This window comes from Nelumbo nucifera, chromosome 3 (assembly GCF_055504915.1).
Source record: "Nelumbo nucifera cultivar China Antique chromosome 3, China Antique-T2T, whole genome shotgun sequence".
Taxonomy (NCBI): Eukaryota; Viridiplantae; Streptophyta; class Magnoliopsida; order Proteales; family Nelumbonaceae; genus Nelumbo; species Nelumbo nucifera.
Genome location: NC_142651.1, coordinates 46,033,036 through 46,105,124, shown reverse-complemented (window position 1 = coordinate 46,105,124; position 72,089 = coordinate 46,033,036). Strand labels below are relative to the sequence as shown.

The following is a 72,089-nucleotide window of genomic DNA, read 5'->3' as shown; positions in this document are numbered from 1 at the left end:
TTATTTTTGTAAATAAAAAATTATAAACTAAAATATTAATTAATGATTTGTATAAATACATAGCCTTCATTTAATATATATCCATTAGAATGTCAAAAATACATATCATATACAAATTCATAATTCTAATTACTAAGATAATTATTCTGTTATTTAACTTTTTGGTATTTCCAATAAATATAAGCATTTTTTTGGAAGAAATTATTGATATAAGCATGGATCAATGATTTTGATAGATCTACTCGTTTTATTAATATTTATTTTATTTTTGGTTGAAATTTCATGTATAACACTGTTCATTACAATGAAATCTAGCCCTCGAATTAAATAAGTCGTATATTATTTTAATTACTCGGATAACATTGAAAGATGGTCTAATGATGAATTATCATACCTTTCATTTGGACGATACAAGCTCAAAGCAATTGAGTTGCAACTTAGAAAAACACAAATAAATAAATAAATAATGGACTATTTGGAAATTGGCATCTTTTTCTTTAACCCTAAACTTTACCCAAATAGAGGGACAGTCATCTTAAAATTTTATTAATTAATCAACTCCAAAAATAAGGTAAATTACAGGAAAAGACGTAACCTGCCTTGCCCCAAAACCTCAAACAATAAACCACACAACCCTGCCCCAAAAGAAAAAGAAAACCAAAAGACAAACCCTTAATATATAAAACTAGATTTAACAATTCCTAAGATGAGAAGCTGCATAAAATTTTACTTCTTGGAAATTGGCATCCTTGCTTTGCTGATATCATGCATATGAAGTGCATTATTGTTTAAGAAATTTCCTCCTAGATTGCAGCCATTTCCCCTTTACACCTTACTCGGGACTGGGGAGGTTGGCCTCCTGCTTGGTTTGACATTTTGGGAACCATCAAGTGGCCTTCGTTTGTGGTGTCTCATAGAGTGATAGGAATTGAAGCTTGTGAATTAGTGTTAATGGAATCAAGGTTCAAAGTCGACGTATCGGCCTGTATTGGCTGATATGTATCATGCCAGTGGCTTTTTAATATGTTCCTACAGGTATTGTATCGGGTCAGTCACTGGTTCAGAGGGTAGTTGGGCCTTAAACCGACCCCTCTAAATTAATTTCAAAAAAAAAAAAACAAACTAGAACATAAAAATGAATAAGGTGAACAAATATGATTCTTTTGCCACATGGCTGAGGGAGGAATGTGGGTCCAACACCTTTTTCCACATACAAGGCCTTGTGGAATTATATATGGACTTATTTTGGATTGCTACATCTGCTCCAAGCGGCTACCTGGCCTGACCTAAATATGTAACCCTTCCCTTTTGGGTCATTATCAGGAAATTTCTAGAATCAATCCCTAGTGAGCAACATAGACCAAACGCATTCAAATCAAATGCCGTATAAACTATAAACATCATACATGGGCAATTTGTTGTTAGGAGGTGAAGTTGGGCCGGGGTGAGTTCTGATTGTGGTCAACCCTAACCCAACTCACCCAAACTGTTGAACCCCCAATCCTAACCCTAATCCAACCCAAAACCTCGGGTTGGGTTCAGGTTCTTCTGATTCATTTTTCCAAATGTTTTTATTTCATAGACTAAAGGGGTTAATTCAACTTGGGCAGTATTATGTGTAAGAGAACATAGTTGTCCTGTTTTATAAAAAAAAAAAATGCCTTTAAACCTAAAATCTTTTATATACATACAGACCATCTTGATTGTTTTATCGAAATTAGGTTTTAAAAACAAACCCAGAACTAGAATTGTTTTGTCCATCGGTTTTTGATTCAGCAGTTCGATCATCCGATTCAAATAGGTGGCTTGTTCCAACTTAAAAAAAATAATAATAAAAATAAAAATGACCAAAAACTGTTGAATGGGTCAACGGTTTGACTGTCTGGGTCAGAGAATTGCTGACCTAATCAATAGTTTTTGGTCAAGGATCAGGTCAAAGGTGAAATAGAACCGATTATCTGGATGGTTCTGGGACTGAACGGCCTAACCATCCCGATCAACATCGGTTCAAAAACACTGATCGGAACCAACTTTTCTAAAACATGCTCTATATCAACTAGGTCAAGAAAATGGTAACATAAGCACGATTCGCTCAACAGCCACCTTTCTAATATACATGGCCGGGGTCTCCTAGCGAAGGCAGTGGTTCTAGAGCTTGGAAAAGTATGTTCTTAAGAATGAAAAGTTCTCAAACGGGTTTGAGAGTTTGCTAAATTTTGAATTAGCCTGAGTTTGAATCCGAACCCATTGTCCTAAACTGGGTATCTAGACCAGATGCGTATTAGGAAAGGTGTGAACATTTGTCTTTGGCGTTTGGACTAACAATGGTTGGGCCCATTTATTCTTAATATAGCTTCTGAACCACGGGCCACGGCCCGTTGGAACAAGATTGTGCAACCAAAATTCAGCATTTAATTCCTGACAAAAAGAAAAATGAAATCCATGATATATCACTTTTACTATTGACCAGGGGGATGACTCAAAGTGTAGCCCCTACGGTGATGTCTGGTTAGCAGATTCTTAGGCCCTGTTCGATTTTCGGTAACTTATTTACTTGGGGTAAATGCAGTTACCTGGATAAGTTTTTCTTTGGAAATATTTATGTATCCAGGTAAGTGCATTTACCAATATTCTTTTATTTCTCATGTAAATAAGGTAATGCCCATTTTAACCATAAAAATCCATTATTAAAAAGGGCATTTGTGTCCCATTCAAGTGTTGCCAACTTTCCTCCTATGTGGAAAAGTTATTTACTCACCTAAGAGATGGGTATCACTTACTCGGGTGAATGGTACTTAAGAAAATAAATTTTTTCTGATCACCACATAAATCTGAAAAAAGAATATAGGATTCTTGGTCAATGAGAACCAAAATCCATTGACCATCTTTTCCCCTCTCAAAATCCAAAAAAAGAACGTTCCCTTAATGATAAATTCAGAAGCTTAAGCTTTTGTTACAGTTATTTGTAGAGATAACCCTTCCGGTGAGAGTGAGTTAATGGGTTTGGGTTCTTTTGGGGAATACCAGTTACATTGGGACAACTCTGCCATTGGTGTTATGCTTCCAAGATAGTCCTCCTGTAGTCCATTTGGAGGAGCAGCAGGAACAAAATTCCCTCCAGTTTCAACTTTCAAATTAGTCCAAGTGGCTCGTTCCAATACTCGTTTGTTTCAGAATTCGGAGGTGACATGGAATAAATGTGCTCTTACCCAGAACATCTGTGTGTGGGCCAAACCCTTTGATTGTTCTGCATTTAATTGGGCTGTAAAGAAATGTACCAGTTGATATTTAAATGTTGCTCTGCAAATGTTAACCGAACATGATTTTTGAACTCATTAAATAGGATACCTTTAGTTGGGGCCCATCCAAAAGTGGGTCCCAATAGCTAAGGACCCAGCATCAACCCTAATGAAGTGCCACTTTGTCAAATTATATTGAGGAAAGATCTATAAACAAGAACCTAGGTCTCTTTCTAAACTACAACTATAGTCTCTTATTTTAAAGATGGAGGTAAGATGCCACTTATTCAATCGTTGAGGGATGGTAAGGACATGAGAGCAGTCTATGGTGGAGATTGGGGCTGAGAGGAATTTCTGGGTTTGATTAAATTTGGTAATTGGGCTGAGAATGAGAGATACAGGTTAATGATTGAATTAAAATGGTGACTCTCCCGGTAAACTCCATTTTCAAAGTTCAAATATGAGGTGAGTAAGAGCTGATATGGTCCGTTAAAAAATAGGATAGTGGAGAATCTCTGCATTCAAATCAATGTTTTCGAATCGATGTTGATTCGGATGATTGGACCGTTCTGCTCGAGAACTGTTTAGGTAATTGGTTTCATTTTACTTTAAATTCAGTCTCTAGCCAAAAACCTTTGAATTGATCAACGATATATTGATTCGGGTGGTTGAACCGTCGATATGTTCAATGGTTTTGGTCGTTTTTTATTTTAACTATTGTTTTTAAAAGTTTTTTTTTATCAGAATGGGCCATCCATTTGACCAGACAGTTGAACCATCGACCAAAAAACCAGTGACCAGAATGGTTTCAGTTCCGGTCGTTTTTTAAAACATTGATTCAAATACTTCAATTTTGATTTATTAAATGATACAAGTGTTAATTGGGATCTGCTCCTCATCTCACAGAGCGCACCTAACACTCACCTCAGTATTAGAAATATATCCCAAATATAATAACATATAAATACGGAAAATGTTCCTAATACATAATGAGATGTGACTGTGAACTGTGAAGAACAGATCTGAAGTCTGCAAGTGTAACCAATTCAAATACATGAAGAGTCAGTTTCCATATGCACCCGATCCACATTGAACTCAGATCTCCTATCCACAAATTCTTCCCACATATTGTCCATGAGACAGTACAGGCACGCATTCATGGGGAGATGTTCCGAATACATGGAGGTAGTGTCTTATTGATAGCCATATGGGAAGAGGTGTAGTAGAAGATCCGGTGTGGCCCACATTTGTGTACGGAGCAATGGTATGTTTAATTGACCATTTCAGTGATGAGACCGGATCTGTTCATCACACCTGGTGCTTCATAGGCGTCTCATACACGCACATCCTATCATGCATTGGGAACATCTTCCATACTTATTGATTATTATTCATGGGAGATGTTTCCAATGCATGATGAATGTGCTTGTGAGGAACAGATCCCGTCACTTCGGGAGACCGGATCTGTTCCTCGCACCTGGCGCCTCAGCCCACTGTTTCAAAACGTCTCTGTTCTTCACAAGCAAACAGAAAGTAATTCATTTCTTTTAATTTTAAATGAATAAAAAGAAGCATGTTCATTTCTAAACCACAGACAGAGAAATGCTCTTACATCTAAAGACTGAACAAATGATTTTATGTTCAATTAAAATTATGAACATCTTAGGGGGGCGTTTGTCAATATGTACGATTTTATTTTTTAAATGACAGCCACATAAGCAAACAGTCCCTTTATAGAAACTCAAGGCCCGTTTGAGAGAGCTGAACTCAGCTGTTTGAAGTGCTCCATAAATCTTGGTTTTGAAAACTGGACTGGACTGGACCGGACCAGACCAGATGGTTGGACTGGTTGATTTTAGAATCAATCATGGCTCTGGGTCTGGTGTTGGACCTAAAACCGTCCCCAACTGAGCTTCGGACCGGACGATCGAACGATTTGATCCGGAATCTAATGGTTAAAACGATTCCATTTCTAAATCGGTTTTTAAAATCATGCATAAACTATTTAAAAACACCGAAGTGGACAGTCCTTCAAACACTATGCTGTGGCCCTCCCAAGTCCCAAATGGGCAGTGAATGGGTGGGCCTCAGGCCCTCAGCTCAGCTGTGAATTGTGTACCCAAAGTAGGGTAAGGCCAAGTCTATGACACTGATGGTCTTTGGTTAGTTCAACCATATATCATCTACAATGCAACTAAACAAAGAAATTTATCTTAATTATATTTGTTATATGAATACTTTTCTGCCATTTCTTACCATCAACTATCAACTTATCAACGGCCACCATATCGTTTGTCGAACTGTGATCTTTCAACTCATTTTCACTAGTTCAACAGTCATGACCTAAATAGGATGCAATTTGAACGGGTTTGGGTTGGGGTTTTGTCAAAAGTTAATGAATCCGACCTGAAATGTAAAATCATAACTCAACCCAACCCGAGTTGCATCCCTAGGCCTAAATAACAGGTCCAAACTCTCTAATATTCACCTATACTCTTCCCTAGGCAAGCTTGCTACTTGTACCACGAACACGAAGAGCGGTGTCTTGCTATCATAAAACTGTCCAGAATCCAGATATATACAGTAGACATTTTATATTGGTTTTGTATTCATTCCTTCAATCAAAATCAGCCCTATGCTCAATTATCTATCAACTTGAATCTGGAGGGAGTTCCTACTCCATTTGACCTGTGAAAAGCCCAATTGCACTTACGTGTTTGAAATTAGTAAAATATCACACTCTTATTTCAAGCCAGAATCTCTCTCCTCTGTTCCTGATGAGATCGAAACACTATTATACCAAATACCATCAAATAATTGAAAAGCTTCAGCTTGAGTCTGAGGCCATATGCCCCTTGTTTTTTTTCGCTGCAACATATGCCCCTTATTAGTTGAGCCTTCATTCATAAAGCCTATGTTTGGTTTGAAAATATAAGGAAAGGTAAGAAAATCTATACAAGACGTATAAAGTTTTCCTTGCCTCTTCCTTCTTTTCCCTACCTTTTCCTTCAAACCAAACATAACCAAAATGTTTCTAATGTGCTATTGGGTGCCCCCACTTTGAGAGTGCAGAGCTTTTGCTTGCAAGAGACACCATTACTTATTGATTGCATAATAGGTATTCCATAAACTTACCCTGCCTACACTAAAAATATCATAATCATGTTACTTTTATCCATATGATTTATGTTTTTGTAGACCATGTTTTAGTGCATCAAGACCCACTATATCCTAGGATTACAACTTTCCTATTGCACTTCTTTAATTGCATGACTGAAATAAGCTATATGTAATGGCTGTTTTTTTCTTTAATTTTGGATATTCATGATGAGGCTTTAAGAGATCACATATAGCAACGGGGTGGGGCAGGGCCGGGTTTTGCATATCTCATCCGTCCCGTGACCCCAAATTTAAATACCCTGCCCCATACTTCAAAGGGCTAAAAGTCCCAACCCCATTCTCGTCCTCATGGGTAACAGGAACCCCCGAATTTGCCCCGCCCATCCTTGGTCATTCCTATTTGCAAATCTTTTTTTTAAACCCACCCTGAACCTGATTAGTGGCAAAAAAAAGCCATCCCAACCAAGCAGGGGCAAGGTAGAACACCAATGGAAATGGGTCAATACATCGCAATGTGACCATTGGTACAATGTGAAGGGTCTCTTCCTTTTCCTGTGAGAGAACAGAAAGACCTAATACCAGAAAGGCTTTGACCAATCAAAACTCCTATGAACCTGATTGATGATCACTTTTGGGATGCCTACAGTTATAAGTTTTTCTAGTATCATATCTTTCGGACATCATAATTGAACCCTCAATAATTTAATATGAAGGATTGGCCAATTTGACACAGTGTTGAGACCCATTAAATGCTGGGCTCAGGGGTTTGGATCTACTGCACACATTTTAAATTGGGGAAATTGGCTATCACATATTGGTATCTTACCAAGTTGCTAAATCAATTTGGGAATGGGCATTTTCCCTTTTTGGGTGTAGAAAGACCTGAAAATCTAATAGATCTTAATTCATATAGTGGTTCAGTAGTTGAAGTCTCCAGAGTTATTTATAAACTTTACAGTGGATGATACTGAGAAAAGGAAAGAGAAATTGTTAACTCTACCTAGGTCAAAACAGGGGCTTCCTCCCCCTGCTGGTTTTATAAAGCTGAAATGCCTATAAATCCTACGTCCACTGTACACAGTTCACTGCACACAATTGTGTACAGAAGATCCCAATTCAAAGCAAAAGTGCCAAGCATGAACGTTTTTTGGTCAGATGCGGGAGATGTTTCAATATTAGGTCCGGATGTGCAGTAGGGCATTGTGGAGCGCTGATGTGGACTCTTGTGTTTGGTTTTCACATTGTTATCTTGTTATCATCATCATCATCCAAGTCTTATCCCAACTATATGGGGTTGATTACATGAATACTATTTGTCTATTCATTTTATTTATAATATCATATCTATTATTAAATTGTTAGTGTTTAAATAATTTCTTACTAGTACTTATGTCATTTTTTTATCTATCTCTTGACCTCATGGCCTCTACTACTTGTTGTAACAAATTACTTCTTGTGGGTGCTCTTCATGGTCTTCTTTCTATGTTCGAATCTCAGCTCGCTGAATCTGTGTTAGAGTTAGAACTTGAGCTTGACTCAAGCTAGAGATTTGAGCTCGAGCTAGACTCAGTTCAAAGCTTGCAAGTTCGAGCTTGGCTCAGCATCTCAGCTCGCTGAATCTGTGTTAGAGTTAGAACTTGAGCTTGACTCAAGCTAGAGATTTGAGCTCGAGCTAGACTCAGTTCAAAGCTTGCAAGTTCGAGCTTGGCTCAGCTTGAGCTCGACTACAAGTCAAGTTATTTTCTAAAAAATAAAAATTATGCATATAAAAATATTTTTTTATTTTACATACAAAAAATTAAGAAGTATAAAAACTATTTATCATTATACATATAAAAAATATTGTTATTTTACATACAAAAAATAAGAATTATAAAAATCATTTACTATTATACATAAAAAATAAAAATATTATTATATATATTACAAAAATTATTTATTATATATGTTTATATATTAATATGTATATGTACATGTATGTATGTATGTATATAATAAAAAAATATTTATTTATTATACTAGGCTTGCGAGCTCCACAAGCCAAGCGTTATTGGGCTCGAGCGCGACCCAATTAGCAAATGAGCCTATATATTAGGCTCGAGATCGGCTCGGAGCTTGGTTTAAACTGAGTTGAGCCGAGCTCAAATAGCTCGTGAGAAGCTCGTCTTGTGGCCATTCGAATCCGGTTATAAACAATAATATCCGAATTCGATGAATATCAAATAGTTTAATTCGAATTCGATCTCGACTATTAAATTGGATATTCGATTCGGTTCGAATTCAACCATTGCTATCACTAACATATGCATTGGGCCAGGCTTGGCTTCTTTATCAACCGAAAATGTCCAAGCTTGAGCCCGAGCCTATCTCAACCATTGGGCCTAGATCGTAATTCCAACTCGACCCTTATATAAAGCTTAAAGCTCAAGCTCAAGCCCGAAGCATAATCTACACATAAAATGTTCTATTTACAATGTAATTTAATAAAATAAATAACATATATATGTTTTTATTATATGTAATAGTATTGACCTAGTCTTATGTGAGAAAGCTTGAGCCCAACCCAAAAAATAGTTGGGCCTGGTGTTTAAAGCCCAAGCCCAAGCCTACAGACCTAAAGTTTTGTCTAAACCTAAAAAATAATGGGTTAGGCTAGGAGAACCTATCGGGCTACCTGACCCATGAACAGGTCTACGATGATATATATCCATTTTTACTAGTATCTGATGCATTAGAATATATCACTACATTGCTATGTAGAATGCCCATTAAGAGCTAAGTCACCAGAATTAGAATGCTTCTTCAAAGGGGCAGATAATGGAGGAAATTTGATGTTTACTCCCTGATTTATGTTTCTAGTAGAAACATTTTATGTGGTTGTTTTAACTCAAAACAACCTCAACAAAATAAAAAATTGATGGTTTACCTCACAACACCCAAGGCTTAGTTTGGAAGGAGTACAAATGCAAATATGTAGAATGCAAAACCTTATATTTTGGGCCCGTTTGGTAAGTCTTTTTGAGAAGATCTTCTCGTAGCTCTGACAGTCAATAGATGCATTAAGCTTTTGACATAAGATTTGGGCAGCCCGAAGACCGTTTGGTAGACACGCATCTTTCTATGTGTCGTTTCCACTCTTTCAGTGTGAGATTAAAACACAGAAGACACAGGAAGCTTCGTTTAGAACTTCCCGAAAATCAGCCCAAAATGGGCTTCCTACGTCTTTTTGGCACCCCATCTTTTGACGGCGAGATCTTCTGTATACTAAACAGGAATAGACCGATTTTCGGTCTTCCCGACTTGTAAGCAGCCGAAAGACCATGTAAAAAGACGTGCTAAACGGGGTCTTAGTATTATTTTGTATGTATTTGCATTTGCACTATTTTCAAACTGAGCCTAATAAGTGGCACTAATGGCATTGCTATGGTTGTATTTGGTATTGTTGTTATTTTTACTTGAAATATTTTTGATTAATCAATATAAATTTACATACAATTGTTATTTATGATTAAAATAGACATTCCTAAAAACATTAAATTAGTGTTTCTAACTTCATAAGTATAATTGTTCTCACATGTAATGTAATACTAAATATATCTTGTCAATTTGTATTGATCAATCTAAAGCATTTCAAGTAAAAACTGACAAAGTATCAAACATCATCTAAAATAGCCGATCATCATTTCTATGGATGCAACATGTATTGAGTAGATCATGACCCACCATAGATCATATTGCATGGGTTACGTGTCCTTATTTTCCACCGACTGATACTCCTTATATCCTTCTTAATTCCTTTTACGAAGTAGCCAAACTTTAACACAAGGTGCACATAAAAACCCAGTAGGAATATGTGGCTACTCTTCTACGAAGGAGCCAAACTTAATTCCTTCTACAATGATGTTTCAACTCTCAATCTGAATCGGGGCTACTCTTCACACAGTAGGAATATGTGGCCCTGTGCCCAACAGGCAACGGCCCAAACTCCAAGGTTTTGGGTTTTTGAATGTCCTTCAATTAAATAAGGGAGTAAGGGTGTTTTTGTCATTTCATGAAACGCTGATGCCGGGGGAATGTTGGAAATTTGAACGTTGGTATATTTTTATATCGAAGAGGCAACTTTCTCTCAATTTTTCCTTTGTCGCTACGCTAAATAAATAAAAAAGTTAAAAAAATAAAAGAAAAAATTTATGATATAGAAAAACTAAATGTATGAAAAAAGTTTTGATCAATTAAATTACACCTAATTCGCTACCACGTTTATTATTCAAATTGATTGGTCGGATGTATTTCGCTACAACTTTTTCAAATTTCCTCCATTCACGCCGAATGAACGAGAACGACGACGTTGAAGGCGTGATGATTGATGAGGTGCACAATCGCGGAGTGGGGTTCACGCGGTTCGCCATCATGAAGTGGGCCCGCGAGCGAAACATAATTCGTCCTTTCTCTCTCGCCTATGCTACCAAACTGATACGCGGGCCAGTTTCCGCTTTATTAGTGCTTTCATCTGGCCCCACAATTAACATTTAATTTTTAAGGATAAAATACAAAAATCTCCGTTAAAATTTCTGGCAATCATAAAATTCTCCTCTGTAATTTCACTTTAACAAACATTTCTCCTAAATTTTTAAAGAATTTAACAAAATCTCCTTTCCGTCGCCCCATTAGCGTCATTAATTGCTTCTCCCTCCCCCGCTCTCAACTTGTTCTTTGTTAGGTTGAAGTTTCGAACGATCGTGATCTCTTATTTCATTTGTTTTTTTATTGGCTTTGTTTTGTTGTAAAAGGAGAACAAGAATGAAGGCAAGAAGAAGGTTGGAGAACGGAAAAAAGATGATGGTTTGATTACCGGGGTCTTGAAGGTTGATATGCACTGTGAAGGTTGCGCCAAGAAGGTCAAACGATCTGCTAAGGGTTTCAAAGGTACATCAAAAACATTAGAATTAATCTTTCTGTTTCTCTTGTCATTGGTGTTAAAAGTAGCACCTATAGGCTGTAGCATCTTTTTACAGTTCTTTTTCAATTTCTTTCCGTTTCCTGGTTTTTTCAAATTTTTTCCTTTCTTCTTCTGGGATTTTACAAAATTGCTTTAAGATCGGGATCCATTGCTCCCATCTCTGCTGATTTACTTGCAAAATATTTTGGGAAGAAGTAGTTTTGGTTTTTCAAACAGGAGTTATTTGTTTTGATTTCCCCTTTTCTTATAAAATTGTATCTGTATTTAGATTTCATCGTTGCTTCGACTTCTTGGTGCGTATTAGACTCAACTTGGGTTTTTCAAACAGGAGTCAAAGGAGATTGTGGCAACAATAAGCTAACTGTGGTGCGAAAAATAGATCCACTGAAAATTCGAGAGCGAATAGAATAGAAGACGGAGAAGAAGGTGGAGTTCATCTCTCCCATACTCAAGAAGGAAGACAAGAAACCAAAAGGCAATAAAGAAGAGAAGAAGGAAGAATACAAGAAGAAAAATACTATAACAATTGCATAAGGGTTGAAGGTCATGAACCATAATGGTGTTGCGAGACTTGAACTGAACACATAGAGATCCTATTGGACAAGTAGGGGCGATTCTGGTATTTTAAAATATTTTAATGACTCTGACGATTTAATCAAGGGCAGTTTTGTAATTTTATTTTATTTTATTTTATTTTTTGTCTAGGTTAATGATAGAAAGGAAATTTTTGTCGAGTTCCTTAAAATTCAGGGGAGGTTTTTTTTATTAACATGAAACTACAGAAGAGGCTTTTATGATTGTCGGAAACTTTAAGAGAGGCTTTTATATTTTACCCAATTTTTAAATATAACCTTTTATTCCCGTTAAATATATAGTTGGATTGGAATCTTGGCTCTGTAGCGGTTCCAATTCCACCATCCCGCGTTAGACCCAAGAAGGATAGAGATTTGGATCCGGGCCTGGCACTTGGGTAGTCCGGCGCATCCTCATTTTGAGTGTGTTATATAAAGCAGGGGTTTCAGGGTTGGGCCTGAATTGACCTTAAACCTACTCCTATGAGATATTTGTAAAATACTTTCAATAACCTCATTCAATGGCTAGGCGCTCATTATATGTATGTGGCTAAACCTTTAATCTTGTTTACACTTTTTCTGTATTATATAATTTTGGAGAATTGGGGTGGGGCTGAGCAAAGTGCATATGATATGACATCTATTTTTCATGCCATTTCTTGGAGGCGATTCAATCTTCACAAAATTGTGTTCATACTGTTTTTATGGTTATTTTCAGCCGTGCATTGGGAATATTTATATATTTATATCTTTTTTATTCATAAGAAAGAGTTGTGAGAATGTTGTGTGCACTAAACCGATTTTGAATACTTGTAGTTAATCAACGAGTTTTAAATTCCGATGTGCCCTTTCCAGTTAACCTCTAAGACCAATTGGGATTTCTTGCCCACAACTATCTACCTACATTTTATTCGTCATGAATTACAGTCACACATCTCTATTATGAATTGTGAGATTTATAGTTTCAATCCATCCGGTTTCAGATGAAAGTGCATCTCATACCAAGTCTTAAACCTTGCATGTCCACCCCAATTCTAAGATGGGACTCTCACAATGTAATCTTGAGGGTGTAATCATGAGAGTAATAATAATGCATACATCCCAAACGCAAGGAGATGTTTTCAATGCATAACTGCAAGTGTTGTGAGGATGGTGTATACACAATGATGTAACCAATGTTTAGAGAACCAGATTGAACATAAAACTGGAAAGGAGAGAAGCACATGGATCATAGATTCAGTTGTGGTCAAACTGGATGTCAAACTGTGATGGCATGGTACAAACATACATGTACCATGACACACATAAATACTATAAATAATATAGTATACAGATAATGTTATACTTGAGTATGGTGGATAGATGATCAGTTTCTTACATTAAAGTAATTGACCAGGTATCAAACCTTCTAACTCACATTTTCTTTGAAATGCATATACATTAATCCAAAACGTGTATTAAAAATTCATAATTGACCACAAATAATGAAATGGATTAATGGGAAAGATAATTTTTCTGATTAAAACCAGCTAATCAGCCGGTTTTGGATAGTTTTCTACCTATTCTGATTTCTAGGGTATGAGTTTCCTAAATCATACCCTAGGGTATGGGTGCAAGTAGTAGATCCCAATTGTCACAACTAAATCCAATACATTGGCCGGGTTTCATGACCTGTAAATGTTAAATGTTTTATATTTAATATACTCCTCAACTCGTCGATTGTTGATCATCCAATAACTGTGGTGTTCATTGGTGTCATTCAGAAAATGGCACAAGATCGATCAAACCTGTAAAATTATAAGTTTTCATGGTATGGTCAAAGAATCTTATGTATGCCCATTAATAAGGCACGAGATCAAACCTACATAACTGCAACCTAACCTATTCATTGTATGGCTAGGGCTGCAACTTGGCCAAGCCATTCCACCACATTGCTAGTGGGCCCTCACATGCAAGTAGGGATTTGATTCAAATCCCACTCTCACCCACCCTTGATTCCCATGTAATGTGTAATGTATATAAAAAATGGTACATTATTTTTACGTCCCATTTGTTTTATGGAATTTTAGATGGAGAAAAGTTGGTCAATGAAAAGATACTTATGTTTGTTTTTGGGATCCATTTGGAGTTTATAGGAATTCATTTTTTGTAGATAAGTGCTATCCATTTTTTAGATGAATAAATAACTTTTTCATCGGTATATAAAAATTACAATATATGGATTGAACAAAATTGCTCATTTTAATAATAGTTTTCTATAGCTAAAATAGATAAATGCACTTTCCCTTCTCAACAACTTTCTATAAAATGGATAGGGCTTTAGTCTCAGCAATACAGGGTTGAGTGGGTTAAACAATCACTCTAAAAATAAATCAAGAGCGATGTAAAAATTTACACTGATTTAATTTTATTAACTTTTGAAAAAAATATAAATAAAAATTGATATAAAACTCCACTCCAGTTTAGAATTATTAACGTTTGGATGAAATTGACGTGAAACCAAGGCATGTATAAGCAGTATAAAGTAAAGATATTCAATGCGGACCCAAAATAATTACTACAGGCTGTGAATAAACAGTATATGCACTGATGCACGGCGGACGAGTTTATTGTATCTATAATGAATGTTGGTTTATATATAGTTAATAGCGACTATTTTGAACTCTTACTAGTTACTAGCATTTATCTGTAATGAAATCATCATACGGTGATATTTCATATTTGTTGATGGATCATATTCGCAGTTTATAAGGCATAAAAAGGCTACCAACGGTCCAAAAAATTTTAAATACTGAAAAGCCGCAAAAAGTGATCATTTATCAACGGTGATATTTGTTCATAGACCATATTCAGAGTCTATGAGACCGAAAAGGGAACCAACAACAACGGTCGAGAAAATTGAACCGTTGAATCAGGTAAAGAGCCCCAACCGGCCAACCCTCAAAAGTCAAAATCCCCTGACCGTTTTGTGAAACTTTTACGAAAAGAGGGCAGGGGTATTCTCGGGATCCAAAATTGAACGTTCAAGGAACCAAACCAATCCAAACGGATACAGAAAGACGACAGCACACTCAGTCGCATACGCATACGCATACGCTGCGACGGTGCGACCACACCGCCTTGGAAAACGATAGCCGGATAGCGTTTTGGCTTTGATTTAAATTCAAAAACAATCGAGTGTAATGCCACGTGGCAAACGGCTCCTCCCGTTACCCTACCCCTATTTACAACCCGAAATTCTGGCTTTTCTCACTCTTTCGACTCGAGTCCATCGTTCGTAAGGAAAAAAAACTAAAAACGGAAACGAAAAGAAGCAAGCTCTGCTTCATCTTGTCCGAAAATTCTGCAGCTCGAAAGAAAAACCCTAAAGTGCACTTGAAGCTCTGGAGCTTTTTCTCTGTAAGGGTTAGGGTTTTCTGCCGGAGAGCGGCGGTTTTTGAGAGTTTCTGCTTGAAGGTTCAGATTGAGAGAGTTGGTAATAGCAAGTTTCTGTTTTGAATGACTAAAGAGGGTTTAGGAAGAGGTTTTGAAAATGGCGTGCTAAGGTTGGACTGGAGGGTCTCATTGTGTGTGTCTTTCCATGAACGCATCAGACTGCTGGGGAACATCTCATAATCTATTTTGAAAGTTTCAGACGTACAACGGCCTTATCAGAAACTTTAAAGGATCAGAACCGATCTTCCATTTAGAACCCTAGTCTTTAGCGATGTCTGGTCGGATGTGATCTTTACTGGCTTTCCGATAGAGATTTCAGGTAAATCAGCTGACTGAAATGATTTTCCTCTTAACTGAATTATCTACTTGCTTTTTTAATGTAATTTTTAAGCCCTTGTTCTTGCATGTTTTGTCGGAACTCTCATAGTAGATTCACTTGAATCTAATGATTTTGAACTACCATTTTCTGTGGTTTTTGTTAGATTTCCGGTTCTTTTGGCTCAATGCGAGCTTTACCTTGTGTCTTGATTCGAGCAGATATTGCTTTTGCTTTTCATTTGAAGAAAACATTTTTAGATATTTAGACTCAAAAATGCTCATCGCAAAGATTCAAAAGCGGTTTTTTTATAGGATGATTATGATTGATAAGGCGAGATCTTGGCTTCTGTAGAGGATTTCTAAACTAAAATTGAGCCTTTTTCTCTGGTTTATTCAATGAAAGGGTTGCTTACAGAGTTTGCATTGTTGTTTCTTTTCAGAAGTTTCAAGATCTGGTAGACAAGTCTCAGCAATTTCGATATGGCGTCGAAATCATTCAAGGCAAGCAGATCAAATCTATCGGTATCATCTGACGTTCCTGACTCACAGCAAAGCAAGCCTCCACTTCCTCCGAGTGTGACCTTTAGCAGGAGGACTTCTTCAGGTCGCTATGTAAGCTACTCAAGGGATGATCTCGACAATGAACTTGGCAATGGTGAATATATGAACTACACGGTGCACATGCCACCGACGCCCGATAACCAGCCCATGGAGGTCTCCATGGATCCATCTATCTCACAGAAGGTTGAAGAGCAATATGTGTCAAATTCTCTCTTCACTGGTGGATTCAATAGCGTAACTCGCGCTCATCTCATGGACAAAGTGATAGATTCTGAAGCAAGCCATCCACAGATGGCAGGTGCCAAGGGTTCTTCCTGTGCGATACCTGGATGTGATGGAAAAGTAATGAGTGATGAGCGTGGGGTAGACATCCTTCCTTGTGAGTGTGATTTCAAAATCTGTAGAGATTGCTATTTAGATGCTGTTAAGACAGGTGACGGAATTTGCCCAGGTTGTAAGGATCCCTACAAGGAAACCAATCAGGAGGACATGGCCCTGGATAATGGGCGTCCACTTCCACAGCTGCCACCACCAGCTGGGATGTCAAGGATGGAGAGGAGGTTGTCTTTGATGAAATCAACGAAGTCAATGTTGATGAGGAGCCAGACAGGGGACTTTGATCACAATAGGTGGCTGTTTGAAACCAAGGGAACCTATGGATATGGGAATGCTATCTGGCCACAGGATGGTGGAGGTTTTGAAAATGGGAAAGATAATGACATTACTCAGCCTTCGGAACTGGTTAACAAACCATGGAAGCCTCTTACTCGTAAAGTGAAAATTCCTACTGCCATTATTAGTCCATATAGGTATAATAACTTTTCCAGATAATTGACTATTATTGCTTTTTTTTTTTTTTACTTCCTCTATTACTGATTCTCTTTTCATTAATTTTCCTGTCTTTTAAATGGTGATTTACATGAGAGAGAGAGAGAATCTTTAGATGTGCAAAGGAGAAAATCTTTAGATGTGTCATCATGGGCATCCAAGGAAAACAGAGTTTTATTGATGCCACTTTATCCTTTGGTTAAAAAAAAATTCTTGCTTGCCTGTTGGAAAGTGCTTTATTTTGGATTTAAATACTTCCTGTTGTTTGGTTTGTAGATTAGTCCTGCTTGCACTGTCCAGATTCACCAAACCTACTTATGAACTATAATAATTGTTTCACCCTGATTTAATTCTTAATTTGGTATGAATAAATTGACAAACTGGGGTGAATCAGGCATTATAACCTAGAATATGATTAGTGAAATTGACTAATAATACCAAGTTCATGATGATAAATTGGCATAAATAAATCAATGTCATTGTTTGAATAAATCAACGCTGAAATGAATCTTTGTACTTACATTTCTTTTCTGGTAATCAATCTTGTACTCGCATTCACAAGTCCTGAGTCAGAGTGAAACAAATTAGAACTATGGGAAATTAGAGCTTTTATTTTTGTCAGATGGTCTATGCAATCTGGATCCTAGCAAATTCCTCAGTGTTACACATGGATAAAAGCAATGATAGAAATATTTTGAGTTTCAAATATGCACCAATTATCTCGCATATGAATGAAAACATGGTTCAGAATTTGGATTTTTGGGTTTAGCATGTTTTGCGACCAGATTGGTGACCACCTTGGACACCTGTTTTTGTTAGTTCCTATAATATTTTTGAAAAGATTTTTTCTTTTGTTGGCCCAAAGATTGTATTAGATATGATTGTTTTTGTTTGGTTTGATGTGCATATGTTGATCCTGATGTTATTTGGTTGACACCATAGGACAAGTACGGTATCTGGATGCTGCATTGTATTGATTACAATCTTTATGGCCATGTTTCTTCAGGGAACTAATTAATCCATAAATAAAAACGATCATTTAGCCTGATAAGTTTCTAATCATTCATGCCCACTTAGACCAAAATACACAGTTTGGATTGGCTCCCCATTGAGCACACCCCACAGTACATCCCAACCATGCATTGGGGTGTGCTCTGGAGTGCGTGCTCTGTAGGGAACCCCATCTACTCTCAAATACAAACATGGAAGTGTAGTTTTCTATTAGTCTTGTTTATCATGCTGATACATTTTTCACTGATTTCTCAGGCTCCTAATCTTTATTAGGATGGCTGCCCTTGGCCTATTTCTGGCATGGAGGGTTAGCCACCCAAACAATGATGCAATGTGGCTATGGGGCATGTCTGTGGTCTGTGAGATTTGGTTTGCCTTTTCCTGGCTGCTTGATCAGCTCCCCAAGTTTTGCCCTGTCAATCGTTCTACCGACCTTGCAGTACTGAGAGAAAAGTTTGAAATGCCTAGCCCTAACAACCCTACTGGAAAATCTGATCTTCCAGGAATAGATGTCTTTGTCTCTACTGCTGATCCAGAGAAAGAACCACCTCTTGTCACTGCAAATACCATTCTTTCTATCCTTGCCGCAGATTACCCTGTTGAAAAGCTAGCTTGCTATGTGTCCGATGATGGAGGTGCCCTTCTAACATTTGAGGCCATGGCTGAAGCTGCAAGTTTTGCCAACTTGTGGGTTCCATTCTGCCGGAAACATGCTATTGAACCCAGGAACCCAGAGACTTATTTCAATCTGAAGAGAGATCCTTACAAGAACAAGGTACGCCCAGATTTTGTGAAGGATTACAGACGGGTAAAGCGTGAGTATGATGAGTTCAAGGTCCGAATCAATGCCCTGCCAGATTCTATCAGGCGCCGTTCTGATGCTTATAATGCTCGAGAGGAGATCAAGGCCATGAAGATCCAGAGACAGAATGCAGGTGATGAACCTGTAGAAAGTGTAAAGGTTCCAAAAGCTACTTGGATGGCTGATGGAACACACTGGCCTGGCACTTGGTTGCTTCATGCATCTGAGCACTCCAGGGGTGATCATGCTGGAATCATACAGGTAATCATTTTTAACAAGACTATCTTTATGATTCTGCTTAGAGAAGCACGATTGATCAGATAGCCAGGGTTTTCTGAATATAATTATTTGGACTTGGTTTGACCTTGTTCCTTTTCTTTTCTTCTTTTGTGGAGAAAAAATGGGGTATAAGTTGAATGGAAAACGTTGACCTACTTATTTGGACTACAACTGCAGGTGATGTTGAAGCCTCCCAGTGATGAACCACTACATGGCACTGCTGCTGATGATACTAAGGTCGTTGACTTTACTGATGTTGATATCCGTCTACCCTTGTTGGTCTATGTTTCCCGTGAGAAACGTCCTGGTTATGATCACAACAAGAAGGCTGGGGCCATGAATGCCCTTGTTCGAGCCTCTGCCATAATGTCTAATGGCCCCTTTATTCTCAATCTTGACTGTGATCACTACATATACAACTCCCAGGCAATGAGGGAAGGCATGTGCTTCATGATGGACCGTGGCGGTGACCGCATCTGTTATGTGCAGTTTCCCCAGAGATTTGAGGGCATTGACCCTTCAGACCGCTATGCCAACCACAACACAGTCTTCTTTGATGTCAATATGCGAGCCCTTGATGGCCTTCAAGGTCCTGTCTATGTTGGAACTGGATGCCTTTTTCGCAGAATAGCACTCTATGGTTTTGATCCCCCACGAGTGAAAGAACACCACCAACCTGGCTGCTGCAGTTGCTGTTTTACCCGTAGCAAGCGGTCAGTTTCCTATGCGTCTGAAGAACACTGGGCCCTTCGGATGGGAGGGTCTGAGGATGAAGACATGAACCTTGCCTTGTTCCCTAAGAAGTTTGGCAACTCGACTTTACTTGTCGATTCAATCCCTGTTGCAGAGTTCCAGGGTCGCCCACTTGCTGATCATCCAGCAGTGAAGAATGGACGTCCAGCTGGTGCTCTCACTATTCCTCGTGACCTGCTCGATGCATCAACAGTGGCAGAGGCTATCAGTGTAATTTCCTGCTGGTATGAGGATAAAACTGAGTGGGGCCAGCGTGTTGGGTGGATTTATGGGTCTGTTACAGAAGATGTGGTAACAGGGTATAGGATGCACAACAGAGGATGGAGATCCGTTTACTGTGTAACCAAGCGTGATGCCTTCCGTGGGACTGCTCCTATAAATCTTACTGACAGACTCCATCAGGTGCTTCGATGGGCCACTGGCTCTGTTGAGATATTTTTCTCTCGCAACAATGCCCTCTTAGCCAGCCCAAGGATGAAGTTTTTGCAGAGGATTGCATACCTTAACGTTGGAATTTATCCCTTTACCTCCATCTTCCTCATTGTGTACTGCTTCCTTCCAGCACTATCCCTCTTCTCTGGCCAGTTCATTGTCCAGACTCTTAATGTTACCTTCCTTGTCTATCTCCTGACCATCACTGTGACCCTCTGCATGCTCGCCATTCTTGAAATCAGGTGGTCAGGCATTGAGCTGGAAGAGTGGTGGCGGAATGAGCAGTTCTGGTTGATTGGAGGCACTAGTGCCCACCTTGCTGCGGTTCTTCAGGGGCTACTGAAAGTAGTTGCTGGGATAGAGATCTCCTTCACCTTAACATCAAAGTCAGCTGGGGATGATGTGGATGATGAATTTGCGGACTTGTACATTGTCAAATGGACATCCCTGATGATACCGCCTATCACAATCATGATAATCAATCTGATTGCAATTGCAGTTGGAGTGAGCCGAACCATATACAGTGTTATACCACAGTGGAGTCGTCTTATTGGTGGAGTATTCTTCAGTTTCTGGGTCCTAGCACATCTCTACCCATTTGCTAAAGGATTGATGGGAAGAAGAGGGCGGACACCCACAATTGTCTTTGTCTGGTCAGGCCTCATTGCAATCACCATCTCCCTCCTCTGGGTGGCAATCAATCCTCCGTCCGGTAGTTATGAGATTGGAGGGTCGTTCCAATTCCCATGATGGATTATTATTTTTCAAGGTAAAATCCTGTTTTTAATATTTCATTAAATTCTTTTCCCTGGATGTAATGCCTCCTGCGCGCCTTCACATGTGCTCTTTTCGGTGTATCGTTTTCAGCGGCGGTAGAAAAGGGAGCACAGATTTTGTTGTTGGCTTTTTTCCCCTTTCTCTCTCACATGTATCCAAACTCTTCTTTTTGGTGCAAATTGAGTGGGAATTTCAATTATACATAGTGTTATTTACATGCATTTTGTTTATAATTCTTGATAACCGGAAGGTTAACTGAAGCCGACTGATTGGCCTTTTTTTGGGCACTGAAGTGGTCAAATTCTATAGAAACTAGTTCGTGGAGTTATAACATTAGTAATACCACAATTTTGCAGCTCGTCATCGTTTCGTGGAGTATAACATTAGTAATACCACAATTTTGCAGCTCGTCATCGTTATGGCATCTGATGCCTCTTATTCTCAATTTCAAAATAGATTTTGTCGCTAGAGAGATCAAATTTGAATTACTCGGTTATTTGTAATTCAATTCTCTTGATTGATGGAGAGGAATGTGTGTGGAAAGTTGATGATAATTGAGATAGACCGGAGCCACTTCACCGCTCATGTTTGGCTGCGTTTCGATTGATCTGGAACCGGGTTGCAGAATTGGGTGGCGAAAGTGAATTCTCACGTTGGGTTTTTTGCTTTCTACTACTTTTCAGCCAGTGTCCAGAACTTGGTAGGAAGACCTGTCTTGGTTTGGGTCTCCATGGATTGCCACTTCACCATTTTCAAAGAATCAGGACAACACTTTGTTGAATAGGTACTGTGAACATAGGTGGCAAGTAATGGACACCAAATCCATATATAGGTCTGGTATCTCTAGACTCAGCTAGCTTCACACCACCAAGTCATGCTGTGCGCCTTTGGATCCCCAATAGTCCGGTCCAAGTCATTCTGCCCCAGCCTGTTCAAGATGGCTCAAAATGTCTTCAGGTGGATCAGAGCTCTACTTCTGAATGGTCAATTTCTGAAATGTTCCCAATTCGTGTTTTAGCTGCAAGGTTTCAAGTATATTTTGGTTTGAGTAACAATTTAGTTCCCAAACTTTAAAATGTGATAATTCAGTACCTGCCGTTAATCAATTAGTTAATAATCAGACATTAAGTGACATTTGAAAAGTCAAAAATGCCCTAAGAATGTCATCTAGTTCTCTTTGTCAACCTTCTAAACATTGACAATAAAATAAACAGTTCCAAATTCTAGATTCTTCTAAACAGTCACCAACTTTTTTGAATAGAAAAAGCTAGGATTTGTGACTGTTCAGTTTTTTGTCAACGTTTTGGATGGTTGATAAAGAGAATTAGATAACATTTGAAGGGCACTTTTGACTTTTCAAATGTTACTTAATGGACTGGTTAACGGCAGGTACTGGATTGTCACATTTTGAAAATTCGAATACTGAATTCTTAGATTCTGAAAATCCGGATACTGAATTATCACATTTTAAATTTGAAGATCAAATTGTTAATATTTCGCATATCAATGACCTACTGATACAATATGTATCGGTTAATATGGGCTAATACATAACACAATTTTGATCCTTAACTGTGCAATGATCTGTTTTTTTATTTAATTTATTATTATTTTTATTTGTATATATCTCTTGAGAAGTTCGGATTCGTCCTACTCCAGTTATTTAGGTGCTGTTGCTGATTGCTCAGATCAAGTGTTTATATTTTATAAGATCTAATACACAAATAGGACACAGCTTACCATACTGATTTTTGGGCGGGTTAGATCACGATTAGGCCCAACTTATATAAGCCCTGCTAAGTTTAGAGGGTCCAGCCCATGTTCAAATAGGACACAGCCACGTGCTTTCATCCTCAAAGCCAAGAAAATAAAGTTGCACGTAAAAACTCTACCCTAATGAGGGTGGAGCCCGGGTTGCCTGAGTTGAATTTCAGTGCCTGTTTGGGATGGCTTTCATGTAACAGCTTCTGGCTCTGCAATCTGGGCACCATATAGAAACCCTAGAAGCTATGTTTGGTGGAAAATTTAGAAAGCCCAAATACACTTCCATTGAGTCAAGAAAATGACTCTGGTGAAGCTATGTTTAGTAGCTTCTTCAAAAGTGGTTCAGTGTAAGTAGCTCAATCAAAACTGAAGCCTTCACAAATGGGCCTTTTCAATTGCATCTGGCTTCAGCCCATTTAAAATTTGACAAAAGTTCATCCAACCCGGCCCAAGTTGAACTTTCCCTCCTCAGTCCTCCCTATTAATATCTTTGATAAAAAGCCAATTTTTTGTAAACAATTTGCTTATGACGAGATAGAAATAATGTCTGAAGATGACTTAATAGGTTAGTCATGAATTGTTTCACTCTCTCTTGAAGATGACCTCACAACTTGTTCTATTCTTTTTATCCTTGCAAATAGCTATCCATGCAAATTGATTGTTGTTTTCTTTGTTTTCAATTTAATTATGATGTTACAAAAATAGCATGACATTTGGATTTTATTTTCTCTTGATATGAAGAGAGATCATTGGCATTTCCAAACCTTTTCTGAACCCTAGTTCGCTATGATTATTCTTTTCTCTTATGCTCAAAAACACTTCCTTCTTACACCCTATTTGTTTTTACTTATTTGGATAGGTATGTTTACCCAAGTAAAACTTGCTCGGGTATGTTTTCTTATCCGGATAAGTATGTTTACTTATTCCAGAGTCACTGTTGTCGCTCTCATTGTTATTAGGAGTACTGCTGGGAGCACTCCAGTCGGAAAGTTCATAAGCTTTATGACTAGAATTCAAGGCCGACATGTCGAGGACAAAAGTTCTTTATTTGAAGTTGTTCATGAAAGGAATTTTAAAGAACTAGTTGTGGAAAGCCGAGGTGTCCTCAATAGCTCCAAGACTACCAAGACTAAAGGTTTCAAGCAAATGGTGAAGTCTTACTCAACCAGCCTCCCTATTTAAAGGAAAATGTACGGCCCCGATTCAATTGATCCAACGGCTGTGGACCGGCTGCCCTGGCAACCCGAACCTATGGGCTCCACGTGGCACCGACCTCAGGAGACAAAACGACACAAAGAGATGTGGCTAGTTCGCCCGTTGACTCCAACTAAAAGAACTTGCCAAATCGAACCCCCCCCCCCCCCCCAATACATACCGTCTTGTGCACGGCCTCAATCAGTCAACCCCAACGCCTGTCCTGTGTATGGACCTATAATGGATGACGTTAGTGCTCATATGGGGCACGAGTAATGCACGCGGATAGCCTACGCCCGTATGGGCCACGATCACACACCCTTGTCTTGGAATGATCCGTTATTGGCATGAAGGACAAATGAAGGAGGAGTCACTGCACAAACGTTGAGAAGAGCTCCCCGGCCGAGGGCATCGCCTTGACGTGACTTCACAATACTCTCTTTGGCCGAAGCCGAGGCCTCCACACAACTCACCAATCGGCCTTGACCTCTATGGCCTCTAGAGCAGGGGGAAAGTGATGTAGGAATATTTGGCCGACCTGTGGATTTTGACACATGGCATCAATTGGATGCATCTTGGCCATCCATCATCAATTACATCAACCATTCCCAACCGCTCTTCTTCTAAGGCAACTTCAGTTATAAAAGGAGCTTCCACATTGAGGTAAACATACATAGACTTAAACTCTAAATTTTCTCACTTGCTTGGTTGGACCCTCACAACCCTCAACTAACTTGACCATCGGAGTTTTTGCTCCTGAAATAACTCCCACGGCCCCAACGTCTTCTTTATTACAACAGGTTGGACCCGTCAGCCTCGGACACCAGAAATATAATTGTTGCCCTCGTATCCATATTTGGCATCAACAAAACTCATATTTTTTTCCTTCTTTTCTCATTAGTACCAATATCAACAAGGAAGTTGATATTCTTGATATCCTTTTGAATATATGATTATTTAAGTTGCAGCTTGGTTGATATAATATCGACCTTTAGGTCATCCATCATCCATCTACCTTCAATTCATTTAAAGCAACTACTCTAGCAAAACGGGATTTCTGCAATTTTAGATAAGCCACAAATATTATATTAAAAAGTGCTTCAGCCAAATGGGATTTTTTTTTTCTATATTCTTAAAAAAGTGGTTTTCCTATAAACTTTTTTTTTTTTGTTTTTTGTGAAGCAAAATTGTTTTAGATAACCAATTTAACAAAATTTTTTATTAGTTTACAGCTTGATTGATAGAACAACTTTTAAGTCATCTAACATCTATTTAACTTCAATTCATTTAAAACCACTACTCTAGAAAAATGGGATTTCTACTATTTTGGCCTAGCCACAAATATTATTTTAAAAGAAGTGCTTTAGCCAAATGGGTTTTCTATACTCCCACAAAAATGGGTTTTCTGTAAACCTATTTTGTGAAGCAAAATTGTTTTAGATAACCAATTTAATCACACCTTATCCATTGATTAAGACGTCTATAAAATGAATTTTTTCCATCCACATCATTTTTAAAAGCAATACTGTTGCATTCCGTGACTCATTATAGCGGAAGATGATTTGCTTGATAAATAAAGCTATTTTCTATACCTTTAAAATACCAATCTTATTATTATTATTTTTTGCTTCTACCAATCTTATTCTTTCAACTTCTCACTAATGTGACCCCTTGCTAGCGTTATTTTGGTATTTTATTCGTCAATTCAGCTGAATATCAAACACCACGACACGTGTATAACATCTGTCCAAATCAACATCGTTGCATCCTTAGACTCCCTGTAGCTGAAGATTATTTGGTTGATAAAAGCTATTTCTCTGTATTTTTAAAATACCATCTTATTCTATCAAGTTTCAACCTCTAATTAATGACCCCTTACTAGCTTTATTTTGGTATCTAGCGATTTCCCAGTGCAAATCATTTTCACAGGGTAAAACAACCTAGGGGTGGTTGAACAGTGTTATAAAATAAATAAATATATATATTTTTAAATGGGCATAATTCTAATGTTATATTTTATATTCATCATATTAAACATAATAAATGTGATAAATTAAATTTTTTATAAATGATAAAAATGGTTAAAAATACAAAAAAATGGAAAAGAAAAAGAAAGAAGAATTAATATTTGACTTGTGACCTAATGATTGAATCAAATAGTTCAACGGTTCAACCATAAGGGTTAAATGGATCAACCCATGATAATTAAGTAATAGATAAATGTCAAACATAATAAAAAATATATAAATTTTATAAAAAAATTAAACATATCTCTAATATTATATATTCATCATATTAAACAAAATAAGTGTGATAAATAAGAATTATTTTTTATTTATGATAAAAATGACTAACGATATAAAAAAAAAAAGAGAACTAATATCTGACCTGTGACCCATTGACTAATCCAAATAGTTCAATCATTTAGAAATTTTAGATAAAGATAGGGAATATCTCTAATATTAAGAAAAACAAATGAAATAAGTAAGAATTTTTTATTAATTATGAAAATGGCTAAAATGCATAAATAGAATTAGTATCTTACCATGACCTGCTGATCAGATAAAACAGTTTTGACAGTTCGGTGGACTGGGTCACCACGATTTTACTAAATCAATGCTGTGGTAAAATGGACTGAAATTCTGGTATGGTGATGGATCAATCAGTTCAACCATGATCTGGAAACACTATTTCATTGCTATTAGGCTTGAAGTTATCACTAATTTCTATTTTGCAACCAAACAATGAAACATGAAATCTTTGCAATCGAATTTTCCTTTCTCGATCCATCCGTTCCCAAAATCTTTTGCAATCCAAATCTATACTATTATGAAGCGAATACTTGTTTTGATTTTAGTGCATGTCATAATAATTAAATTTGATTATATAATGTCAATTAATATTTTTACATCCTGCAATTTAAATGAAAATAGTGTTTCATTACTTAGGCTCATAGAAATTTTTTATACAAGATTATATACTTAGGCTCATAGAAATTAAATTCCACAACGATAAGATTTGGATGCTTGCATAAGTGGTTTGCCCAATTCTGCCTCATTCTAATCAATTTTCTCCAATCGCAACACAACTGAAAATGATTAGATGTGGGTTACTTGGACAGATGAGCCCATCATTAGATTTAAGTTTTTATCAAATAGCATGCATAGATACCATATAAACTATATGTATACATACATGCGTGCATGTGTGACTAATAGTTATATTTGTTTGATCAAAATTCTTCTTATATCATACCTTTCTATTATTATAGTCAATACATACATACATACATACATATATAATATATCTTATAATATAAACAGTCTACATAATATAATATGTTTAAAATTAAAAATCGAGCAGAAGGAATATAGGCTGGGTTCAGGTTTATATTTCAGGCCTAGGATGCTAAGCCTGGCCCGGCCCTGATTACCTTAAGGGCCCAGATTTTCTATGGCCCTAGGCTCCATTCAAATGGACCAGGGACTGTGGGGCTCTATGTTCTGTTTTTAGGGTTTTCTTGGACGATAAGGGCATGGGTGCTATAAGCATGCTTGAACCACTGTTTTCAAAACCAGACCGGACTGGACAGTTGGACCAGAAAAATCGGGAATTGGTCACCTGATCGGTTCCGTTTTCTTCCAAAACCGCTTTTTCCCTCAAAACCGTTGATTTTGGTCAGAAAACTGTTGAACTGGCCGGTTAACTGTTCGAACGATTTTGACTGTTTTGCAATTTTTTAAATTTTTTATTTTTTTGTCAGGATGGGCCGGCCGTTCGAGTTGAACGATCAAACCGTTCGAACCAATAACCGGACCCCTAACCGATTCGGTCACCGGTTCGTTTTTAAAAACCATGGCTTGAACTTAAATTTCAGTCTCCAAGTTCAATCCACGTTACGCTGTCCAACAAAAAATGAGTCAAAAGAGAAGATCTTTTTAATTGAAATCCTTATTTTCTAGATTAGCAATAAAATTAAAATTAGGGCTCCCTTAGATTATTTTTTTCCCTTGATATTTGAGCTATATTTTGATGGTTTCTATGGAAAAAAATTTGTTTTTACATGAACGCAAATTAAAAAGACCGAAAAAACAAAATTTTTCATTAAAGTATCCTTCCCTTCCATCCCTTTCCATATAAGCTCTACATTGCAACCAATGTATTTAGGGGTGCAACTTGGCGGGCCTAACCCGATCCCAGACCGATCCAGTTCAAAACGTTGTATGAATTAGGCTTAGATTTTGATCCTTGGGCTGGGTTCGGGTTTAAGATTTTGGGTTTTTTTATTTTTTAGGATAAGCCTAGCAAATATACATACATACATACATACATACATACATACATACATACATACATACATACATACATACATACATACATACATACATACATACATACATACATACATACATACATACATACATACCCACATATGTATAGATATGTATTTACATATATATATATATATATATATATATATATATATACATACATATGCAGTTTTAAAGTTGGTTCATTGACAAACCTGAAGCTGACCTATGGCTGAGCCTAACATGCATTGAATTATAGTATGAGTTGGGCTCAAGTTGGGAAGGTCGGGCTTGACCTCAGGCTTGGTCCTTAAGAAATTTTAGGGTTGGGCCTGAATTGACCATAAACCTGGCCTCATCAGCTTGATTTGCACCACTAAATTTTTTGGAACTTTGCAACTGATTCGTTCTTTAATTAATTCAAAAAACCGTCCACATAAGGAGGGTGCTTAGTTTAGACTAAAAGAAGACATTCAGCAATGCTTTTTGGACTGATTTACTTAATGGCTGAAACGTATGAATTGGATGACTTATTGCTGTCTTTTACTAATTAAGTTAATAATTAAGGAGGTTGTGAGCTCCTTAATGGCTGAAACTGAAGTTCGCTTCATATTCCTGAAAATTTGTTATTTAAATAAAGTAATTTATGTTCTAAAAGATAAAGCAATAAGTGATTCAGTTTCAGCCAACTCACCTGTAATTAAACGGCTCCTCACTTGGAGGAGCCAACTTCAGTTTCATACGATTTCAACTTCAGTTTCACCCAACTCCCCTAGTTGAATTCATCTTACAGGCTGGGCCTGACAATCGGGTCGGATTTCATACAAGTTCAACCCGACCCAAGACCACCAACAGAATATTCATTGTTGGGTAATTGGGTTTCTATCTACCTAATCAAAATATAAAAATAAACTTGGATAATTTGATGCTCTTCCAGCTAAACCCACTTTTTATCTGCTGCAAACAAAGAGGACCACAAATAATTTGTTCCATTGCAATGGGCCCTAAGGCCTAAGAAAATCTTAATCAAAGCCCCCATAAAAAGAAAAATAGGACAGCCATAGAAAATCTGCAACTTTGTTCTTTATAAGCAATTGAGTATCTGAACAGCCACTGGCTAATGTAATACATTCAAAGTCAATGTTTTCTGCCCATCTCTGCTCTTTCTTTAAATAAAATCCAAAGCTGGCCACAGCTCAATCAGAAATTCAGAATCAAGACAGCCCACTAACCCCAATCATTCCAAATTGAGATATGGATGATTGGATGGAAGTTGGACGATTCTTGGTCTAACTAACCCTCATCTAACCATCTAAGTATATACTCTTCCTCAAAAGCCATAGCCCACCCCTTATTTTGTTCATTTGTTTTCTATAGAAGAACTAAGGCTTCATTTAAGAACTACAGCTTCTTTCTCCATGATTGATGATTGATGCCCCCTAATCTGTGTTTGGTTTAATAGAAAATAAGAGAGAAACAGAAGAGTTTAGTTTCCCTCAACTTTCTGTTTCTCTCTTGTTTTCTATCAATCAAACCAAACATATATAGGCCTTTTCCATTACCATGAATTGACAGTGATGCAACTTACCAACCCAACTACCCAGAAATAATTTTCATTTTCTTTATGATTATTTAGTTTGTTTATTTCCATTATATATTCATCTCCCACTATAAAACATAAGCGGGAAAGTAGCAAACCAACCAGACATTAATGGAGGAGAAAGCTTTTCTTTCTTAGGAGTCCTTTTCTAGGAGTCTATAAAAAAATTGAACCACCGGCCCAGATAAATAAAAAGATTACCCAAATTAATTAAGAGAAAATGACCCAACTAATGAGGTTGCTCATGTGAAGGATTCATTTTGATCTTGAGCAAATTTGATGGTTTAATTAAAGCAAACCCTCACATGGAGGATAAGTTCTCAAAAGTCTAGCTCAACCACAAAATATATCTACAAGCGAAAAAGATATTTTCTTAAAAAATCCCCCAAAATCAATCTTATTCAATTTTTTTTCTGTTTATAATATATCACAATAGCAGGAGTGAAAGAAATAAAGAGGAAAAGAATTTAATAAGAAACCAATAACAACTACACAACATCTATTCTCTATTACACATCAACCATATTACACATCAGCCTGGTTTCCACCAGCCGGAAGCCGGCTAGGCCGCCTGGAGCGCCGGCGCCGGCGGCTGCCGAACTTCACCCGACCAGTGTCCTTGAACCTCCTTCTCTCCGACGGGGTGATAACACACTCAGGTGGAGGCACGGGGTATCGCAATATATCATAACAGTACGAGTAGTACATATACTTCTGCCTGAACACTCTCATGGCTCTACGTCGCTCCGGTGTGATAACGGCATACTCAGCCCTCTCCAGTTCTGCATCCTCATCCGCACAGATGGTGCTGGAGAACTCCTGGATGGGGTCCGACTGACAACCCTGCAGAACCAGGTCGGAGAAGTCGGAAACAAAGGGAGCGTACTTGTAGTTCACCTTATACTTGCCACCGGCGGTTGCCCAGTTTGAAGCGTCCCATATCGTCGCGTACAATGCCATGGGCTTTGATGGGTAGTCCCCACCCATCGCATCGCTCCTCACAACCTCTCGGATTGGAACCTCGTCAACGTAGAATCTGGGGCCACATACACATTAACAAATCTGGGGCCACGTGGCTAGTTTGAGAGCCAGAGGGAGGGGGGTTGGATTGCTTACATGATGTTCTTGGCGGTCCAGAGGATGCTGTAGCGATGAAACTCACGGGTCGGGTCGAACCAGAGGGTGTATCTCTCTTCACGTCCACGGTTGGTGCTCCCGTTGCCGTAGACGTTGGTCTGGAACCTCCACTCTTTGCCCTGAACGTTTCCCAGGAATTCGAAATCCAGCTCGTCGTGCGTCTTCTCGAACACATCTGCGTTCGATGTCTGCATCATACCACACAACATGCATCAAGAAATCATGGTCCATGGATGATGATGATATAATAAACTGTATAAACTACAAAGGTGACGATGCATTGATGCCACCAGAGTTGAAAACGAAAAAGAAGACTACTTTGTCTACTTGATTCTTGAATCCGTCCGTGATCAGTACACGTGAACTGACCAGGCCCCACAGCTGGTTCTAATCGAACGAACCCGATTCAATCACACGGTGACTGGGGCTGGGGATTCCATTGTTAGTTATTCAGTACAACTAAAATATATCAAAAATTGGAAGCAAACTTCTGAAAAAACAAGAGGAAAAGGTCGCAAGGAAGAAGAGGTCTTACGTAGAAGGCAACGACAACGCCGGCCGTGTAATCGGACGGCAACTTAATCTTAGCACTGAAGAAACCATGGTTGTAGAGGCTCGACGAGATGAACCCAGACCCTGAAACGTTTCAAAAGCAACCGGTAACCGTAACAGTCGATTAACCAGAAAAAATATATTTATTTCTTCTTTGCTCTCTGTTTCTTGCCTTCGTCGACAGTTTTGGTAAGATAAAAAGCAAAAAAAAAAAATCATTCTTCTGATACCTGAGTAGCGGTTGAGGAGGAGACTGACGCTCTTTCCGTCCGATGACCGGAGGATATTGAAATCACCAAAGAGAGGAGTGTAACCTTCGTCAAATCCTATCGTCGTAAGATTAAAACCGGCTGCAGCAGCAACGAAGGAGATACAGAGAAAGAAAGAGATATGCGTCAACGTTCTAGAGAGAGAAGAAGAACGTAGACGATTCATTTCTTCTGTTACCCTGCCTTTTCCTTCTCTCTCTATCCCTTCTCTCTATCTCCGTTTGTTCCTTCTTTCTCTGCAAATATATATACTCGTAAAACCCGTAACGAGAAAAATGGCGCTTTCGATTTCTACACAGCCGAGAACGTAGAAAGACCGAGCGTACTTATTGTTTCTTTTTCTTACAAAAATACCCCTTTATTTGATCGAATGTATACCGCGTCTGTAACATTGAAACTTGAAATGGGATTAGTCAGTGGATTTGGATAAGGGCTTTTCGGTAATTTGATTCTTCGGGGACTTTGTTGCGATTGGGAACCACACCGAGTTCTAGTTTCCGACGATAAGTGGTGGACGTGAATGCCCTCGGTTGCCATTTAGAAGAGTCTCAAGGGTATTTTCGTCAACCCATACATCTCCGGTAGCGAGAGCACAGGGACATTTTCGTAGATATTTCGTGAAATGAGGGGCGTATATGTATCAGTGTAACGGAACAGCAAGAAGAAAGCTTCTTCGCGTTAGTCCCGTAAACCGTGCCCTGTAGTATCGGTGGCGTGAACAGTGCCACGCTGGCGACAACGCCACCTCTTCTGTATCTCTTCAGCTCATCTTTATACAGAAAGGAAGGATCCAGCGTTACCAGATGCACCATAACACTTGGTACACCATACACATCTACACCATAACAACCGTGTTTCGGGAACATTTTCGTGAAAAACAATGTAGAACAACGGCATAAGAAAGAAGAACCGTCGGATGGGAATAGAAGAATTTTGGATAACTCCGTTAGATCGCCGTTAGATAGAAGTAAAACCGTTGTGGCGTTCTGACAAAGAAGTCCCTCTCTAGCTTACGTGCTAAAGAAGCCAGAAGAGGGTTCGATGGGAACATGGCAGACAGCTGGCGTCCTAATAGCGATTTAATTAATAAGATAAATAGTGACTAATTACATTTTATTATAAATCTAACAGAGATTGCGATTTATTAATTAAGAGGGTCGTTACTTGTGAAATTAATGAAAATAGAAGAAAATTGATTAAATTAAATAAATAAATACTTATAAAAATTATAAAATAAAGAGCGTCTCCTTCTATCGCTTTGGTAGGGTCCATGAGTTGGAGATTCCATGACCTTTCGCCGTCTTTGATGACGTGTAGGATTGTTATTGGGTAAGATGGAATAAGCCGATAACACATGTCGCAAAAGTATGAACTATGAAGCGAAGCTGTCAAATAGGAGCGCCCACGTGTCTTCTTGTAGGCCGCGATTGTATGTGTCAAACTTATGACACGTGGCATTTTCAAAAAAGAAAAAAGCTACTAACACGTGGGTAATGGCTAATGGGTGGCGACATCTTTTGTCTTGTAGTGTGGGGCATATAGTCATATGGATAACCTGAAAAAAAAAAGGAACAAGTTTGGTTGGGTGGGGGATAAAGATAGTGAATGTTAAGTCCAATCTAATCCACGTAAGAGCAGCCTTATGGGGCCCATGTGGGTCCCATTCTAAAAAAAGATGTACTGTAGCTGATATCCTTGTCTACGCCCATCTCATGGGCCGGACTCTCTCTCTCTCTCTCTCTCAAAAATGTCAACAGCCAACGGAGTAGGTTTGTTATGCTTCCATAATTCTGATAGACTAGGCTTCTTAGGGGGAAGCCCATTGGACTACGTAAGAAATAGAGTCAATTCAATGGTGCTTTGCTGCCATGTGAAATGGAGTTATTCAATTTTAGTTTCCAATACCATTCCAAGTTCTGACTTTTGAACCATGAATTGAAACAGACAAATGTAAGCGTTTGGGTGACATGAAAAATGGAGCCGTTTGTGAATTGTGATTGTTAAAAGGGAAATAAATTCATATAAAATGCCAGAATGACCTCATTTATGAGAATATGAGATATGGACAACTAGTGCTCTTTATGCAAGGAAGAATCTCAAATAGTCAAATTCACAATACAGTGATTTCATTTCAGGTGGTCTCCAAATACCTAGTTAGTGTTTCAGATTATTTATCACTACTACCCAGGGAAGGCCAGACTCAGACTCTGTGTTTGAATATGTGAGAGCAAATGGGGTTCTTTATATGAATATTTAGTGCTTGTTCTTTGGTTCCCTTCAATACCAGCAAATGAAGGTAGAATTAATTAAGAGATGACTGCAGCAACATCATTCTTGAGAACAAAGTAATTAATATACCGAAAACCAAGGGCCGGATTGAAGGGTTAGTAATCCAGAGGATCTCCCATAAGATGGACGGTCTATCCTAGCAACCCACATGGCAAAATGCATGGATTTTGACACACTGTACCGACTACCGACCTTGGAAGCTGTTTGGTTTTCCTCTTTCAACATTTCGTGGTTGATTTTAAGGGAGTCCTCATTTAGTAACAAGGGAAAGCAAAGTCAAATAAAATGACTTGTGTCTATTACTTCTCAACTGCGTGAAGCCTAATTAATGATGTAAGCAATTCATACCATTTCATGGTTTCTAGATGACTCTCACAACTCTACGGCTCATCTCATTGGCTTGCATGAAACTGGAAATGGAGTTTGGAAATTGGAATGGAACATGAGAGAGAGAGAGAACCAAGCATCCACCTACCGGCTACCGGCTTCAGGAATCAGGGCCCATATATTTGACACATTTTCGCATATACACAAGACTAGTCTAGGACTCACCATTTGATGGGTCCCACTTAAGAGAGTAGCTATTACCAAAAATCAGAATAATGACATACTTTGATTCATGTATTTTGCTCGGAGCCCTTAGGAGTTGCAGGCTCGTTGTAAGTCTCTCAACTCAACCACTTGTTTGTCTGTCTGTCATTAATTTTATGTCGTTCCGGTGCTTTCAGCAGTTTGGTTCACCGTGTAGTTTTCAACTTGTGAAAAAAATTAATGATTGTTAGCTTCTTCTCTTGTCAAGCTGAAGAAAAATGATTCACATGCTCCACAACCAGCTTTTGTATTTGAATGGGTATTCTGTACATCCCGCAAAACAGGATCCTGATTGATGGTTACCAAGTCCTAACCACTTCGGATTAAAGCACTTTTCCTTTTCCTTTTCCTTTTTCTTCGTGTAGAAACAAGCTCAGCCATGCCCATACAGACCCATTAATAAACCCATGACAAGAGAAAAGTAATCTTGATAACAATGGGTCAAGTTGGTTCACAATTAGGATATCTTTGACCACCAGAGTTCCCTGTGCAATACTTCCTGTGGCTTTGCTTCATTCATCCGTGCAAATACCAGCCAACTCTGGTTCATCAAACATTCAACTACTATTCATTCTTATTAACTTTTGTGTTTATTGGTACCAAAATTGCTGATTCCTAAAAGGATACTTTGATCAAGTTCATAGTTCATACCAAATTGAGTTTATTGGTATCAATAGGTATGATACTCGTACATTTCATACTTCAATATAGAACCAAAAGAAAAAGAGATCTCACCATCATATCTACTGATTTACATTTCTGAATCCTAAAAGCCACTTTGTTTCTAATTATATACACAAATATTTATTACTCAAAGTATCGATAAGATATGAGTTTCGGCCGTATCGTATCGGCACTTAGAAACGACCGAAACTCTATTTTTTTTAGTTTTTTTTTTTAAATTTGGATTTTTTGAGAAGCTTTTAGCATGTTTTTTATTATTAAAAAAAATTAGGGATCCAAAACACCTGGAAATAGGCGTTTCAGACCGTATCGTTTTCAAAAGATACGATATGATACGCTTGATACAGAGAGTATCAAACCACGTCTGCACCCTATAAAAATGACCCAAATGCAACTGCCCCCAAGACTACCAATAGCATTGTCATTCCCAAAAAGGTAAGCCCAATAGCTTCATCATTAGATGTATCAAATGAATCATCCTCTGCAATTCTGATGTAGCCTATCAAACAAGGCCAGTGTCTACTTTTCTTTCAAAGGCAGCTTCTTTCGTCCTCATGGTTGCATATCTCTGCAGTGTCACTGCATCCAAATACATGACACAGGACCTCAATTTATAGGACTTTGTTTCATCACCAGAACCCAATATGCCTCCACCAGTCACCATCATCAGGTGGTATATGAACCAAGGAATCTGAAACCCCAAGCTGGTTTTCAGGTGCCAGATTGTTCACAATTACCTGGTCTTTGATGAATTCATCAGGAAGAGATTTCATGGTTCTCTCAACTCTTTCGAGAAAATACCACAGTATAGAAGCCGCATAGAGCTTCCAAGCTTAACCTTGCTAGTATATATAGACTATAATATCAAGAGGCTTAAGGGGAGTGGATAGATTCCAGTTTCTATTATTGGTTTGGCCACATATCCACTCTGCCAGTAGGATCTGAGGGCACTGATATTAGTGGTATCATCGAAATGGTGTTTTCCATAAACTTTTGTACAATCAAACAGTAGATTATCTCCTCAAATTCTTTCTTTCTTTCTCTCTGACTTCAGCTCTTCTCCTGCAAATATGAATGTTAGTAAAAAGGAATCATCTAGCAAGTAGCAACTGATGGGGTAAATATTGTGCAGCAGTATAACTGCACCACCTCCACCATTATTGATTAGCAAAAAATGAAAAAAAAAAAAAAAAAAGATAACCCACGCCACAATTGGTTTTTCTGTCCGTGCACTAACATGAAGATTTTTCTTCTTTCTTTTTATCCATATGCAAAGTTTTGGGTTAAGTTTGTACTTTTGTGGCCAATAGCAATTCTTCAGAAATTTAAGGACATTGTTTTCTGGATACATCAGGATGCACTGTTAGGATTAATTCATGGTTCAGTACCATTTACAGTGGGACACCATGAGACCTTCTAGTGTACAGCCAATCAACCCAAGTTATTTTTCACTAATATTCATGTTTTTTCCATCTATCACTGGTTGGAATAGTTCGTCAAATATATAAGAAGAGTGGTGATTTATGGTTTTATGCCATCCGCATATGATGTAAAGTTCACCAGATAGACTGGAAATGAGAAAAAAAATCCAAAACAAGGGATGCCAAAGATTGTAAGCCAGATGAAGATAGAATTCTTCTAAAGGCTGGTAAGAAAAAAAGCATAGAAATAGTCTCTCAGTTAAGAAAAAGAAAGAAATAGTCTCTCAGAAGATCTAATCATTTAAGCCTAACTATAACTGATGTAACCGTTTCTGGTCACGTACCATTTTTTGTGATGTATAAATTTTTTTGGCTAAGTACCTCGTTATTTGACCCGGTGGTGATGTGCCTTGGTGATGAGCTACTTGGTGGCGAACTCCCTGGTGGAGAACTGCCTGGTGGTGAGCTGCCTGGTGGCGAACTGCCTGGTGGACTTGTCATTTGACCTGCTCCTAGGCGGCCTGCAACTCAGAGGATGGTGGAGCTCCCTGGTGTAGCGCAACCCGACTACCCTCTGCATGAGGTGGTTTCCTCTCCTTTGTAGGCGGCGGGTGCTAAGGGACCTGCGAGAACTGAATCAGAGGACTCGGGGGTATTTTCCCAGCGGAGATTCTCCAATGCCTAAGTTAGCATTCTGATTACAGAGAGCTTTGAGACAAATGAGAGAGCTAGAGAGCAGGGGTTACCATCCTTTTTTTCCCCTCCCCCTCCCCTTTGGGGGTGAGGTCTTTATATACCGGAGTCTGCGCGAGTTAGGTGGGTGAAAAGCCTCCAAACGGTAAGACTCGTCACATCCCGTCAGAACTGGGGTACGGTGGTGAACTCCTCGATGTCGTCAGGCTGGCGCTTGTGTCAGGCGGCTAGGTCGGCGCCTGGGCCAGGTTGTCAGGGCGGCGCCTGCGTCAGTCGGCGGGTCGGTGTCTGGGCCAGGTTGTTAGGTCGGTGCTTGTGTCAGTCGGCGGGTCGGTGTCTGGGCCAGGTTGTCAGGTCGGCGCCTGTGTCAGTCGGCGGGTCGGTGTCTAGGCCAGGTTGTTAGGCAGGAGATCTTCCTGCGATACTTGGGGACGAACTGCTTAGTGGCGAGCTGCCTATGCAATGCCGAGTTGTCTAAGTTGCCAGGCTGAGGGTGAGCTGCCTGTGGCGAGCTGCCTGTGGCTAGCTGCATGTGGCGAGCTGCCTGTGGGGAGCTGCTTGTGGCGAGCTGCCTGTGGGGAGCTGCTTGTGGCGAGCTGCCTATGGTGAGCTGCCTGTGGCGAGCTCGAGCTGCTTAGTGGCGAGCTGCCTAGGGCGAGCTGCCTATGGCGAGCTGCCTGTGGCAAGCTGCTTATGGCGAGTTACTTATGGCGAGCTGCCTATGGCGAGCTGCCTGTAGCAAGTTGCCTATGGCGAGCTGCCTATGGCGAGCTGCCTGTGGCAAGCTGCTTATGGCGAGTTGCCTATGGCGAGCTGTCTAGTTGTCAAGAGGCTACACTTAGTTGGCATGAGGTGCCAGGTGTCACAATTTCACTAGAGGGCCAAATCTGCCCTCATCAATTGCCCCCCACTCCCGAGTTGAGTGCGAAGGGAGTAGATTTCTTTTGGCCCGTAAGTCGACGAGCTAGTAAGTGCTGATCCAATTCCTTAGGCTTCGGGAGCTGCCTATATGTGGCGAGCTACCAGTAAGGCGAGGGGGTCTCCGCCAGTTCAGTAGTGTAGCCCTTAGACTCTGGGGCGATTTATAGTTCACTTTTGCTGATTTTGCTCCTGTTGAGGAAGCGACTGGATATTTAGCAATAGTGTGGCCCGTAGGCTTTGGGAGTTTTGTAGTCTACTCTTCTTTTGACTTTTGCCCGTGCCGAAGAGGCGACCGAGTCTTAAGCAGTAATGTGGCCCGTAGGCTTTGGGAGTGACTCGTAGTCTACTCTTCTTTGACTTCGCCCGTGCCAGAGAGGCGACCGGGCCTTAAGCAGTAATGTGGCCCGTAGGCTTTGCCTGTGAGGTGTCGAGCTATGATTGTGATGCATCAGATTCGTAATGCCGGTCACCCACTCCTACAAGAAGCTACTAGGAGCTCGACCTTCGGGGGCAGCACTACTAACTTTAGGTCGCTAGCTCACACAGGAGCTTTGGAAGGCTCGACCGGTAAGGGTGCCTATGTAGTCTATTGGCCGCCAACTCCTGTGGAAGCCACGAAGAGCTCATCTTTGTAGGGGGGACCTTGCGGAGAGGACTGATGAGGCATTATCTTAATTGAAAGTAAGGTTGGTAGAGCTAGTTAGTCTATTAGCTCCCTGCATAGTCTTTGAGTCTGTTGGCCGCCAACTCCCGCGGAAGCCACAAAGAGCTCATCTTTGTAGGGGGGGCTTTGCGGAGAGGACTGATGAGGCATTATCTTAATTGAAAGTAAGGTTGGTAGAGCTACTTAGTATGTTAGCTCCCTGCATAGTCTTTGAGTTCATAAAAAATGTAAACTATAAAGTGATAGCTTCAATTTCTAAAAAGTGAGGACTTAGCTTTGGTAAGATGAGAACTTAGCTTTTGTAGGATGAGAACTTAGCTTTTTGTAGCGTTTTCCCACAGACGGCGCCAATTGATGTAACCGTTTCTGGTCACGTACCATTTTTTGTGATGTATAAATTTTTTTGGCTAAGTACCTTGTTATTTGACCCGGTGGTGACGTGCCTTGGTGATGAGCTACTTGGTGGCGAACTCCCTGGTGGAGAACTGCTTGGTGGCGAGCTGCCTGGTGGCAAACTCCCTGGTGGTGAACTGCCTGGTGGACTTGTCATTTGACCTGCTCCTAGGCGGCCTGCAACTCAGAGGATGGTGGAGATCCCTGGTGCAGCGCAACCCGACTACCCTCTGCATGAGGTGGTTTCCTCTCCTTTGTAGGCGGCGGGGTGCTGAGGGACCTGCGAGAACTGAATCAGAGGACTCGGGGGTATTTTCCCGGCGGAGACTCTCCGATGCCTAAGTTAGTATTCTGATTACAGAGAGCTTGGAGAGAAATGAGAGAGCTAGAGAGCAGGGGTTACCATCCTTTTTTTCCCCTCCCCCTCCCCTTTGGGGGGTGAGGTCTTTATATACCGGAGTCCTCGCAGGTTAGGTGGGTGAAAAGCCTCCAAACGGTAAGACTCGTCACATCCCGTCAGAACCGGGGTACAGTGGTGAACTCCTCGATGTCGTCAGGCTGGCGCTTGTGTCAGGCGGCTAGGTCGGCGCTTGGGCCAGGTTGTTAGGGCGGCGCTTGCGTCAGTTGGCGGGTCGGTGTCTGGGCCAGGTTGTCAGGTCAGCGCCTGTGTCAGTCGGCGGGTCGGTGTCTGGGCCAGGTTGTCAGGTCGGCGCCTGTGTCAGCCGGCGGGTCGGTGTCTGGGCCAGGTTGTTAGGCAGGAGATCTTCCTGCGATACTTGGGGATGAACTGCTTAGTGGCGAGTTGCCTATAAAATGCCGAGTTGTCTAAGTTGCTAGGCTGAGGGTGAGCTGCATGTGGTGAGCTGCCTATGGCGAGCTGCTTGTGGCGAGCTGCCTGTGGGGAGCTGCCTGTGGCGAGTTGCCTATGGTGAGCTGCTTAGTGGCGAGCTGCCTAGGGCGAGCTGCCTGCGGCAAGCTGCTTATGGCGAGTTGCTTATGGCAAGCTGCCTATGGCGCAGCTGCCTATGGCGAGTTGCTTATGGCGAGCGGCCTATGGCGAGCTGCCTGTGGCAAACTGCTTATGGCGAATTGCCTATGGCGAACTACCTATGGCGAGATGTCTAATTGTCAAGAGGCTATACTTACTTGGCATGAGGTGTCAGGTGTCACAATTTCACTGGAGGGCCAAATCTGCCCTCATCAAAAACCATGCCAAAATCCCTCACAGAGGATGGCGCCAAGAGTTAGATTTCTCTTCATTTCAATGTCAATGCAAGTAAATGTATTCTTGGAACAATTGCAATTTGAAAATCCTAATTTGAACTTTTCATTTTTGTTCTAATACTGTCATGTGTTTGTACTTGCTTTTGTGGACAGATGGTGATATACATGTATATTCACAAGTCATATACAATACCATCAATACATTTTCATCTTATTTATTGTATTGATAAGTCACTTTCATATCTTGCTATAAATCAAATAAAATAAACACCAATTTGTTCTTTCCTCTACTATAAGGATGCATGGTTTGGTTGGATCAAGATGGGGAGGGCCTCAGGGGTTTCGACTAGTCCTACCTTTTTGACATAGGTCCCACGTGTCTGATGATGTCATATCACAAGGGAGGTATTAATCCATTTAGAAAAGAGAGGGGGAGGAGGTCTTAGTATTTAGCATAAACATCAAGGGAGGTTTGAGCCTTTTACCCTATAAACTATTATAGCTGCATCAAGTCCACCACCAATTAGGTTTAGGGCTCGTAACTCTACATCACAACTGTTGATGGCCTACCAAGTTCTACCTTCTACATATGTGAGTCCATCCTAGGCCCTAGGGTGTTTGATGACGAAAGAGTGTCCTATGACACTTGTATTAATTTATTGGATTAAATGGAGATGCACAGAAGTACAAGCTATATATTTAGGTCGTACTTTGTAGTTTAGAGATTGTGTAAGAGTTTTCGCAAGGCAGGTAATCTTTTGCATTACTGATGATGTCAATAGGCAATAATAAGTGAATGTTTTCAAAGGTCCTCGTGTTTCATGTCTGTCATATGAAATATGAAAGAATACAAAATTTGCCAAAGGAAATCTCATATATATTCAACTAAAACTGGAGCTAGAGCACTTTGAATCAATCCTCCATTATACTGCTTAGTGGTTTTTGCTCAATTATGTTGGGATTAATCTCAATTTGGGCTTCAAACCATATAGCTTGAGCATATGATCAGCATGTAAATAGTAAATGGTGGACAATTTCTTTTTGGTGAAAGCAAAAACAATAGAGCTGACCAACTGGGTCTAACCATCTAGTACACTTGTCTTTTGTTAGAATGCCCTCCCATAGAGGGTGTTCTCCAACGGCTTAAATTAATTTATTACCTAGTCGTTGGAGATCTCCTTCTCCTCCATCGGTTACTCTGTAGCCGCATCCGCAGAAACCCATTGGAGGGAGCTGTTTTCTGGCTCCTGTCGTTCTCTTCTCCTCCTCAGTTTCTTCAAGCAACAATTAAGCATAAAAGGCTGGCATAGTCAATATTTAATAACTAATAAGTCATCAATCAATCAATAAATAACTGGGTACACACAATCTTCTATATATGCTTTATTATACCTTGGCATCATAGCCATTCTTGCAACGGCACAGATATCCACTGCCGCCAATGGAGTTAATGCATTCAGTGTTGTTTCCACAGGCATAGTTCACCTGCAGGCTTGGATCTCTGCAGGTTTGGTTCCCAATCGTCCACTCCAACACCACAGGAGTTCCCGTCTGGTTCCCAAACTTATATGGCACTCTCCCTGTAAAGTTCCATATATCTGATTCCATGAAACTGAACCATTCATTCTCAACCAGGAAGGCATAGCTGCAATTGGAGTCATTAGAGCTGTTGCTTTGGAGTTTTACTTGAAACATATCAAGACCCCGAGGAATGAACGTTTGGCAACATTCAATGCTGGAGCAAGATCCGTTGATCATATTGGCGATACTGCCACACACAGAGCTGCACCCGCTTTGGAAACCGTTAGGGTTTACGTAGTCGGACAGAGGAGAATAAGAGAGAGAGAAGGAGGAGAGAGAGAGAGAGAGAACGAGCGAGCGAGCAAGCGAGAAGGAGAAGAGAGAGAGAGAGGGAGATGTAATAAATACATTGATAATTTCGATGTAATTAGTTGGTAAAATGTAATTTTACACTGATATGTTATCAAATGCCTGCAAGGTGTAAAGTTTACCCTGGTTCGGTTTTATATTTCTATCAAATACAGCTTTAGGCTTAGTTTGGAAAGTGTACAAATGCAGATATGTAGAGTGCAAAACATTATATTTTGTACTACACGTTGTTTTTCTTTACGAGCTTGCACGACAAATTGTTTTCTTGATTCAACAGCCCCCAACAAGATTGCTCCCCACAACATCCCACAGCACATCCTGCTGTGTATTAGAAACATCTCCTAATGATAATATCAGAAATGATGATGTCATCATTGGGAGATATTCCCAATACACAATGGGGATGTGGTGTGGGACGTTGTGGGGGTGAGGGGAATCTTGTTGGGGGCTGATTTGAACTCTGCCAAGAGATTGTGTGTTTGGTGTCGTGGTTCTCAGCTTGCCAGCAACAATCTCTTGCAATTTTATCAAATTATTCATGGAATTTTTAGGAAAAGATTATGGAAGCCATTGAGTAGTTTGGTATGGCTTGTACCATTGATTGTGCTAATACTAAGGTTGTTTTTGTCGCTTGGAGAAGTAACTTGAAGCTCCATGAGTTGATTCTATTTTGAGCCCGATCCAATATTTCTCTTATGAGAAGATTGGCTTTTGGGGTTGATCTCTATCTTGAGCTCAAGTACTTGGTTCCCCGCATAGGTTTACTGACTTTAAGAATTTTAGAAAAGAACTTTTGGTGGTGCCTAAGCACATACATGCTAAATAACAAACTAGATTTCTCATAATTGATTTATTGTCTTGAAATCTCTTCAATAGTGCAAAGGATTTGACTGAGAACTTTGATCTGCAAAAAAATCTGCCTTCCAGAAGAGCATACAGACATCAGCAAACAGCAAATGAGTGAAGGGTGTAATACATCGACATAGTCCAATGCCCTCTATGATCCTCAAATCAGCTGCTTGTTGAAGCATCTGAGAGAGAACTTCCAACCCAATTATGAGTAAATAAGGGGAAAGGGGGTCTCCCTTTCTAAACCCCTCCTAAGATGGAAATGACCATGTGCTTCTCTCCCCAGTTTAATGTAGAATGTGGGAAGAGATGCATTCATGTGTTAGCTAGGCTGCACCATTTGTTTGAAAATTTCATTATGTGAGGAACTTCATTAAGAAAAATCCGATCCATTATCTTTAATGCATTTGACATGTCAAATTTTAAAGCTATGTAACATGCCCCTTTCTTTTGAGACTTCATCATGTGAGTGATCTCCTTAACTAAGAGGATATCATCTGTAACCTGCCTCTTCTTAAGAAAGTCTGCCTAAAAAGGTGAGATGATTTCTTCTAATATAGGTTGCATCTGCATGACTAGCCATTTGGATTTGATCATGTAACTTACATTACAACGACTCATTGGCATGCAACTTGTTGTACTCACCGGTTGACTGGTCTTAGGCACAAACACTAAATTTGTGTTATTTAGCTTTCTAGGCAGATATTTAGTGTTGAAAAAAAGTGGTTCACCATGAAAACATCACTACTTAGTATTCCCTACTATTGTTAGTAGAAGCTATAAAGCCATTTGGACCTATATCCTTATGGGGGTTCAGTTGTTTCACCACTGAAAACATCACTACTTCTAGGATAGTATTGTTGAAAATTTCAGTAATTTCATCTTTTCTAGAAACTCATTCATCATGAGCATTCTTTATCTACTTAATTGTATTTTTTTTTCTATTTTTCTTATTTGTTGTTTGATGGAAGAATTTGGAGGTGTTCTTGTCTCCATCTTTGAGCGCATACTTCTCTTGACTTCAATCTCCCCGTTTACTCCTTACATAACCAATAATGATATTGTTGTTGTAGGAATTATAGTTGCTCTACTTGTGCCTTTGAGGTTGTGTTCATGTATGAACGGGATATTTGAGCTGATAGCCTTTTAAGATGATCTTGTATACGACCAAAGGTTCTACTATTTCAGTCTCTCAAATTCTTGTAAGTCTTAAGTTTTGGTGATGAGCCAAAAAGCTGGTGAACCTCTAATTTGGTGTTCTCATATATATGCTTGAGATGATTTTTTAACAGTCTCGATGTTCATACTATAAGGGTAAAAATGGAATTGTGGTTTCCTTAAATTTAGTCTCAATTCTATTTCAAGTTTAATAGGCCCGTGATCTGATGATATGATTGAAGCTTTAGGGAAAAGATGTAACCAGCATGAAGTTGTCAAGGCTCTATCTAATCTTTCTAGTACTTTTGAGGAGCCTTGCTGTCCATTTGACTATGTAAATGTGGGACCCACAAAATTGTGGGCACTTAAGCCATTTTAAACTACTTCAGCATCCACCTTTATCTAATATCTGATCTGAATCAATACTAGATTGTTATTGTATTTATCAGTGAAGTTGGTTTGTTGTATTTTAAAGAATAATGGGTTCAAGTTTCAAACAAATTTTTTTTTTAATTCAATTCATGCATGATAGATAATATCAAAATTATTTTAGTTCATCTTATTAATTATAATATAGCATTTTGATCATTTTAATCTACTAATACTATTAAATATCCTGTTGCATATTTGCAAGTCAAATTCAATTTGAATCTGATATAATCCAACGGATAAGATTTCATTTTAATCCAAATATAAAGAATCAAATTTCGACCTAATCTTGCCAAAGGGTGTCAATGGACCAGTCCAACCACACTATAAGATTGGACGGACCAACAATATATATTGGATTGGACCAATCCAGTTCAAAATATTTATTAGATTGGATTGAACCTGAACCATTCATAACAAATTTATATTGGATTGGATAGGATTAAGCCAATATCTAATCCATTGATATAAGATAAAAATATGTGTCAATGGATCGGGTTTGGATTGAAACCAATCTAAATCAAAATGAATTTGAACAGATTAGACAGTCCAGACATTGAACTGGACTGGTCCAAATTGATCCAAAACATTTATTCGATTGGATTCGACCTGGTCCATTTACAATGAATTCACATTGGACTGGATCGGATTGGACCAAATCCAGTCCAATTTACACCCCTATCCTACCCACACCAACCCAAACATCACTATAGCTGTGCATTGAGATCATCTCACATATTTGCATATCATCATTCATGGGGAGATGTTATCAATGTACATATATAATGTCCAAGGTTCAAACTTCAAAATATCAATACAATATGCTTGATACAAAACATATCATATCGTAATAATAGGCATATCGGTTTAAGTATCCATACACCTCTACCACCTTGATATTTTGAACCAGGATAGTGTCATATGGATAGATAGGTGTGGATAGGAGATTTGGATTGACAACACCAGACAACAAGTAGACAAAAAATATTGGCAAGCAGTATCAGTGCTTGTAAGCCGTTAGATCTTGGTCCCTAACTGCAAAGGACCAAGAATCAAGAGAGTGGCCATTTTCTAACCCAACCCGCTAACCCACCCATTAATTAACGGGTTGCATTGTATCCATTTAGTCTGGGTCACTAGCGGGTTGGTTAATCCAATAAAGGACTATTTAATGGGTTGGGTCAACATTACCCAATAACCATAAATTTTATTATTTCAAGTTTTGCTTTTCTCCCTCACCCTCTCTGGGTCAAACACATTTCATTTTAATTTTGCAACTCTTTCTATTTAGCCTATAATCTAACTCATTTTTTTCGTTCGACACCAGCTTCTCTCTTGTTAACTAATCCCATCCGAACATTTAAAAAATTTGAAAACAATAGTTCTTCACTTTTGTTTCTTGGTGCATGTGAGGATCGACAAATTTTCACCATTCCTCTTCCTTTCACTTGACTTTTGATAGAAGATAGACCTGTTAATGGGTCGTGTCATGCCAGGTTTGAACCAAGTTTTACCTCTTTATTAACAGAAAATATTCAGACTTGAGTCCAAGCTAGGAATGGCAATCGGGCGGGGTGGGGACAGAGAGCTTCTCCCCCTCTCCATTCCAGTGAAAATATCCATCCCCGTCCCCGCTAACAGGGACAAGGTTATCCCCATCCCCGTCCCCGTAAGGATCCCCACTCCCTGTAATTTTTTATAATGACAACTATTTTGTTTTTGTTTTTTATTTTATTTAAAAAATAAAAATAAAATAATTAAAATTTACAATCCTATTAGAAAAGATTCAAACATATTTTTAAAAGTATTAATATATACATATATGTGTATATATATACACATAAACATATGCATGCATATACATAAACATATATATTAGTGGGGATCCTATGGGGTAGGAATGCTCTCCCCATCCCCACCTTGTCCTCACCAATGGAGATGAAAATTTTCCTATCTCCATCCACGCGGAGGGAAAATCATCCCCATCCCCACCCCATTCGGGGCGGATCCTCATAGGGATTGGGAAAATGGGGATACATAGGCTCAACCCAGGCTTCTTTGAGATCATGGGCCTAAAATTATGTCCAAACTTAATCAAGAACAAGCTAGGTCAGGCCAACCCGTCAGGCTACCCAACCCATGAACAGGTTTAGGGCATGTCCCTTTCCTCTTAATTCTTATCTCTTAAGAAGAATATTTTAAATTTAAGAGAAAATTGGTTGTTTGTTTCCTCTTATCTCTTAAAGTGCAATCATACAACTTTTTGTTTTTCAATGATACCCCTAAAAAGACAAATAAAAACCCTAATATATGGGATCAAAATGGATATTTGATAATTTGTAGAATTCAAAATTCAAAACAACATTCTTTGTATTCAGAGTTCAAAGAAAAGAAAAGTTTACTAGAGATAATGTAATTATTACAATTTTAAATATCAAACTTCAAAGCAAACATGCTCTTAGGAGCCACTTTCCTTTCAATTACTAGAAACCCTAAGTCCTTCTCATCCATGTCATTGCCATTCATTAACAATAGATTAATTTCTTGCTAGTGCTTTTCTTTAGCTTTGTCATTTTACAGTTTTGCAAATTTTTTCATTTTGTGTCTTTATTTGTATTTTTTATAATATTTTTTTGTTTCCTATAGTTTTTGTTATTTAACTATCTATATTTATAACTTTTGTAATATTTTTTTGTTATATTCTTTATATGTAGGATTAATGGATTGGCCAGGTTGGATTGGGTTATGGTGATTTTGGGTTAACCCAATCAATTCAAATTTTCTTAAATGGATCATTAACGGGTTAGTGGGTCAGATGGCCACCCCTAGATTCAACCAAGCCATTGCAATAATTAATGCAGAAAAGTGACATCCAATGTCCATTAGATCTCCGTAAGCGGTATTCATCATCACACAAGGATTCATAGATGCGTATGATGGGACCTATTTATTGTTCATATGCATAAACTACCTTAAACAATATCCAGACTTAGTTGCTGCCTTATTCAGACTTAGTTGCTGCCTTGGAGTTCAAATCAGTGTCCCACAGGCGCCTCACATGCACATTTCGGCGTGCATTAGGACAGGAGATGTTCCCAGTACACGATTGCGATGTACTATGGGGCGCGTGAGGCACTGAACTTGCTGCCTTGAAGTTGGAGGCTTCAATTCGTTAAGCACGAGAAAGAGATGTTGATGATATAAATCACAGCGCACCTTGATATCTGAAGCTCAACATTCGAGTATTCATCACAATGTTAAGCCAATCCTTGATCATTTCCCATTTAAAGTACCTGAGGTTGGACTTGAATCTCCCCCCTCCCCCTCCAGTCACGTACACACAAACTTCTCAGTGATTATATGCTTATAGAATCTGTATTAAAATCAAAGGCACATGGAATACCAGCAAATATCACATTAATCGACATGGGTTAGGAAAACTGAAAAGAATTCAGCAGGAAACTCATGAACCACAATAATCGACATGGATTAGGAAAACAGAAGATGGTCCCCATATTCCCGTGAAATTCTCATGGTGTTTGGAAGCGTGGGCGCTTTTTGGGACCAATTATCAAAAAAAAATACGTTCATGCTTCCAAGACCCCTTTTTCACAAAAAAAAAGCTTCTGCCACGTGGGTACTGAGCAACGCTATGATGTTTGGTAAGATGATTTTCATCACCAGTTTTCATGTATGTGCTGACAGGTAAGCACCACATAGGATACACATCAATCAACCATTGGGGGAAACGGTTCATTGGCGTTTCATGCATCGGTGGGGTCCCGATTTTCGAGGCATACCAAATTTTTTAATAATCGGCTGAACCAAACAATGAGATACATGGATGTTTGTTGAAACACCTATGTGGATCCGACGTGGCACTGTTTTTTTGAAAAACGGCCACGGTTCCAAACATCCCCTCTGTGAGGGGGAAAAGAGGAGACATAGTTTCTAGTAATATAATATTAAAAGAATAAAATAAGAGATGTAAGCAAAGAAATGAAAAGGTTTGGTTGGTTAAATAGAGGTTTTCGTGCCATAACATTATAAAATAAGTCATTGCAGCTTAAACTGTTGAAAGTGTGTTTTTACATATAAATCCAACCCGCTGAAAAGCCTTAATCATGCAGTAGGTGTGAATCCAGTTGTTGAGGCAGCAAAGATACATGACCAAGATAACCTACAAAGCACCAAGGCCCATATGTATCATTTATTGGTAAGAACCATCGATCAGAGCTAGCATAATTACCAAACATTCATGGCGACTTACTTTGCCTTGTTGATCCTGCTGATGCGTCTAATTTTATCCATCAGTGCAGCAGATGAGCTCACCAGAAATGAAGACCTTCTTGTTGCAATCGGAGAGATGCGGACTGCAAATTATTTCACCTTTGTCATGCTGATTAATATGATCGCACCAGATAGAATACCAGCAAATATCACCTTCCTGATGCCCAATGATCGGGTGCTATCAAAGATCACTCTGCCTGAGAATGCAGTTTTCAACTTCCTATTGAGACACTCAATTCCTTCCCCACTTCTCTTTGATGTCCTAAATCATTTCCCAACTGGCTCAACTATTCCAACCTCCAGCTCAGGTTTCATGCTCAGGATCTCCAACAATGGCAGAAGAAGCTTTTATCTCAACAATGTGCAGCTCATTAGTCCAAATATCTGCACTTCAGGTCATTCAATCAGATGCCATGGCATAAATGGGGTGCTGATGGCAACAGAACCTGACCATAATACAACGCTTCCTCCACCCACTTGCTCTTCTACAAGTCCCCAGATTGTATCCGCACCTACAACTCCATCATGGCCATCACTACCCACACCACCAGCAGATCCCCTGATTACAACACCAACAGCTGCTCCACCAGTTGATTTGGTAGTCAATCCGCAGAGATCAGGCTCTTCTCACTTCTCAATTTCCATAGGCTTAGTCGTCTCAACAACAACCTGTATGATGCTTTCCCTAGAGAGATTCCAGATATCATAGAAATTAGAAAAATCATCTCTAGCAAATGCATTGAAAATATTGGAAAATTCTTGAAGTCACAGATTATCTGATAGCATACCTGATGATAGAATCCATAATCTAGTTTTTTGTTCAAGAAACATGTGAAAAGCGTAAAATCCAGATGCATATCCTCAATTTGCTTCTTCTGCATGGTACAATAAAATCCAGGCATTCTAAATAGCCAAACATTTCTTTCCAATTTGATGGGTTTTAAGCAATTAGATTGACACAACGGATCAAATTTATAAGAAGGTTCCCATTGCAAATTGATCAGACCTATAAGCATAAATATCCACTTAAGCACATAAATCTTCTATAAACTCAGTAGGATTTTCAAAATATCCAAATAGCTCTTCCTAGTTTGAGGCTTAAAGAACATTACTACACTTATCTAGCAAAAACAAAAGCGCACATTACTACACTTGGGGGACATTTGATAACCCATTGTTTGACCAAAAAAAACAAAGTTAACATTTGTGATGGCTGAACTGAATGACTCCTTGCTTTATCTTTTAGTGAATAGGTTATGAAGCAGGTTGTGAGCTCCTTAATGGCTGAAGCTGAGCATCGCTGATTATGGTACCTTAAGAATATTTTATTATTTAATTATTTTATACACTAAAACAAAGCAATAAGTCATTTATATCAGCCACTTCAGCCATTATAGAACAGCCCCTAAAACAAAGCATCAAATCTATAATTTAAGTTCTGAAATTTTCCAATGCAAATTCGTAAGACCTAAAAACTATATCAAGCTACAACACATACAAATCCACTGAAGCACCTAAAAAGTTCTTGCATAAACTGCAAACAAAAAAAATGCTTCTTTTATAAACTTATCAGGTTGTTCCAATGATAAAATATATAAATGGTACAGTTAAGAGACATTTAAAATTTCGAATATGTAAAAGACTTCATAAACAGTACAGTGTACCTAACAGTTTATTATTCTCTATCCTCAGTTATACAGTGCACCACGTAATATAAGTGAAAGGGAAAAATATGAAAATAAGATAGTATCCCAAGAACCCTCCCTATAGAAGTCCAAAACAGGGTTACAGCTCTCTAGATGTCCTTCTAGGGCTTCAACTATTAAAAATTTATCAAAAGCAAAAATATGGAATGATAAGATCATGGTATAAACAACTTTCTGAGACTGGAAAGGTCAACTCTGATTAATTTTAATAAACACACTATGTAGACAAGGAATCTTTGCTGCTAATGGGTTAGGTTATGCTCCCATAAATGGATCTAAAGCAGAGCTGTTGGTCTTAGTGACCACTCTGAACAAGTTCTGTTTGAACTTCTTGTTGATGTTCAACGCTTGAATGTTTGTCAGTCCTGCCAGTTCTTGAATCTTCATGTCTTCTGGGGATTTCCCCAAACCTCTCCTGTAAAGTCCCAGTTTTATGAATATTATCAGACAACATATTTCATGACTGACTATTCATCAAAAAAAAACATATTTCATGACTGACTATTCATCAAAAAAAAAAACATATTTCATGACTAATATCTGCTGTCTGAGAATCAGTTGCATTAGTTGTTTAAAGATTGAATATCAAGATGTGGTAGACATACAGGCAATTGGAACCCTCAGATGTACTGTACTTTTCCATGGACTGGAAATGCCCCAGATTTTGAGAGTTCAAAGGAATGTTAAAGATAAGGAGACAATGGTCATCGCTTATAAGATTTCACTTTTTTGTCCTTTTTGTGTGTTCGGGTGGGGGATTGCCTGCATGTGTGCCACTTATTCTTCTTTATGGTGATTATGTTCTTTCTCTATATACTGAATCTTCCTTAAAATAGGGAAGCATAAATAAATAAATAAAATGTGAATTAAAGAAAATTAAATTTCAAGATCATGCATCACCTTCATAGAAGCATTCCGAGAAAGAAGCTCTTCATACTCGCTCCTGATACGAGTCACTTCTGATCTAAGGGTGGCATTCTCTTCAGTTAGAACTTCAACTCGTTGGGCTAGCTCTTCGCATTCCGCCTAAAACTCACAATTAGACATGGTAGTCAAAATAATCACATACGAAGGCACCACAAAGTTCACTGATGGGAAATCAGGAACAAAAGATTAGGAGGAAAGTTCACACCTGCTTACGCAACCTGGAACGACGGGCTGATTCCCTATTAGACTGCTTTCTTCTCTGCCTTTTCAGTTCTCTCTCATCCTGCATCCAGCAAACAAGTTGCATCAGCCAATAATGATAGTACTGATGCACACAGAAAGATCAAAACAATGCTATGCATCTAAACATGCACTTAAACCAGATAAGAAGAATAACCACATCAAATTACAACATATGATCATGTATCAATGCAGGGATGACAATGAAGCGGGTTAAATGGGTGATCTGCCGAGAACCATCCTTAGGCTCAAGATGGTCATGATACCAAGTTCAGCTGAGCCTGACCCTCAAATCATTATAGATGTAGAACAAGGAGAAAAATCAAACTAGTAGAACTAGATAAGAAGGAATAGGTCTGAATGTAGAACAAGAAGGAGAAAAGTCAAACTAGTACAACTAGATAAGAAGGAATTGATCTGCTATGGGAAAGAAAGGGAAAATAGAAGGGTTAAATATCTGAAATATAGGGAAAAGAAGATTAAACCTTTAGTAGAGAAAGAGGGGAACAATGTTAAGAGATATTTGGAGTGATGCAAGATATGCCCTAGATTCTTTCTACAGGCTGAGGTCTAAACTAAAGATACCTTTCTTTTTTTGTTTTTTTTTTCGGTAAAGAGGTCTAAAGAGACCTTGGTTAATCAATCTTTTAGAAAAGAGTTAGCAGATTGCATGGTTTTCAAAACCAGACCGGACTGGACAGTCGGACCGGAAAAACTGGGACCGGTCAGGTGACTGGTTCTGTTTTTTGCCAAAACCGGATTTTGGCCAAAAACGTTGATTTGGTCAGGCGGTTGAACCATTCGAATCGTTCAACAGTTCTGACCGTTTTTTATTATTTTTATTTTTTTTGTCAGGACGCGTTCTACCCAGGAACCAGACCCCTGACCAGTTCGTTCCCCAGGTCGGTTTTAAAAACCTTGGCAGATTGTTTGGTGCTCAACCTTTAGAAAGATGATTCTGAATACAGAAATAAAGGAATGGATTGCACTTTTCAATCGGTCTCTTGCCTCCATTTCAAATACTTCAAAATTTTAAAACTAAATTCAAAAGCATCATACTAAAGAGTATGATTTCTCTGGGCCAACACACATCTCAATTGGTCATGCAATACAAGGACCAAGTAAACTGTGGCCAGAGTTACAATTCAGTGCTTCAAATACAGTTTACTTGGTCCTTGTATGTTTCAAATCTCATGCTGAAGAGCTTTGTATGTTTCAAATAGATAATGGGGGTAGCAATTTTCTGTGGTTTCCTTTAACTGTTGCTCAAGCTAGGGCCCACCTTTAAGATAGTCTGCTCAACAAATTAGTGGCAGATTAATGCCATTTATAGAATCTTTTTGCTTGATTTTTATCATTATGATTGGAAAATTACTATAAACTATAATTTATCAAAAAAAAAGTTTGGGATAGGATAAGAGGCTCACTACCCATTTCCACACTATGGACTACAAGATAGATAGATAGATATATAGCCCTTTTTCCAAGTTCATAAAATAAAGGATGCAATGGTTTCAACCAATATGCAGGGGGTGAAGGCGGAAATAGAGATTAAAGGGGAAGGACAAAGAAATGTAAGCACTTCTCTAGATTTTGGACTGTGAATATGATTCAGATAAACAGCCCATCAGCCAAAATGGAAATGGAACTCCTTTGAAGGAAGCTCAGAAGGAGGCCCCCCCTCTCTAACTTGGAAGGATGAGATCATTTCTGCTAGTCCATTGTGACCTGAGGTGCTAATTGTGTAACCACTTGGCATGTGTAAAGGAGCAATTATCACAGGGTTATCAGAAGGGCCAGGTTTCAAGCAATGTTCAGACTTCAGATAACCAGACCGGGCATCGACCCGGAAAAGGGAGAGGTTCACGGGTTAGAGGTTCAACCAGGGTCAAGTTGGTGGTCGAACCGTGGGACAAGGCACGGTTATGGCCTTGTCCCCATATTTTATTCTTCCATAAAATATATTTTTATTTTAGATTTAACTTTTTATATCAAAAACTAAGATTCGAGGACAAAAAAGCATTTTTTAGAAAAAATAGTGGGACAAGGCACCTATGGATCCCTAGGAACACCTACATCTCAAATGTAACCCAAAATAAAAATAAAAAAAAAAAAAAAAAAAAAAACAAGATCACCCCAACCGGACATCTGAACGCAAAGTTATGACCTCTAGAAGTTTGCATTTATGTGCTAAAAAAATTTCAAAAAGACGGGTGGTTTTCTAAAACCAGGACCAGTTCACCAGTTTTCCGGTTCGACCAGCCAGGTTGGTGGTTTTGGCCTTTTTTTTACCCAATCCGGTTTTGGGGGTATGACCAAACCAGCCAGGGGCCCAGGTAACAGTTCAACGGGTCCAACCGGCCAGTCCAATGCAGTTTTCTAAACGCTGGTTTCAAGTGAGCAGGTGAGGGGTGGAAGATACAATCAAGATGCCAGGGCTCCTGACCTAACTGAGATTGGGGTTGGATGGAGAAAAAAGTGAAACATGTGAACCAAATTTAAAAAAAAAAAAATCAACTCAAGCTCAAATCATACATTTTGTACTAGGAGATTGCAGACATGCAAAATATTAACAGAGACCATTCAAATACTGAATTTAGAAAATCCATTGTTTAAGGAAAACCTGAATCCAAAGCTCTGATTGAACACCCTCACGAGACCCAACAACACCGGTCGGAACTATTCCTCCTGCAACTGGTGCAGAAGGGACCTTCCCACATAGTGCAGGGATAGAAGATGGAGCAGCCCAGTAATCCATCCCAATATTTAAGTTTGTAGTTGGACCAGCAACACCTCCAGGAGCCCCTGCTGTTGGCATTGGCATGATAACCACTGCTTGGTTTAACATTGCATTTGGCAGTGGACGAGGTACGCCATTGACAGGAGTATTTACTGCATTGCCATTCTGAGAGGCTTCACCTGTAACTCATTCATTATAATATATTCCCCTTTAATAATAAGAATCGCTGTTAAAATATTGCTCACAATGGAAAAGAACTTCATCTCTACCTTCCACAGAATCCTGCCCACTAGCCTTCTGTTGTGAATCCTGAACAAAATCAATAATGTTACAGATATGACATGAAAGGAAAATGGAAAGAATCACAGAAATGAATATTATAAAAAGCATGATAGGGTACTCAAAATGCAGCAATGAATGGATCTAGACTATTCAGGTAGTTGGTTATTGGTGGGATTGTTGATGGCTATAAGTATGTAGCTGTTGAAGTTCCATTTATTTTTATCTTGGTTGGACAACTAGGATTCCCACCATTTTGACTTGCAGCAAGTCCAGATTTACCCGATCAAAATTTCAATTCAGCAGCTACCATGGCTTAGGTATTCCTTGGCAAGCCCAATTTAGTTGGTAACTTGGGTTGTTATGCATGGTAAGTAAACCAACCAGTATTTAGAGAAGATATATAATTGGAATGGAAAAACAGGATTCATGTAGCCAACCCCATAAAGTTGGGATAAGGCTTGGATGATGATGACAATGACATAATTGGTGATGATATTGCCCCACATATAGGAATGATATGGTGGGTGTTTGGCATCGATGCCGTTTTCTGAGAAAATGGCACCACATCAGAGAAAGCAGTGCTTCAAACAATGCCCTCTTGTTTGGTACCATTTTTCTAGAAAAAAAAAAAAAAAAAACATCACTCCACTAATTGAAAACAAGAACCTGTCCAACTTGGAACAAATCGGGTTCAAATGGAGATTGGACCTGGTAAAATAGCTATGTGACAATGGGATGTCCTTAAGTTCATAGGCATCCACAAATTGATTAACTTTTCTCATGCTCATGGTTGACCTCTGCCTAGGACTATTTGTTTCTTCCATGAATCTGATTACATTGAAGTCACCTCCTAAACACCAAGGTCCTTCCCACAAACCACTTATATCAGCCAATTCTTCCCATAACTGCCTCCTCTCTCTATAGTCATTCGGTCCATAGACATTAGTTAACACCCATTCAAACCCATCCACCACCTGTCTAAACTTCAGGGAAACTGAAAATTGACCTATTAGTTCTTCCTTACCCTCCAGTACTTCTTTCTTCCACATTGTCACAACACCCCCTGCAGACCCCCATGAGGGCAGAACCGCCCAATTAATCCCCCTTCCTCTCCATACACTTCTTACCCACTTAATGTCAAAATCTGCTCTTTTGGTCTCCTGCAAGAGTACTACATCCGGGTCTATTTTCTTGATGGCCTCTTTTATTACTGCTCTCTTCCTAGCACCATAACAAGCAAAAAACACCTTCACCTTCCAAAAACCACAGAACCCACATCCAAACCACCAAAACCCTCAACTAGCTTTAAAGACATAACAAAAAATAGCTTCAAAACATTTCCATACAATAACATCTCCACCATTTTTTTATTTGAAAAAAGGTAAAGTATGGTTAAAATCATTGTTAAAATCTGTGTACAATTTTTTCATCAATAAAAAACCTGTGTACAATAACATCTCCATTTCTAAATCCACCAATCAAATCCTAGCACCATGATTTTATTTTCCTTGGCTGATATTAATTCGCTTTCTTCAGGTGCACCCAATCATCTTCTATAGTACAACTATACAACTCTATAGAGCCTTTTCCACAGATGGGCACACATCAACTAAATATGTAACTTACTATATCATAGGTTGTAGTATAATTTTTATAGTTTAAACAGGTTAGCCTTAAGCCTACGAGCCTTGGCTATGAGCCTACTTGTGCCTTTTAAAACAACTACCAAACAAAAGAAAAATTTAAATGGAGGGAAAAAAAGCGATGAAGCAATGCGTGAACACTGGACCAATGGCATCCACGCAAGGTAAGCATCCTTAGAAATCAATTATAAATCCTATAACCTAACTCCACTTCAAGGTTCATTAAAATAATGTCTACCTTAAATTGTGAGGGAATTTTACAAGTTAACTAATTTAAATGAATTATGAATTTTTTTTATAAGTAATTAAAATTTTGTTTTAATTTTATTAAAATAAAATTTTTAAAGGAGCATTATATTCTAAAACCCCAATTAATGTTGTTGATTGATTCTAGTGTAGAATCAGTAAGCTCAAATACCTTTCTCTTAAGTCTTACTTATATGCCAAAGAATGAGGTTTAAGTATTTTCTATGCCTCACATTTGTTTCCTATTGATTTGTTTTATTTTTGGAAAAAACTAGTGAAAAGTGTTCCAATATTTCAACAAAATTTGGAATGTTTTGACATAGGAAAGATCTATGATGCCAGAAAGACATGATACCAGAAAGAATTTGACCAATCAAACCCCCCCCCCCACCCCATGAATTTTGATGAAAATCCACCTGATTGGTTACCACTTTAATAATGCCAATTGATCAGTTATAAGTTTTTCTTGGTATCATGTATTCATGTCTTTCTGGCATCATAGTCAAACCCTTTGACATAACAAATTGAAGACTTCAATGATATATCAAAACTTTTTGAAATATCAGGAAAATATTGGAGATGTTTGAAACATTTTTTGTTCCAGGATGTTTTCATTTTACAGCTTAGGGAAATGAGGAAATTTTTATATTTGGGGAACTGAGAACAAGGAGTTAAAAAAATAAATAAATAAAAGCATTGAACTCAATGATGAAACCAGTCAAAGAACATGCAAGTAAATATTGCCAGTTTTTCATATGTATAGCTAGTGTTGGCACTCAAGCAACATATGCCTACAATACACAAACATATCTAGTGCCATCAAGTGATCAACAAAAGGAAACTTTCACATCTACAAGCATACACAGGTTTAATATTATAAAACAAATAAAAACATTCAATCAATGAAAGAAATCAAAGATGCCAGTTGGCTTGCTGGTAAGATCTCCTGCTTGTTGTAGTGGGGATTTGAGATTAAATTTCACCTTCATCAGGGATTGGGGGTTTGGTGTTTTGGGGAGATGGGCCTGTGTAGCCCATTTTCCTAGTAAATAGGCAAATATTTCCAGCCTTTTATATTGATAGTTGGAACATTAACTCAGAATTTTATGAAGCTATAGCCTATGGGTAAATTTTAGCAATGGTAAACCTTTCATAGTATAGGTTATTTCACCTAACCCAGCATGTCATAACCTGAACATTGGTTAAAAACACTCGTACAGAATTAAAAAGCTGTCTTAATTTATACATACATTCTGAGAATTGGTGTCACTTCCTTCACTTGATCCTTCACCTGCGCTCTCAGCACTGAAGATGCCAGGTTTAATTTCACAACCGGTTACATAGGTCAGACTCAGCAAGACTTGGCATCCTTAAGCTTTCTTATAATTGTGAAAATAATCCACTAAGTATACCCATCACATCATACCTTTGGGAAAGGACTCCATTGGCAGATGCCCCCTGTGTTTTACCCATCTCATTGTTTTTGCCTGTAAGCATATTCAAACTCCCTAAACTTTCCTTTGATCTTTTGAGCGGACTTCTTTCTTTACCATCTGAAGAGTTGCCATCAGCTTCTGTTCCACCATGGACAGTTCCCTAAAAGATATTCATATGTTATTTCCCATTCTGTCCATGTAGACATAAGTCTATTACTGATTGAAGAACACCAAATAAAAGAATGGTTCAGATTACTCACAGTAGCATCAATGTTACCATTTGGGGTAGGCATAGCAAAAGGACCAAATGGATGAGAGCCCTGTTCAAGATTTCCATGAAAGATTGAGAGTTAGTAACAACCAAAACCATTGGAGCAGGTGAAGTAACAAAAATTTAAGAAGAGATAACTTGAACTGCTGGACTGCAAGAAAATACCAGAGGAATAGATGCATGAGCATATAACCCGCCATGGGGATACATTGCAACATAAGGAGGTGGTGCGGTCCCATATGGAGGCATAAGGTGCTGCCAGGTAAACAAACTAGAACAGTTAAGAGAAGATACCACAAAAGGTTAAAGTAGTTAAACAATCATCACTCTTTCACATTTTGTTATTATAACTACAACCAAAGGTCTGAAGTTCCTAAAAAGGAAACCCATTCCCCCAATTTTCTTCTTGTCACTGGTGAATTCATAATCAATGATTTTTTTTTTTTTTTTGATAAGCAGCAGCAAATGGTTTCATTCCAACAACCTACTCTGCAAAAAAACTGAACAGTAGGGAGAGTAGAAGATACAATTAGGAGCATTCCATTTACAGTTATAGCTAAAAGAGTACTACAATGAAAATCCCATGCCTGTTGTTCCCCACACTAAGCTTTCCCTGTTTACCCCTTACTTGGCTAATGCATCTTCCTGTTGAGGTGATTCCCTATTGATTCAAATAAATTGTGGCACTCGCAATAAAAAGTATTTGTGATCGGACCTAAAAAGAGTCTTAAATAATGAAGAAAATAAAGTAAAACAGTCCAGAAATTATCTAGAATAGGAGAGAGGAAGAAGAGAAGAGATAGTAGAAAAAAACTAGGGATGAAGAGCAGAGAGATCAAACTAACTTTTGATCTCAACTGCTGCCCTCTTTTATTAGAATTATAATAATGTGTAAAATTACATTTATGACCCTACTTAAATAATATGAGAAATAAAAGAAAGACTACAAACATCTGCTGACCAAAACATTAAACAGAAAAAACTACTTCTAACAGTATCCATACGATACAACCAAATGGATGGGATGCAAAACTAGCATCAAGGGAAACCTTGGCCTCTTCATGGAAGGTTATTCATTCTATTCTTGACACTTTTCACAAATTCATTAGCTATGGAGGAAACTTGATTAAATTATACAAAAGATTGTGGTGGGGAAAACCTTTATTGATTAAGAGATTTCTAATGTTGTATTCACTTTCCTCCTACAAAAACTTTCAATATCATCCTTTGTGCCTTCTTTGGAATTTCCTTTAGCCTAGGGCTTTGATTGGTAACTTGCAGATTGTCAGCACCAACTTTGGCCACCCTTAGAGCCAAATCTTATCCCAAAGCCTCAAACACCTCCTGAAACCTTGAAAGTTACTTGAAGACCCCCTGCAACCATCTCCTTGGAAACTGAACCTCTAAACTTGCCATTAAGCTCCAAATACCCTAAGACCCTTACACAACAAATTTCATCCAAATATACCTCTGTTTACCCTTTGATCAAACTAAGATTCCATTTCAGCCCCTCCCATTTGCTAACACTCACCAAGTTTCACCTCAAGATTCGCTTTCAAACAAACCCAAATTCCAATCTAAGCTCTCTTAATGGCTAACAACTGTGGTTCAAAATTACTTCCTTATTTGACTTAACTCTACACTTCATCGCCCCAGAATCAATCCTAACCCATAGTTGTCAAGCGACGCCTAGGCAACGAGGCGCCCTTTGAGGCTCACCTCGCCTAATCGCCAAGCAGTTTGTACTTTCTATTATAAAATACTTTTTTATTCTATATTTTTTGAGATTATAATTATAAAATAAACATTATTAAACTAAAATATTCATTTTGTGTGTTTATATACTAATTTCTTTTTATTATTTTCTTATTTGTTAGGGTTTAATCAACACAAACATTGCTAGATGCTGTATTGAACCCTCAAAGACTTCAAAACCTTTACCAATAAGTAAGGAAGAACTTAAAATTTTGTCTAATTAACACATTTTCTTTTTCTTCTTCTTCATCAACACTACTACTACTACTTTTTCTTTTCTTCTTTTCCTTTAACAAAAATAAGAGTTCAGCCCCTATATTTTTTGAATTTTCTTTTCCTTCTTTTTCTTCTCATAAATATGTTGATTTTCTATACTTTAACATGAACTTTATACTTTTCTTATGAAAATTATAAATGATTATTAAGGAAATATGGTTATGGTACCTAGGGAACTGCCCTAGGATCTATACTTTTTACATAAAAAAATCCATTGCCTAGGTGACTAGGTGCCTCCCTGCCACCTAGCCTCACCTTGGCGCCTTCAAAACTATGTTCTAACCGTCTGGATTTCTTATCCAAACTCATCCCCAACCTCAAAACCTTTCCTACCTATCTACCCCAACACTGCTTAAACATCCCTTAAAAGTTGCTTAAACACCCATTGAGAGACCTGACCCTTCTTGGATCCATCAACCCTATTTTTTAACTCCAAACACTTTGAACCCCCTGCACATCAAATTTCATCCCAAAACAACCGGGCTTCCCCATTTTTAGACAAAGATTGCATCTCATCCCTTTCCATTGATTGGAACCTTCCAATTTCAAATTGCCATCAAACACCACTCATGATCAATTGACCCTTGACATTAGATTACAGACCCCAAAAAATCCCCACCCACCAAATTTCATCCTTAAAATCCCACATTTAACCCTCAATCAAGCCAAGATCCCATTTCACCCCCTCTCATTAGCCAAAAACTAATAAAGCATTAAATCCCCATCCTCTCAGCATTTTAAAATCAATCCAATGCCACCATTAAATCCAATATCCTCAAAAATGTGCGCCCACAAAATTTCACCCAAAAATACCTCCATTTGCCCCTACATTTAAAAAGATACCATTTCCTATAATTTGGTTGATCAACTAGCTGAGACTACATTAAACTTCCTATACACTAGAACTTCTTTTTCTTTTACCCAAAATACCCTAAATACCCCCACTTTCCCATGTTAAACCCTAAAGTACCCCTTCTTTTTCTACCTACCCTCACAATATGACCAAAACACCCCTAAGACATTCCAACCTTGGCCTTACACCCCTAAAGTAAAAATAAAACAAAAAAAAAAACAAAATTACTCCATAAATCCTTCTTCTCCCCAAACTACCCTTACCTCTACTTGGACTTTTTCACCCTCCAACCTTTTTCCAAATTACCATCATTTGCTCCCACCTAAACCTTATAAATGGGAGGGAGAGGTCATCCATTCAATCATCCAGAAAAGCCATCCCCCTTAGTGCCCCCATGTTTCTAACAATATGTTCGAAACAAATAGAGAGAAGAGGAGAGTTCAAGCAACATGGTTAGACCTTGGAATCACCCGTGACTTCTCCTATGGCTCCCTCTTTTCTCTTATTCCTTGTTCTCTCTCACCAAAACCTCTTTATTCTACCTACTCAAGCCTATTCACCCATACATAGGATACACCTTGGATCACCCTTATAACTTGAAACAATTTCTCACCACTAGATGGATTGCAGGGGCATTTTCTCCATCAAAATACGCCTCCACAAGGTAACATTAGGAGTGTTCCAGCTCCTTTTTTTTCCTTCTTTTCTTGTAGTGTCCTTACTATGTTTTAATTCCCAAATGTGAGGATTGCTTGGGGAGTAGGTTGCAAGGCTTAACTTCTAGTCCTACACCCCCTGTTCTCTCTATAAGATTTAGGTTCAGAGGATGAGAGGAGGTGAAAAATGGGGGACCCAAGAATTGCCACCCTACTAGACTCTAAACTGATAGTGGAACAAATTAGAAGCAGCTCATGCTCCCCCAGTGGCATGAACAAGTTTTGGTTTCTCATTTACGGTTCTTGTTAGTTGTTTTCTTTTCTTTTTTCTTGGTTCTATGTTTTACTTTGTGCAAGGATGGTTATGGACAGGGGACCCATCGTGTTTAGGGAAGAAATGCCTAAAACCCTTATCTTCGGCCTAGAATTCCTGAGTCTCTATTGAAAGCAGACCGGTTCAGGACTCAACCCCCTGCCCCCAGTAAGGTGAGTGACAACTTCAAGCAAGAGCATCCAAAAAAATTGGGATGTTGACACAGATATTATTGAATTATGTAAAAGAATATTATGTTACAAAAGGATTGTGCATCATTAAAAGAGGTTAGCCATAGCTACCTACCCCTATCCCTACCCCATATTTACAATACAATTGCATTTCCTGAATTGTGAATCAGCAACCAGCTGGTTGGTAAGGTCTCCTGCTGGTCGTAGCAGAGACTTGGGATTGAATCCTGCCTGCACCCGGGTTGGGGGATGGGCTACCCCCCGTTGTGTAGCCCTTCAAAAAGAAATTAAAAAAAAAAAAAAAGAATTATAGACCCCCAATATGATTATGCATGATTTGCACCCTACTTTGCCAACAAATCAGCTAGACTACTAGCAGATCAATAGATCAACAGGAAGGATGCTCTCAATTCTTTAGTCAAACTTACCACTTCTTTCATTGAGTTCCTATGCTGCCAAGTTCCAACTTCCAAGTGTACTGTGTTTAAGCTATCCCATGATTACCTTTGAGTCCTACCACAATGTTCCTATAATTCAGTTGTTTTCCCAATCTTAGTCCTTGTGGCACAGCTAAAAAGTCCACCCTGCTTTGGTAACCTTGTCCTACAGGCCCTGAATTAATAGCCATTATATACCCTAGGTCCAAACAACACCCCCAGCTCCTGACCTACCTGGATTTCCACCCTACGTCCATCAAAATTGAGATTAATTGGAGAGGATTCCATGCAATACTGCTGGATTCCTTTTAAATGATGAGGCAGAAACCAGTAACCATCTTCTAAGAATGTCATTGATTGATAAATGCTGAAATATACTTAGGCTCTTCACACAATGGGCAACCTTCTCCATATGTTCTCAATTAATGCTTCTTTCATATGATTTCATATGAGATATCTCCTTGAAACCTGGAATTTTGTTTGTAAGAGAGGGCTTAGAGATCAGTATATGTAGAGGTTATAGAACCTCTTGAAACTCTAGAGGGTGCTTGTTTGGACTATGAGGCAGATTGGAAATTTTAGTAAATAGACCACCTTGGTCACTTCTCTCGTGCTTCTTTTTCAAAGCCCTCATATTTTCTTCTCAAACCCTATATGTCTCAGTCCTAACCCCCTAAAATAAGAGCATTCTATTGGAGGTATTTCATGTAAAGATTAAAACTTGTGAGCTCCTCCAAAGAAGTACTAATTGGACCTATCAATCAACACGAACCTTCTTTGTAATATAAGTTTTGAAACCATAATCCACTTACCAATCTCCTGTTCATTTTTTGGAAAAAAGATAAAGTATGATTTCATTAAAAAAGGGAATTAAAAACCACCCAAAAACTCAGGCTTTACAGTGAGAGCTCTTGTAACAAAACATATACCAGTGACAAAACAAGACCTGCTCACAAGTTATAAACAATTAAATTATCAACAAAAGCAGTCCCTATAAATTCCTAGCAATAGCATACTATTAGCCAAGAAAAAAGGGAATCCACCACCCACCACCGGATCTTATCCTGTTGGGATTTCTTATTCATTTGTTAGTAGCATTTGGGAATACTTTTTGCTCTATTTGGTGCTAGGTGGGATTCTCCGCAGAATATAAGTACATTGCTTTGGGCCTTTCGGCTAGAGTTTTAACTTTTTATCCCCAAGAAAGAGGAGGAAGATTTTGTGGAGATGTACAAGAACCACCATCCTTGGGCAATTGGGAAGGTATGCAATTTCATAATATTTTCAGGTAAAATACAATCAAAAGAAACATTAATTGGGTTGATACAAATCAAGGCCATACATTGGGTCAAAACCATGGAGTTTCCATGCTTCAATATAGATGATATCCTCAAAAAGTGGCTAGTAGTGGCATATAGGAGGAATAGAAGTCTTATTGCCCAGACAATCCACCACAAAATATGACCAAACTGAATTTTGATGGTTAAAGTATTGGAAATCCAGGTGAATCATGAATTAATGATGTTTTCAGAGACTATAGGGATGACATAATGGCATTTTCAGCCCAACAGCTCTAGGAAACTCAATAAGAGCAGAATTACAAGCTGTAATGCAAGGACTTGGATTTGCATAGACAGCAGGCCTTTGAAAACTGAATATGGAAGGAGACTCACAGGTATTAATTAAATGGTTTAAAGGAAAATGGAAGAGCAATGGCACTAAGACATCAGATCAGAGAAGCAAGACAGCTAGCTAGTACCATAAAAGTGGACTTCTCTTGGATCCCCAGGTCTACAAACACCCTTGCAGACTCGTTAACTCAAGGAGTAAACACTTTAAAGTAAGGAAAGCCTTCTGATCTATATATAGTTAGATACCTTAAACATGAGACAATGGAGGGGAAAAGCAATGAATTGGCTCTAATGTAAAGAATGGGATAGAAAGTATATACACCATACTGCAATATAACCGTTGCTTTCCATACTATCAATAAATTTAACCAGTTACTAATCAAAAAATTCCTCCAACATTGAAGAAATCAATTGAATAATTGAAACCTTTCTTGTTGATCAGATTGTCTTCATCTCAAGTGGAGAAATTCACAAGCATTTACTAAATTTGAAGGGACATCTAAGATTCCAATTGTAATTCATAGGCAGATCATACCAGCTATTTCTGACAATCCAATTCATACTCTATAAAAGGTAGATGAGCTTCCACTTGGGTGGATTCAATTTCTCTTTGATGGGTTCAAACTGTTTTAAATGTAGGAACTAGAAAGAAGGGAAGAAAGGGCAAAGGAGAAAAATTCTTCCAGTGAATTTCTTCCTCCACTGATCAAAGTCAAAATAGCATGTCTCTGACATTTAGACTTGGTGGTGAGAATCAGCGTAAGGCAGTTGATTTGTGAAGAATGCGTTTAGCTGGTTTGAGTAGTCTCCATTTCATTTTAATTCTAAGCAACCCCAGACTGAGCTGCTAAATGAAATAAAGCAAATCATATGCATTAATATATGAATCTAGGTTAGACGTATTGATCCCAATAATGGAACTAATATGAAGAATTTATACCTGAGCTCCCCACATGTACGGATGAGCCTGGGGACTTGATGCCACAGAAGAATGAAAGAAGCCATGTGGGGGAATAGGTGAATATGCCTGTTACCAAGACCGAAGGTTAATATGATAAGATTGAAATATAGACTAAAAGATAAGTTTTCACCAGCAGTACCTGAAATCCAGCCCAATCTGGATAAACTGCGGCAGTGCTAGTGGCAGAAGGCTGCCCCTGAACAACACAAAAAACAACAAACAGTTTGAGAAAATGTCCCTGAGAATGGAACCATAAATCCTATCTGAACAAATCTAGAAGTGCTGTTTCTATAAAGAAGTAGACCTGTGTTGTAGGCGTCTTTACCACCTTTGATGATGATTCCATCTCATTGCTCCCCATGGTTCGAGAGCAACTCCAATTAAAACCCTCTCAAGACATCAGATTTCTGTAACACGTGAATGTTTTAAAACAATTTATAACTATAAGGTGGTTATTAGTTACTAGATTTATAGAAAGCATAGATACTTTTTGATAATTAAAACCCCGAAAAGGAAGCAGAATTTACTAATAAAAAGTAATAATCAAGTGAACTGTACTATGATCTAAGCTAAGGTAAATAATATCAAATTCATCTGATGTCAAAGGGGACAAAGCTACAATGCCAGAATCCTAAAACATTCAAACAGAATGCAACTTTCAATCTATCAATCCGAACACTCACAAATCAAAATTTACAACTGATGAAAGCCCAACGGACTCATCTAACCACAATTGAGAAGTAATCCAGTGAGACTACTGAGATTTACATGAAAAAGAAGCCTTTCCTTAAAAATAGCAAGAAATGATGATTAAATCCATATAAGAAGCCGAACCTGCTAAGTAATTAGGGCAAAATCGTGGACCGGACAACACTTGATTCCTGCAAATTGAAGAATATGAAGGCACAAACGATGAAAGGATAAAGAAATTAATAGAACAATTAAGATTTAAGATTTTTACTTTAGAGAACGGATTCCAACGTCTTCTATAGAATTTCAGTTCATAGAGAGAGAGTGAAATCCTCCTCCTCTCCTCTGTTTGTCTGTTTTAGTTTAACTGCTTCTTTCCGCCGTACGCTCGCAAGATGTGTAGCCGTATATGGAATACATTAAAATATGTACAGAGCAATAATACTACAGTAATGATCCATTGCCACCACGGATTTCATATATCAAACTGAGAAACTGTAAGCAGTACAAATACAAGAGGAATGATGGTATTGCACTTTGTCATTATATGTTTTAGGATGCCCGTGATAGACACTTCCGTAGCACTAGCATTATCCATATGCCCTGATTCCCTGACCTGTTCACGGGCCGGGTGGGGCTAGGTTTGGGCTAGGCTGTACCGGGCGGAAGACCTAGCCCGGCCAAACCGTCGGGCTTAGATGTTGAACCGAAGCCCAGTCCTCGTATAAAGCTCTAAGCCAAGCTGGAAATTGGGCAAGAAGTTTTTTGTTTTTCTTCTCTCAACAATAGAATTAATCTATTCATAATAAACGACCTCAAAACCTAAAAATACTGAACTACGACGTGATAAAAGAGAAAATGAATAAAATAAATATATTAAATATTGTTGATATATTTTTATTATATAAAACATTATTGGGGCAGCTTTTTTTTTTTTTTTGAGAAAACCTGAACCGAGCATAAAATATCAGGTTTAGTGTTTTGGGCACAAGTCTCAAACCACGGGTCTAAAATCATGTTTAAGCTCGACTCGACAAAGAAGAATTGGGCACAGTCACATCCGATCATGTATTGGAATATCTCCTATGAGTAATAACATACAATTATGGGAGATGTTCCGTATGTGCGGCTGAAGTATGCTATGAGGTCAGTGTGAGCAGTACTCTGTGAGGAGAAGATCCGGGCTTGACAAAGAATGGACTGGGTCGTGCCAGCCTCTACATGTAAAGAACTATAAAAGGATAGACTTGTTCATGGGCCGAGTGGCCCAACGGGCCAGGCCGGGTTTGAACAGGTATATGGGCCCGCGGGCTTAACCTCGGACCAAAAAGCCCGCCCGCAATAAATTCGAGTCGGGTTCGGGATTTATCAAAATAGCCCGACCCGGCCCGACCTATAATTAAACCTAAAAACCCTAATCGAATACCCATCTTTTTTTCACCTCTTTGCCTCTTTCCCTTCTTTTTCCAGCCGAACCTTTCTTCTCCACATCTTCTTTCCCTTTTTTATATTCTTTTTTTAATGTAAATAAATTCTTATTTATATTGATTATTGAATTTAGAATTTATATTAAATTTATATTCTTTTTTAATGTAAATAAATTCTGATTTATATTGATTATTGAATTCAGAATTTATATTCTTTTTTTAATGTAAATAAATTCTGATTTATATTGAATATTGAATTCAGAATTTATATTGAATTTATATTCTTTTTTAATGTAAATAAACTCTAATTTATATTGATTATTGAATTCAGAATTTATATTCTTTTTTTAATATAAATAAACTCTGATTTATATTGATTATTGAATTCAGAATTTATATTCTTTTTTAATGTAAATAAATTATGATTTATATTGATTATTGAATTCAGAATTTATATTGAATTTATATTCTTTTTTTAATGTAAATAAATTTTGATTTATATTGATTATTGAAAAGGGAAAAATTCTAATTTTTTTTATTAGGTCGGGCTTCGAAATCGGGCTCGGGCTTCGGGCTTTTTATCAGGGTCGAGCTCGGGCTTGGGCCTAACATATTTCCATTAATGAAGAGTAAAAGCGCAGCCCGAGCCCGGGGCAGCCCAGCCCATGAACAAGTCTATAAAAGGATTATCATGGGTCGACCCATTGAGCCCACTCAAGGTTTGATAAGGATGCTCAAAACACTTCAAACTGCTTGAGCCCGACCTAGTTTGCACTATTGGTCCAATAAGGCAGTAATATGTGATCAGGCCCAGCCCATGATAGTGCATGCACACCAAGACACGCTTACACTTCTATGTTTGGTAATTATCATTAGGGGTGTCCATGAAAAATCGAAAAATCAAACTGAACTCAGAAAACCAAACCGAAAAATGCGGTTAACTGAACCAATCGATTTGGTTTTGGTTCTGTATTTTTGAAAAACTAAAGGACCGGTTTGGTTTTCGGTTAACCCATGAAAAAATCAGTGGCTAACCGAACCGACTAGTATATATATTTATATGTATATTTCTATATATTATATATAAATATATATATATTCATTATATATATAAATATATACATATATTATATTTATAATAATCTATTTTTAAATATACTATATATTTTTTTAATATTTATAATATATTATTTATCATTTATTATTTATAATATAATATTATACATATATTTATATAATATATATTATAAATATAAAAAACCAAAAAACTGAAGAACCAAACTGATTAAACACCGAAACTGACAGGCCGGTTAACCAATGGTACCTATTCAATGGTACCTAGGTAGTGGGGTCACAAGCTATATATAAATTCTCTTTTTCCTTGATTTTTGTATTCTATTTCCATTATTAATAAAAATAATATTAAATAATTTGTATTTATCACAATTATATTCTTAATATGATGAATAAATAATATTAGATATGTTTCCATAATTTCTATGTTTTTATAATTTACTATATTTAATTTATTTTTTATTTTTATTATTTAATTAAGACATCTTGGGATGATCCATTTGACCTAGAGAGTTTAACCATTGCCCCATACCACTTGCATAGATGGAAAATTGGTCTACTTTTGGGTCAATTTCATTGTATTCCATTTTCATTATTGTTAGTATAGGGCTCTTAATGAACAAAATATTGGTCCAATCCAATCTAGTCAAATATGACCAATCCAAAGGGAGGTCCAATCCAACCAAATGAATACTTTGAACCATTCTATGGTCCAATTCAATGTCTAGACTATCTAATCTGTTCAAATTGGTTTTAATTTAGATTGGGTCCAACTCAAACCTAGTCCATTAACACTTGTACTCTTATCTTTTGTTAATGGACCACATATTGGTTCAGTGCAACCCGACTTGTTATAAATCCATTACAAATGGACCATGTTCAATCCAATCCAATAATTACTTTGGACCATTAAGTTAGGTTTGGTCCAATTCAATATATCTTATTTGTTCATCCAATCCATTTATATTGATTTTGATTTGGACAGTGTCCAACCCCAACCCAATCAATTGACGTGACAGGATCTACTCCTGACAAATGGGCGCCTCACAGGTACATCCATTGTGCATTGAGAACATCTCTCGTGAATGATAACTAAAAAATATGGGAGATGTTCCAAATGCATGATAAGATGTGTGTGTGAGGCGCCAGGTGTGAGGAGCAGATCCGATCTCTCAATTGACACCCCTAATTATTAGTATAAAAGAAACCTTATTTTTCACACTTAATTTTGTTTAATATGACATAATATTAGAGATATACTAAGATTTTTTTTTATAAAAATTATATACCTTTTGTATTTTTTGTTTTTATTTTTGCAAATATATATTTATCATTTAATCATGGCATTATGAGTTGACATATTTGGTCCAAAAGGTTGGACCATTGACTTGCCATCTAGACATGAAAATAGCTTCATTTCTATATCAATTTTTTAAACTTTGTATTTCATTTACATAATTAATAAGAATAATTATTGTTTGTCAAAATTATTTTGTTTAATATGACTAATATACGATATTAAAGATGTATCTAATTTTTTCTATTTTCTATATTTGCACAGTCCTTTATATTTTTCTATTTTTTAAATTTTATTACTTAACTATGATATCATGGGTTAATCCATTTGACTCAAATGGTTGAACCACTAACCAGCCACACCAATATGAAAATGGTTTTATTTCTATGTTAATTTTAGATTTTGTATTCTACCATCATTAATAAAAAAATTTCTTATGAGATTTGTCAAATTTTTTCTACAAATTTTTTATCTTTTGTATTTTTATATACTTAAAAAATAGTATTTGATTATGCCATAATGAGTTGACCTATTTCATTTAAATGGTTAAACTACTTACCCACCACTTGAAAATTAATTGTTTATTTGTAGGTTTGTTTAAAAAATATTATACTATTTAAATTATTGTTCATGGATTTAATTAGTGAAATTTAATGATGAGAAACAAAAGTAATTAACTTAAATACATAACTTAATGAGAGAGAATAAAATGAATTAATAATAGTTGTGATGGTGCGCGATTTGGATGCTCCTAGCTGGAGGGCAGCTCGGGTGTCGGTTGCTTAACTGGCCGGTTGAATTGCAAGAAGACAATACTTAGAGAGCCCGGGGAGTGGCTTACCCAATGTGGGCACTCCAATGCTTAAGTTAGTATTTGGTAGTGTGAGCTAAAAGCTTGTATGCTAGTAGGCTAGTGGGCAATAAATCGCACATACCTTGTGACATTGGGGTTGGTGCCCTTATATAGACGAGTTGTCGTAGGTCTCACGAAATACCCCCGAGATCTTTGGCCCACACTGTTAGGAGTCCATTCCGCACCAAGAAGTGGACTTCATACTAACCGATAAGGCTTATCGAGTCCGTTCGATACAAGCGGGATAAGGATAAGGCTTGTAGACGTGCATCAAAATCCTAGAGAGGTCGGAGATAGCTGGCTAGCTTCTAGAAGTTGGCTACGTGTCACCTCGGCAGGTCGGGCCACCATGAGCTGCTTGGACCTTGGTCCTAGCTGAGGTGACCTGGCTCTGTAAGGTGGTAGAGAATACCAAGTCGATGTATCAACAGGTTGCTTCCACATGTCCGTGCATGAATAGGTCAGGCCAAATCACCCCTCATCAAGTTGTATTCAAATTACAGTTTCTATTTTCTTACCAAAAAAATTACAATTTCTACCCTTAAGGTAGCGAGGGTCCAATTTGAAAGAAAGAGGTACATTTTGGTCAAGATTTTTTTTGAAACCATGGGAACTATTCTCAGTTTTATAATAAAACCCTTTTATCAATAAAAATATACTTTGACCCAAGAGTTTCTGTAATTACATGCTAGCACATGGTTCTATGCATTGATTTTTATATGTTTCTTTCAATATTAAATCCATCCCTCTAAATTTATTTTACCTTGAATTGCAA

The 72,089-nt window shown here is 38.3% G+C and overlaps 4 protein-coding genes and 1 pseudogene across 6 annotated transcripts; 2 read left to right on the top strand and 3 right to left on the bottom strand.

Annotated features, from left to right (window-relative positions):
* The first annotated feature begins 15,140 nt into the window (after positions 1-15,140).
* LOC104611451 (cellulose synthase-like protein D3) lies at positions 15,141-21,302 on the top strand. Of its 2 annotated transcripts, none has more exons than XM_010278502.3 (4): positions 15,141-15,645; positions 16,085-17,014; positions 18,300-19,107; positions 19,303-21,302. In XM_010278502.3, exons 2-4 carry the CDS (start codon positions 16,125-16,127, stop codon positions 21,058-21,060), a joined length of 3,456 nt encoding a protein of 1,151 aa, XP_010276804.1. In that variant the 5' UTR covers positions 15,141-15,645; positions 16,085-16,124; the 3' UTR covers positions 21,061-21,302. The 2 variants fall into 2 exon arrangements, with proteins under 2 accessions (XP_010276804.1, XP_088757692.1); XM_088901566.1 differs by having other exon boundaries at positions 15,174-15,645; positions 16,088-17,014.
* A 9,021-nt stretch (positions 21,303-30,323) lies between these two features.
* LOC104611450 (putative xyloglucan endotransglucosylase/hydrolase protein 30) lies at positions 30,324-32,176 on the bottom strand. The gene is made up of 4 exons (XM_010278501.3): positions 31,875-32,176; positions 31,628-31,728; positions 31,072-31,280; positions 30,324-30,991 (listed from the first exon to the last, which is right to left on the bottom strand). The coding sequence occupies exons 1-4, from the start codon at positions 32,077-32,079 to the stop codon at positions 30,481-30,483; spliced, it is 1,026 nt and encodes a 341-aa protein (XP_010276803.1). The 5' UTR covers positions 32,080-32,176; the 3' UTR covers positions 30,324-30,480.
* Positions 32,177-35,848: 3,672 nt separating this feature from the next.
* On the bottom strand, positions 35,849-42,551 carry LOC148801186 (UV-B-induced protein At3g17800, chloroplastic-like; annotated as a pseudogene).
* Positions 42,552-49,244: 6,693 nt separating this feature from the next.
* LOC104611448 (uncharacterized) lies at positions 49,245-50,261 on the top strand. Its single transcript, XM_010278500.3, has one exon. The coding sequence runs from the start codon at positions 49,378-49,380 to the stop codon at positions 50,116-50,118; it is 741 nt and encodes a 246-aa protein (XP_010276802.1). The 5' UTR covers positions 49,245-49,377; the 3' UTR covers positions 50,119-50,261.
* Positions 50,262-51,033: 772 nt separating this feature from the next.
* Positions 51,034-67,114, bottom strand: LOC104611447 (bZIP transcription factor 1-B-like). 2 transcript variants are annotated; one of them, XM_010278499.3, is made up of 14 exons: positions 66,935-67,114; positions 66,808-66,854; positions 66,278-66,380; positions 66,113-66,169; positions 65,953-66,039; positions 59,066-59,155; positions 58,890-58,949; positions 58,620-58,789; positions 58,444-58,498; positions 55,292-55,331; positions 54,906-55,201; positions 52,248-52,325; positions 52,016-52,141; positions 51,034-51,530 (listed from the first exon to the last, which is right to left on the bottom strand). In XM_010278499.3, exons 3-14 carry the CDS (start codon positions 66,332-66,334, stop codon positions 51,411-51,413), a joined length of 1,236 nt encoding a protein of 411 aa, XP_010276801.1. In that variant the 5' UTR covers positions 66,335-66,380; positions 66,808-66,854; positions 66,935-67,114; the 3' UTR covers positions 51,034-51,410. The 2 variants fall into 2 exon arrangements, with proteins under 2 accessions (XP_010276801.1, XP_088757155.1); XM_088901029.1 differs by having other exon boundaries at positions 66,104-66,169; positions 66,935-67,111.
* Between the last annotated feature and the right edge of the window lie 4,975 nt (positions 67,115-72,089).

What these genes read in the sequence shown, in the direction of transcription:
- LOC104611451 (XM_010278502.3), top strand. Translation starts at nt 16,125, where the DNA reads ATGGCGTCGAAATCATTCAAGGCAAGCAGATCAAATCTATCGGTATCA. An exon ending in GCCATTATTAGTCCATATAG is followed by an intron (nt 17,015 to 18,299) that starts GTATAATAACTT and finishes CTGATTTCTCAG; the next exon opens with GCTCCTAATCTTTATTAGGA. An exon ending in ATCATGCTGGAATCATACAG is followed by an intron (nt 19,108 to 19,302) that starts GTAATCATTTTT and finishes CTACAACTGCAG; the next exon opens with GTGATGTTGAAGCCTCCCAG.
- LOC104611450 (XM_010278501.3), bottom strand. Translation starts at nt 32,079, where the DNA reads ATGAATCGTCTACGTTCTTCTTCTCTCTCTAGAACGTTGACGCATATC. An exon ending in CCTCCTCAACCGCTACTCAG is followed by an intron (nt 31,729 to 31,874) that starts GTATCAGAAGAA and finishes GAAACGTTTCAG; the next exon opens with GGTCTGGGTTCATCTCGTCG. An exon ending in TGGACCGCCAAGAACATCAT is followed by an intron (nt 30,992 to 31,071) that starts GTAAGCAATCCA and finishes ATGTGGCCCCAG; the next exon opens with ATTCTACGTTGACGAGGTTC.
- LOC104611448 (XM_010278500.3), top strand. Translation starts at nt 49,378, where the DNA reads ATGGCGACTTACTTTGCCTTGTTGATCCTGCTGATGCGTCTAATTTTA.
- LOC104611447 (XM_088901029.1), bottom strand. Translation starts at nt 66,334, where the DNA reads ATGGGGAGCAATGAGATGGAATCATCATCAAAGGTGGTAAAGACGCCT. An exon ending in GTGACACCAATTCTCAGAAT is followed by an intron (nt 55,332 to 58,443) that starts GTATGTATAAAT and finishes GATTTTGTTCAG; the next exon opens with GATTCACAACAGAAGGCTAG. An exon ending in AATCAGAGCTTTGGATTCAG is followed by an intron (nt 52,326 to 54,905) that starts GTTTTCCTTAAA and finishes TGCTGGATGCAG; the next exon opens with GATGAGAGAGAACTGAAAAG.